General features: G+C 49.5%; 1 protein-coding gene, 2 long non-coding RNA genes and 1 pseudogene across 5 annotated transcripts in view; 3 read left to right on the forward strand and 1 right to left on the reverse strand.

Annotated features, from left to right (window-relative positions):
* Positions 1-7,184: 7,184 nt before the first annotated feature.
* On the forward strand, positions 7,185-34,084 carry LOC309653324 (F-box-like/WD repeat-containing protein TBL1X). 2 transcript variants are annotated; one of them, XM_082447917.1, is made up of 15 exons: positions 7,196-7,317; positions 9,166-9,294; positions 10,359-10,590; positions 13,025-13,157; positions 13,535-13,676; positions 14,453-14,516; positions 14,636-14,733; positions 17,000-17,060; positions 21,918-22,039; positions 25,365-25,439; positions 25,848-25,975; positions 27,500-27,610; positions 27,718-27,883; positions 29,604-29,705; positions 30,659-34,084. In XM_082447917.1, exons 3-15 carry the CDS (start codon positions 10,416-10,418, stop codon positions 30,683-30,685), a joined length of 1,404 nt encoding a protein of 467 aa, XP_082304043.1. In that variant the 5' UTR covers positions 7,196-7,317; positions 9,166-9,294; positions 10,359-10,415; the 3' UTR covers positions 30,686-34,084. The 2 variants fall into 2 exon arrangements, with proteins under 2 accessions (XP_082304044.1, XP_082304043.1); XM_082447918.1 differs by lacking the exons at positions 9,166-9,294; positions 27,500-27,610 and having other exon boundaries at positions 7,185-7,317.
* Positions 34,085-37,388: 3,304 nt separating this feature from the next.
* LOC309653328 (G-protein coupled receptor 143-like) overlaps positions 37,389-70,473 on the reverse strand; it is a 33,243-nt pseudogene continuing 158 nt past the window's right edge. The window contains exons 1-9 of the transcript XR_014268798.1: positions 70,295-70,473; positions 58,456-58,565; positions 57,408-57,502; positions 51,652-51,744; positions 49,103-49,212; positions 47,435-47,543; positions 45,912-46,029; positions 44,484-44,727; positions 37,389-37,654 (exon numbers count right to left, since the gene is read on the reverse strand). The exon at positions 70,295-70,473 is cut by the window's right edge and continues 158 nt beyond it. The product of XR_014268798.1 is annotated as a G-protein coupled receptor 143-like (transcript). The remainder of the gene's footprint in view (positions 37,655-44,483; positions 44,728-45,911; positions 46,030-47,434; positions 47,544-49,102; positions 49,213-51,651; positions 51,745-57,407; positions 57,503-58,455; positions 58,566-70,294) is intronic.
* On the forward strand, positions 44,635-46,030 carry LOC309653341. The gene is made up of 2 exons (XR_014259109.1): positions 44,635-44,753; positions 45,882-46,030. It is a non-coding gene; the product is annotated as an uncharacterized lncRNA (long non-coding RNA).
* On the forward strand, positions 63,575-67,341 carry LOC309653340. Its single transcript, XR_014259108.1, has 2 exons — positions 63,575-63,844; positions 66,315-67,341. It is a non-coding gene; the product is annotated as an uncharacterized lncRNA (long non-coding RNA).

Genomic DNA, 70,473 nt, shown 5'->3' on the forward strand with positions numbered 1-70,473 from the left:
CTTAGTTTGTTTTAAATTTGTTTTTATTGCCTAGTTGGATGAAGCACCTTCATGCACTTGCTGTTTTCCTCTCTCATGAGACAGTAGCACCTTTCACCCTAAATGGGAAGGATTTTACTCTTCAAGATCTTTTTTATTTAATTTATTGTTTTTATTGAAGTATAGTTGATTTACAATATTGTGTTCGTTTTACGTATACAGCAAAGTGATTTGATATGTGTACAGATATGTATATATATATCTATATAGATACGTATATATCTATATTCTTTTTAAAAATTCTATTCCATTAGAGTTTATTACAAGATATTGACTGTAGTTCCCTGTGCTATACAGTAGGTCCTTGTTGGTTATCTGTTTTATGTATAGTAGTGTGTATCTGTTAATCCCATACTCCTCATTTAGCCCTCCCCATCTTCCCCTTTGGTAACCATAAGTTTGTTTTCTATGTCTGTGAGTTTCTTTCTGTTTTGTAAATAAGTTCATTTGTACTATTTTTTTAGATTCCACATATAAGTGATATATGTTATTTGTCTGTCTCTGTCTGATTTACTTCACTTAGTGTGATAATCTCTAGGGCCATCCATGTTGCTACAAATGGCATTATTTCAATTTTTATGGCTGAGTAGTGTTTCATTGTGTATACAACCACATCTTCTTTATCCATTCATCTATTGATGGACATTTTGGTTGCTTCCATGCCTTGGCTATTGTGAATAGTGCTGTAGTGAACATCGGGGTGCGTGTATCTTTTCAGATTAGTTACTCTTGAAGGTCTTACTGTGCTTTATAAAAAACGTAGTGCTTGTTTTAAACCTTTCCCAGTTTATCACAATGATACCCTTTTTTCTCCTCGGAAATATCTTCACTTCATCTGGTTATCCCCCATTACCGTGTGTTATCTGAATTCTGTGACTTGCTTTTCAATGGCAGCAATCCACCCATGGTGTTTATAAATGAAGCAGAAGTGTGAGTAGACTAGACCTGTGGGTTGTGTCCTTTTGGGGGGTGTGCCTCTTCTGGGTCATTGGTTAGGGTCAGTTAGGCAATATCTGCAGACCTTTTTGGTTGTCATGACTGGGAGGAGGCTTGCTACTAGCATCTAGTGTGTAGAGGGACTTCCCTGGCGGTCCAGTGGTCAGGACTCGGCACTTTCACCTCCGTGGCCCCAGGTTCAGTCCCCTGGTTGGGGAACTAAGATCCTGCAAGCAGCACGGTGCAGCCAAAACAAAAAATCTACTGCATAGAGCCCAGGGATGCTGCTCAACATCCTACAGTACACAGGACGGCGCCCCTTCCAGCGCCCCTTCCAGTGCCCCTTCCAGCGCCCCTTCCAGCGCCCCTTCCAGAGCCCCTTCCAGCTCCCCTTCCAGCGCCCCTTCCAGCGCCACTTCCAGCGCCCCTTCCAGCTCCCCTTCCAGCGCCCCTTCCAGCTCCCCGGCCCAGCGCCCCTTCCAGCTCCCCGGCCCAGCAAAGAATGCTTTGGCCCAAACGTCAGCCATGCCACAGCTGAGAAGCTTCCTGAGGAGACATTCACCAGGGACGCCTCTTGCTTAGCAGGAGGCAAGTCTGCGGGCTTCAGTGACTGCTCCAGGCTGCCCGAGCAGTGGACACCAGGGACGCTCACACTGAGCCGTCCAGGAATCTTCCGTCAAGGTGCCACCAAGCTCTTTACTCTGCCTCTCTTTACCAACTTCCACACCTGCCATTGAGCCACTTCTGAGCATGTCCACCCCTGTCACTGACATCCTGTTCTCTGTTCCTCCCAGTGTCCTGCTGGGGAGAAGAAGGGATGCATTGAAAGCTGGGGGAAAGCTGAAGAGGCATAAGGCACAGAAGTCATAGCACTGGCAGACTGAAAGTGAATATGCTCATTAGCCCTGGAGTCTCGTTGGGAGGGGTGGGGCGCTGGTGGTGGCATATGGAGGCCGGCCACCCCCAACACAGGGGCATTCTTCCTGGAGATGCCAGCCTTCCAAGGTGGCACATTACGCAGCACCTTGGCACAGGGCAGCAACCGTGACCTAAGAGGAAGTGCTCAAGCAGGCCTCCCTGACAGAGGCTGAGGACATCCCCCTGTTCCACGGTGAGTGAATTCCAGAACCGGGAAGTACCCTAGCGACGTCAGTTGTCCTCGTTGCATGGACAAGGCAACATGGAAAAGGGATGTTTCCACTAGTTCATGGTCTTCTATCTAGATTAAAAAGCATCTGTGGAAACCATGTAAATGTCCATCGACAGATGAATGGGCTAAAGAAGATGTGGTACATATATGCAATGGATTACTTACTACCCAGCCATAAAAAAGAATGAAGTAATGCCATTTGCAGCAACATGGATGGACCTAGAGATGATCATACTAAGCGAAGTAAGTCAGACAGAGAAAGACAAATACCATAGGATATCACTTATAGCTGGAATCTAAAATATGACACAAATGAACCTATCTACAAAACAGAAACAGACAGAGAACAGACTTGTGGTTGCCAAGGGGGAGGACGGGGAAGGGATTGAGTGGGAGTTTGGGATTAGCAGATGCAAACTATTATATATAGAGTGGATAAACAATAAGGTATAGTATAGGGAACTACATTTAATGTTCTGTGACAGATCATAACGGAAAAGAATATATATGTATAACTGAGTCACTTTGTTGTACAGAAGAAATTAACATTGTAAGTCAACTATCCTTCCATAAAATTTTTTTATTAAATCTTGTGATAAACCGTAATGGGAAAGAATATGAAAAAGACTGTGTATAAGTATAACGGAACCACTTTGCTGTACAGCAGAAATTAACACAACATTGTAAATCAGCTATACTTCAATAAAATAAATTTCAAATAGAAAAAGTGTCTGTGCTCCAGCTGCTCTCGCCCCTGATTCTCCCTTCAGCTCCTTGAGGTACTCCTTAGCCCCGCGTGGTAGTAAAGAAAGTGGAGGCCCAGCCCAGTGAAGTGGCCGGGCCCAGACACTCAGCCCCTGTGTGGCTGAGCGAGGACGGAACCCAGGACTCCTGACACGTTGTCTGCCTGGCCCTCCCACTTGCCTTGATGAAACCTGGTTGGCCAGAAACCAAGAAGAAAGTCTTAAAAACAAATGGATTGAAAGCAACCGTTGATTTGGAGGCCACACAGAGATCTGTCCAAAGAAATGCAGCTAGTGTAAATTTAAACAAATAGGAGGCCTCTTTTCAGGAGTGACATGGAACATTACAGCAAGGGTCTGAAGATAACCTGGTTTCCAGTCATGATTTACTGTCATCTCCAATAGCGGACCCAAGTGTTCATCAGATGTTCAAGGTCATGGTTCCCTTATAGAGCTTTATCCTGCTTAGTCATCATGTTGCTTTAGTGGGGGGACGTTCCTTCTAGCAGATGGCTTTCAGCCCTCCTCTTTGCAGAAGTCTCAGACTCCCACCGCCCCCCCCCCATTTGTCTTCACTGCTCCATCCCCTTCTTTCAGCAGTCCTTCACTGAGTATCATCATCAACATGTTCTAGAAATGGAATCTACTTTGAAGAGCAGTATCACGTGGAGAGATAAGAAAGTTATGCAACCAAACTCTATACCCAACACAGATAAAGAGAGCAATCAAGGACGTATTCAAGTCTTGGCTTAGAAGTGGGTTTGCACCCAGTTCTTGACAAGTTGCTGGCACTGTATCTGTGGCTGCCGCTGATCCAGAGCCGCTGGTGGTCCAGCTGGGAATGGACTTGGCATCCACCTGGAGAATTTAAGAATTCTGGTTCCTGTGCCTCTGGGTCTTAGAGTAAGTAAGGTTAAAAAGGTGAATCTTGGAGTCACATAGTCTAGAGTTGAAATTCTAGTTCAGCCTCTCATCACATGTATGAACCTTGGACAGCTTATCTTATTTCTCCAGCATTTGTCCTTCTCATGTGTAAAACAGAAACACCAACTCTGAACAGCTGCTGTGAAGATTGAGATAATGGACACAAAGTGCCCAGGTTTGATTAAAGGTGGTAAGGTAGTCAGAATCTGCTGTGTTTCATGTGACTTAAGTAGCATTGCTAACAAATATCATATATTAACACATATATGTGGAACCTAGAAAAATGGTACAGATGAACCGGTTTGCAGGGCAGAAATAGAGACATAGATGTAGAGAACAAACGTATGGACCTCAAGGGGGGAAAGTGGCAGGGGTGGTGGTGTGATGAATTGGGAGATTGGGACTGACATGTATAAAATGGATAACTAATAAGAACCTGCTGTATTAAAAAATTAATAAAATAAAATTCAAAAATTTTTAAAAAAAGTAGCATTTCTATGGCCCTGTGATACTTGAGGGAATAAATGAGTGGGTGAGTAGATGAATGAAATAATACTTCTATAGACTGAATTTTGTATTTCCCTTCTGAACACACACACACACACACACACACACACACACAAATATGCTGAAGCATAATCCCCAGTGTGATATTTGGAGGCAGAGCCTTTAGGAGGTGATTAGGTCATGAGGATGGGGCCCTCATGAATGGGATTGGTGCCCTTCTAAGAGGCCGCACAGAGCTCTCTTGCCCCTTCCACCTTGTGAGGTTACAAGGAAAAGACAGTCATCTGTGGACCAGGAAGTGGGCTCTCACCAGACACTGAATTTGCCAGTACCTTGATCTTGGACTTCAGCCTCCGGAACTGTGAGAAAAAAATGTTTGCTGCTGACACCGCCCAATGTGTGGTGTTTTGTTATAGCAGCTGGAACACACTAAGACATACACCAAAAGTTTGACTTTTCTCCCACAGCTGCTCCATCAGTCACTGAGATGTATTTCTCGGGAGCCCTGGTCACAGTCAAAGCTGTGCTCTGGTGGAACACTCTGTAGAAGTTTCTAGGTGGAATTTTGTGGTGGGCTGCGATTGGTGTCCTACTGCTTGAGTTTGGAGCTAGTGATTGGGGTCTGTCAGTTACCCTCGGGAGATCTCAGGACCCGATCCGTAAAAGGGAGAAAAGAGAACGAAGGAATGACTGCAGAGGGTTACGGAATTAGGAGGAAGTCCTTGGAGCAGTGCCTGAGAGTGCGTACCGTGTAAGGGCTGGCGGGTGTTACTTTATTACTACCGCGGCGGGCGTAGTCCTGCACTAGACCTTGTGGAGATACCAGGAGGGTAACAAATGGCTCTCAGTCCAGTATCCTGTCCCATCAGCTGGTGGAGACACGAATGGGAGAGATGGTAGGAGCCAGGTGGGCGGGGCTGTCACCCAGGAAGGATTCTTACGAGAGAGAAGCCGTTGTGGCCCGGAGTATATAGGGATGAGCCCATGAGATGGGGAGTCCGGCCAAGAACCCACTCGGTCCAGCTCCATCCATTGACCTCAGATTTTTCTAGTCTACCCCTTGCCGGAAAATGAGTGATAAAAGCTTGGAGATTAAGACTGTCCACAGGGTGGCAGAGACTCGGGGGGATAGAGTCATTGGTTAACACAGGGGTGGGTGGTTCTGTTCTGGCAGGAGTGGGTAGGGGAACGGAGGGCAGAGAGAGAGAAAACAAGTTAGAGGGAGAAGGGAAGGCTGACTGCAAAGGGCGTTTGTTCGTGTCCTTCAGAGAGTAGGAGCAGAGGCACCCTGTGCAGGGAGAGCCTCCGAGGTGCTCTCCTGTACAATCTAATTTAGGGGGTTACACTGCATAAAGTAATATACACTCTCCTGTACAATCTAATTCAGGGGGTTACACTGCATAAAGAAATATACACTCTCCTGTACAATCTAATTTAGGGGGTTACAGTGTATAAAGAAATATACACTCTCCTGTACAATCTAATTTAGGGGGTTACACTGCATAAAGAAATATACACTCGCCTGTACAATCTAATTTAGGGGGTTACACTGCATAAAGAAATATACACTCTCCTGTACAATCTAATTTAGGGGGTTACACTGCATAAAGAAATATACACTCTCCTGTACAATCTAATTTAGGGGGTTACACTGCATAAAGAAATATACACAAGTTAATAGCAGCTACAGTACTACTCTTGAAATAAGTATCAAGTGCCTATTTTATATATTCTTAATAACGAGGCCATGAGCAGGAGGTGGGGTGAGGAGGAGGGAGCGGAGAGAGAAAGGGACGCAGATGCAGACAGAGCTCTTCTCGCATGAGGGAACATTCCCATCTGCTGAGCGTTTTGTTTATTGCAAAGGCTGGCTGTGTTTTGGTAACAAAAGGCAGAAGCACTGAGGATGTTGACTCCGATGGAGGACGGGGGGCCTGCTGGGCTGATGAACGTGAGTGTGGCTCGAGAGGCAGGGAGACCCCCGCCAGCCACCCCCAGCACGTAGGATGAGCCAGGGGTGATGGGAAGGCGCTCATGGCGGAGACACCTTGGGAGCGGGCTGCCCAGGACCCACACAGGTGAGGGTCTGACAGAGCAAAAGGCAACCTGTGCCTCGGACCCACACCCCTGTCCCCCATGGACCCCCAGGTCCTCCTGCCCTGCCCTGTGCCCTCCTTCATTGAAACAGGCATTGCTTGCTACCTGCCGTCACCGTCCTGACTTTTCTCCCAACGTTTTCATCCAAGCAGCTCCATCCACGCCTTATCTGCAAGCACCTCTCACTTGCCTAGTGTTGTCAGCAGCTTCCTACAGAGGCACTTGGCGAGGGGTGCTAGGGGAGGAATGGGGGAACCCAGCACCTCTTAGCCAAGGGGATCGCCCAGGTTTTCGGTTAATGACCCAAGGCCACACCACTGAGTCCGGACCAGCCTCTTTTTCTTCGGACAGTGGGTGGTGAGATTCATTTGCTGTGAGCACTGCAAGGAGGGCGCAGACAGACATAAGCATGAACTTCTGGAAGGAGCCCTGCAAACCCAGGCACAGAGCCCTGGAGTCTGATTTCTGTAACAGAAACCTTTAACCGGGGCAGACACGGGCCTGTTTCGCTTTTAATAACGCCGAAAGGGCTCTACCTTTACAGCTGTTTTCCCGTCCCGTGCAAGCAGAGGCCTGCCTTGGTCTGCATCTCTCCCTCTCTCTGCCGGATCCTGCCCACGACACCCCACATCAGAGGCCGGGCATCCTACGGCCACGTCCCTTCTGCTATTAAGCGCGTCTGACATCAGCGGTGCCGCCTTTTAGGTCTCAGTGGCTGTGCCTTCCACCCTCGGTCCAGGCTTCACAGAACCCTGGCCTCCCTGTCTCGTTGCAGGTTTTTTCCACTCGGCGTTCACATTCGGTATCGAGAGCCACATAAGCCAGTCCAACATCAATGGGACTCTAGTGCCGCCGGCTGCCCTCATCTCCATCCTGCAGAAGGGCCTGCAGTATGTGGAGGCCGAGATCAGCATCAACGAGGTACGTGCACCCCGGGGGCGGGCCCAAGCCGCGCAGACCCTGGAGCGTGCGTGCGCGCGCTGGGAAGACGCGTCACCTTAGCACGCAGTTCCCCACCATCTCTCACAGTCAGATAGGGTTCCTTCTCTCCTTGCGGTAAATACTTTCTCCAGTGAGGGATGGCGCTTCTGTTGTACCCAAGGAGCAATCTTCCGAGGCCCTTTAGGTGGTTGTGTTTTCCATATCCATGCGCAGATCGCCAGCTGTTGACTGATGTCACACTACGTTGCCAAACGGGAAAAACACGCAGCAGATCTGCAGCTGGTTTATATGGTCATCCCTGGGTATGCACCGGGGATTGGTTCCACGACCTGACCCAGGTACCAATATCTGTAGCGCTCAGGTCCCACTGTTAGCCCTCCTGTATCCGCAGATTCCACATCCGTGGATTCTACCAACCGCGGATGGTTAACATAGTAGTAAATGTGTTGAAAAAAAAAATCTGCGTATAGTGGACCTTCCCAGTTCAGACCTGTGTTGTTCAAGGGTCAGGGGTACTGCAGGACAGGTGTGGGCCTTGCACGTGCACAGAAAACGCCCTACCCCCTGGAATATTTTGAGCAATGCAGTTGAAGAGGGATCCTAGGAAACATTTGCCTAGAATCTGTGTTTCGTGTGAACCCGACAGAGGGCACAGCCCGAGACCACGGAGGATAGATGAGGACTGTTGTGTTCGAGAGGATTCCAAGGGATGGTTTTGTTACTCATTGAAGAGCAGCAGGGGAAGGGGGCACTTGTATACATAATTATAAATTTAAGTCACTCCAATTTGTTTGTGTCCCCTCCCTCTTTATAGATTGGGGCACAGTGTCCCCTCCCTCTTTATAGATTGGGGCACAATGAGTACTTGGGCCAACTTCATACCAATTTTTAAATGGGCTCTTTTGGTTGAAAACAGTGCCCCTCTCCCCTGTTCTCTTTTGCTCTTGGGATCGTGCTGTGAAGATGCCCAGGGCCTCCTGTGATATCCGAGGCCTCCCTTGCATCTGGGTCTGAGCCCCTCTTATTTTCACCACACTTCCCGCCCTTTCTCCTTCTTTCTGCCCTCGTTTCTCCCACCTCAGTCTGGCACGCCGCTCTGCCCCAACTTCCCGCCTTCTGCCACGGTCCATCCTGCACAGCTGACGCCGTCCACTGCCCACATGCCCCTCTGTACCACCAAGTGTCCCCTTCCCAGGTCACAGCACCCTCGGGCCCATCTTCCCGAACCTTTCCAGTTTCCTCCATCCCCTCTCCCTCTGAACTGCTCTCACCCTTACAAGCCTGTCTTATGCATAGCATTGAACTCCACTTTCTCTTCAGCTTTTAAAACTACAGAAGGAATGTAGCTTGTGTTCTGTCACGTGTATCCCTCTGCTGTTTTCCAAAACCCCACGTCTTTGAAAACACCGGAGTGTCTGCCTACCCTGTGCTCTTTCTTGCCTAGCAACGGGCAGTCTCCTCTTTCCTTGTCTTACATTGGGTGCCTGGGATCTTCCACCAGCAACTTGAAGCCCCGTCGCGTCTCTCTTTCCACAGAACGAACACGTGTGGGGATAGGGTTACAGGACCCCACCAGCTCTCAGACTGTGTGATGCTGAGTGAGACTGGATTTCCCTTCCCCCTGCCCCTGCGCCCCCCTGCCCCAGTTTCCACGTCTTTCATCTGCGGAGAAGCCCCCGTACCTTCTCTCCCTTGGCAATTCAAAGTCCAGTGTGTCCAGAGGAGAACGAAAGGTCGTCTCATTTGTCACTTAGGTTTTGGGTAGTTAAAAGTGAGACAGTGTGCTTTTAGAGCTTAAACTAGAAGGATTTTTGTCACCCTGGGCAGTTACAGCCTTTTGCAAAATCATCATCCATTTGGGGCTTGAATATACGAAGAAAGAAGGTGACGTAGAAGCCGGCTGACCAGTTGGTCAGCACTGGCCCCTCCGTGGCTGGAACCTGGGCAGCTGATGAGGTGACTGGCTACTTTTTCCCATGTTCTGTATTATATTGTTCCCTTATTTTCAAATATTGTGTAGTAACCTGTAGTCAGCTGGGGTGATATTTCATTCACACACTGTGTTGCTGAAACTTAGGTCCTTCGGTTCTTTCTAATTTATGAGACAACAGGCTAAAACATGTTTGCACATCCAGTAGACACACTGAGAGGCCCTGAGTTTCATGTGACTAATGTTTGGAGCGCTTTCTAAGGAGAGAACTCTCTCATGTGTTGCTAAGTGTGTATGGAAATGTTTTCATTATCGATGGAAGCCAGAGACTCAAAGGAAGTTCGGAAAATAGGAATGGTAACTAAACAATGCTGTTGTTAGACTGTCATGGCTGTGTTAGTCTGTGCCCTGCTCCCAGGAAGTCATTTCATGTGGTAGCAGATGTGTGGGTTTTATTACATCAGACGGACAGACGCATTAGGAATCAGATCGTGAGTGGTGCAGGAATGTCTGATTTGGGCCCGCGGTGTCCGAAGATACGTCTGTGACATCAAAGGGGAGTGGTTGCACACTTGTCAGAGCGCCTGGGCGGGGTTTCCCCCCCTCCGCAGTCTTGACACTTGGGGGTCAGATCACTGCTTGCTACGGGGCCGTCCTGGGCCCTGTGGGGTGTGGCGCAGTATCCCTGGTCTCCACCCACCAGGTGCCAGGAGCACCTCCACAGTCGTGACAGCCAGAAATGCCTCCAGACTTGACCAAGTGTCCCCCGAGGGGGTAAAATCACCCCCCTGTCGAGGACCAGTGCGTCAGGGGTAGCTCTCTTGTCGTGACAGGAAGTATCCGGATTCAGGTGGGTATTTGCCGAGTGTCGGGTGCCCTGTGGCAGCAGCAGGCACACCGGGCCCGCCACGACGCTCACTCTTGCCGGCCCCTGCCCGCCTGCCCACTCCGTGATCCCCTCCCCTGGCTCGGGACGCCCGGTCCGGCGCGGCCTCCTCGGCGGCCCGCGGCTCCCGGGAGCCTCGTGTCCGTCCCCGCCGCGCGCCCGTCTCGCTGGGAGCTGATGTCTGTGCCTGGGCTCTGTCCGCAGGACGGCACGGTGTTTGACGGCCGCCCCATAGAGTCGCTGTCCCTGATCGACGCGGTGATGCCCGACGTGGTGCAGACGCGGCAGCAGGCCTTCCGAGAGAAGCTGGCGCAGCAGCAGGCCAGCGTGGCGGCCACGGCGGCGGCGGCGGCCCCGGCGGCCGTTTCCCAGCAGAATCCACCAAAGAACGGCGAGGCCACGGTGAACGGGGAGGAGAACGGAGCACACGCAATAAGTGAGTGCGGGGCTGCAGAGCTTCGCGCTCCCGGCAGCTTCTCTCTCTCCTCCGAGCCTGGGCAAGTCCCGCAGCCTCCTTCCGGGCCTGCCCGCTGGGCGGTGCGTATGCGCGACGTCTGGGTTTCCTGCCCGCTGGGCGGTGCGTATGCGGCGACGTCCGGGCCTGCCTGCTGGGCGGTGCGTATGCGGCGACGTCCGGGCCTGCCTGCCTGCTGGGCGGTGCGTATGCGCGATGTCCGGGCTTTCCTGTATGCGCGACGTCTGGGTTTCCTGCCTGCTGGGCTGTGCGTATGCAGTGACGTCCTGGCTTTCCTGCCCGCTGGGCGGTGCGTATGCGGCGACGTCCGGGCCTGCCTGCCCGCTGGGCGGTGCGTATGCGCGACGTCCGGGGTTTCCTGCCCGCTGCGCGGTGCGTATGCGGCGACGTCCGGGCTTTCCTGCCCGCTGCGCGGTGCGTATGCGGCGACGTCCTGGCTTTCCTGCCTGCTGCGCGGTGCGTGTGAGTCGACGTCCGGGGTTTGCTTCCTCCGTGGCCGGGAGGGCTTCGTGCTCTGGTTTGTCACTGAGATCCTTGGACACGACGTTCTTCACTTACACGTTCTCAGCTTCGGGAGATCGTGCTGCTCTGAGGACTCATTTGTTGCCCCTTGTGATTGCTGTCCGGCACAGATCGGAGGCCCGCGCACCGTCCTCCGGCCTCGCGGACAGACTCTGACCTAACGCTCGGAGCTCCCGGTCACTGACAGGGCACCCGGCCCACACAGCAAGTGCCGTCTTACTTGGTGGTTGCAGCAGGGTCCCCGTTAGGTAATGGCCCAAAAGTGTGTGGCAGACAAGTCGGAGAGCGTGAATCTTTGCCCAGGGAACCTGCCGGCACTTTGACGTTAGGCTTATCAACTTGGAGACGGCTTCAAGGTCTAAGCTCAGAGCGTGTGTGCGCGTTGCGCACGTGCGTGTGCGTGTGTGCACGCGTGTGTGTTCCTCCTCCTTTGAAACTCATTTTCCTCCGAGCGGCCGTGCCGCCCCCACGGGGGCAGGTCATTCCCACCCCACCCCCCACCCCGCCCCAGCACAAGCCCTCTCCCGCTAGAGTCGAGATGCAGCTCCAGCGCTGCGTGGGAAGCCGGGGCAGGCTGCAGGGTGGGGTATGTTACAGCGGAATGGCTTAAAGCCCATCTATCTAGCGTCAGATGAAAAGACCTCCCGCCGGCAGGCCCCGTGATCACTATTAACGAGGTCCAAAATGACGGGACAGGGAAAGAAGAAGAAAAAATAGGTGGCTTGTACCCACAGATCATTTATGGGCTGCCCACTCCCATGGGATACATCCCTCAAGGCGCCAAAAATAAAGAAAACAGGAAGGAGGTACGTGTCATTGTCGTCTTAGTCTTCCGCCCCAGGCAGTGATCGTAATTGGTGAGCTCTGAGAAATGTATATATCTGCCGAGACAGAAATTTTGCGCAGTTATAAATTGCACCGTGTATTTTAAATTTTACCCTCTATGGGAGTGTGGCCACGTGGAGACCGGTGCATGCCTTCAGGAACGCTGGCGGCTGGCAGGCAGGTAGCCTTTGCTTCAGGAGTCCCTCCCTGGGCGTTGCTTTCCACCTGAGGGCTGACCGGCAGCCCATCCCACGTGCACCCACTCTCACTTTTTTCCCACGAACTCTAGTCCCACCTGCTTTTTGCTCCCATCTTGCTACAAGGCAGGCTGTGGCCTGAATGTCTCTGAAGTGATCCTTCGTTCTGATCTTCAAGAATCTTGTTTCTTGTGCCACATAGGGGGAAAACGGCCACTATCCAGGGTGAGTCTCTTCTGGGTGGCACTTAGCATGCCTTGTCACCCTTCCAGAGCCTGGACCCTGTGGGTCATCTGGAGGGAGGATTGCTTGGGTTCGGAAGCCTGGTGGTTCTGCTTGGCTTGAAAAGCATGGTACGCAGATGACTCCAGTCGGAAAATAGCATTTGAGTCCCAAGACTCTGAGGGTGTTTGAAGGCAGCAGGGTTGAGGGTGGCAAGCCTTCTGGCAGAAGGATGGCATGCCCCTGTGGTAGCGTCACAGGTAAGGAGCGTCACAGATAAGCACCTCACAGGGGTGCTTCCAGGTAAGATCTGCTGTCCCGTCAAGAGAAGGAACCTTCCGGCTCTGCTCAGGAGCCAGCTGGCTGTTATCTTTTCTGTCCAGTCTTGTTCCAGCTGTGGTTAGAAATTAGCCTCGCCCTAGTTATAAAGAATAAATACCAGTTTTTATTCCTCTATCAAGTTTGGAGACTGTAAAGAGATGTAACATAGCTACTAAATTACACAAAATGATTTGGTTGTAATCATCATGGGTGACAGCACAGGAGGTTGTTTGTAAAACCCACACGCCCTGAGGATGAGTTTCCTTGGTATCCGTCAGACCTGTGTCTTTTCCTGTTTCCTGTGACAGATAATCATTCGAAACCAATGGAAATAGACGGAGACGTGGAGATTCCACCCAACAAAGCCACAGTCCTTCGGGGCCATGAGTCTGAGGTGTTCATCTGTGCCTGGAACCCTATCAGTGATCTCCTGGCTTCCGGGTAAGGGTGTCCGGCTGGGGGTGCCCAGGGTCTGGGTGTCCCGAGTTCTCCCTCCCAGGACATGTGCTCCCTCTGTACCTTGTCAGTGGCATCTTCCCAGTGAGTGCAGACCAGGGCTTGGGGCGCCCTGAGTACCTCAGGCTGTGCAGAAGTGCCCGGTCCAGCCGTTTTCTCAGCAGGGTGGGGAGCAGTGCACAGACACTTCTAAATTACGAAGTGCAAAAAAGGTCGGGAAGAGAAAACCACTGTGAGTCAGCGATATGAAAAAGACGGCGGACCCCGTGCCGAGGATGCCCGACCTAGCCAGACAGCAAGTAGTGATGAGCATTGCTGGCCCTGGGACCGGAAGCTGAAGGCTGTGTGTGTTCCTTGCGCAGATCTGGAGATTCGACCGCGAGGATATGGAACCTCAATGAAAACAGCAACGGGGGCTCCACGCAGCTCGTGCTGAGGCACTGTATACGGGAGGGGGGGCATGACGTCCCCAGTAACAAAGACGTGACCTCGCTGGACTGGAACGTAAGCCTCCGCCACCGCCCAGACCCTTGAACATCTGTAAACCACAGCGAGGGCCGCCGTGATGGTGATGGAGCCGGGCAGACGCAGGAAGGGGGCAGTGTTGTTGGTCAGCCCACCCTGGGGGGCTGGCCCCCGTTTCTGAGCGCGCCTCCCGAGGCCCTCCGTGTTGGCGGGCCTCTAGCCGGGTGTTCAGTAGCCACACGTTGGCAGGATGGAGTCTGGTGGTTTTATCGGGGAACCCGTTCTGCTGGCGCTCTGTGAGTTGTCACGAAGGAAAGATGGCTTTCCACCCTGACGCTTGAGCACCTGTGTTACGTGCATTTAATACGTGAGAGACACAGAACTCACTGTATTTTTTTTTGTTGTTGATTGGAACATCTTTTGATTTTCTTGCCCTTTATCATGTTTATGCATATTCTGTCATTTCGCCACTCTTCTCTATTTGCATATATTGCTAAGAGCTCACCTAAGTCTCCAGGAGTCTCACGATAGCTTTTCGCACAGTGTTTTTATGGACGTCCTCAGTGGTGAGGGGTTGCAGTGTGTTTCCCTTCCCCCTCGCCTCCGCGATCGTTGTATGCAGGGAGGCCGTTTTGTCTCACATTTTACTTGAAGGGCGGTGCGAGCTAAAGTAGGCCAGCGTGACTGGCGAGTCGTGACTGGGAGCCTGATGTTGACATCGGGTGCTCCAGCCCGGGGATAACGTGAGGGGCTCTTCTTCAGTGCTGCCTCTACTAAGCTGTTTCTGTTGGTCTGTGTTTCTCCCTGGCCTGCAGAGTGACGGCACACTGTTGGCTACAGGTTCCTATGATGGTTTTGCGAGAATATGGACGGAAGACGGTAAGTCCTGACTCCCTTGCGTTGGGGTCGGAGAGGAGGCGCTTGGTTGGTCATCATCTGGTGAACAGGCCGAGGCTCGGAAGTCACCCTGCTTGCTGTGTTTGTGTTTTACCTACCAGGTAACCTGGCCAGCACCTTGGGCCAACATAAAGGCCCCATCTTTGCCTTGAAATGGAACAAGAAGGGGAATTACATTTTGAGTGCTGGAGTAGACAAAGTGAGTGTTTGCTTAAGATACGTTGCTGTGATCTGTAGATGCTTATTTGTGTTTAATCTCAGATAACATCATGCTTTCTATGAATTCTGAGAAATCTGCCTCCCGTTAAGAAATCGGAAGGATCTGTTTTGTTTCTGTGGTTTTGATCTTAGTGTTCATTTATAGCACATCGTGTCTTAATGTACTGTAGACTGCTCTACAGACCTTTATCAAAGCTCTCCCCCCGCCCGTCACACCTTTCACTTTGAGGTTCATAGTTCACTGACGAAAGAAGAAAATCCCCAAATTGCGTGTGTCCGCTGCTTGAAGAAGCTCACTGGTGTGGGGTGTCCTCTGCATAAACTGACACCCCCCAGAGTGATTTTAGGAACACAAACGGTTTTCTCTCCCCAGGCTTCTGTTTTCCTAATCTGACGACTTGTTGCTTCGCGCTGTAGACCGCAGGCTTCCCTGAGAGCAGGAGTAAAGTAGACACCCACGCGAGGGGCTGGGCTCACTGGGATGATGCGGCCCTTTTCACACAGGGGGAAATGGAGCCCCAGGGAACTTCACTACTTTGCCTCGGGACACATTGGTATAAAGTCGGACTGGAACTCAGGCCCTGGACGCCAATAACAGCTGCCCTCTAACTTTCACACTCCTCCAGAGAGTTCTTTCCATCTTCATCTCCTCCCTGCCCCTGAGGCCGGTTTTTACAATCATTTTGGATTTTCTGCCTGATTATCGTCTGTTTCTACCGGGCGATGAGCTGGATGGTTAGTGGAAATGCACATTTGGAATTCTAGTAGCCTCTGAGTCAGACACTATCTGCCGTGATTAGTCAACCATGGCAGGAATAATAGTCATGTTCTGTAAAGTGATATATTCTCAGGGAGGAAATGTAATTTAGGGATGTTGGCTTTGACCTTCAGTGCCGTGCTTAACCCAAAGTGGCTAAAATGTATTTCAGTTTCTTGAAAGCTTTTGTGTAAGGAATACTTTCTTTTGCCCAGTGTATAGTTAAGGTTAAAACATCAACAGGTTGTTACAGTTATTGACGTAGTATGTGAAACTGTATCAGAATTGTGAACGGGTTTATATGTTCTCTGCCTTGCCAGATTTGTGAGTGGCTCAATTAAGAAAAAAGTTATACTCCATCAAACAAAAAATTGTTGGGAATTCCCTGGCAGTCCAGTGGTTAGGACTCCACACTTTCACTGCCAAGGGCCCGGGTTCAGTTCCTGGTCGGGGAACTAAGATCCTATATAAGCTCTGCGGCACAACCCCAAAAAAAAAAAATTGTTAATTGGTCTAGAGCTGGCCAAAAGTTTCAAAGATACTCATTGCTCTGAGTATTTCCTCTGAAAATTACTGCTGTTGATACAAAATAGAACTAGTTCTTCTTAATGTAAAATCTTTATTAAACGTCATTGATAGGGAGGTGTAAAGGTTCCAATTCAATAGAAAATTCCAGTTGATTAAGAACTAATTCCAGTGGTCTTCATCGAGCTACCAGATGGCTTCTTGCCTAAGTGTCTCCCAACATTAGTACGTTCATAAGCATTTGTGATTTACTTTGTTTTCCGGAGAGGAGATCATTTTTTTTTTTTCTCCTTATATATAGACCAATAAATCAGTGCCAGACTCCAGTGTAACCCAACTCTCTACTCTGTCTAGTGATCCCAATTCATGGAGTGACGGTCAGGGGAATTTTCAGAAATACCCCTTTCTGCAGCTTTTCATTGGGAAAAGTGCCAAAAAGGTGTTTATCGTTACAGTTTTTTCAGTAGTTTTTCATGTTTGGGGAGACGGGGGATTTCCCACCAAAACTGGTAGTTTTGCGAGTATCAGTTACAGCTGCTGTGTCTGGTGGAGTAACCAGCGCGTGTGGCCAACTTCATGAGTGTGACCATCTAGGTCGTTAAGTGTAAGACACACCCTGGATTCCAAAGACACGGGTGAAAAGGAGAATGCCAAATATCTTGTTGATACGAGTATATTGATCTTATGTTGAAATGAAAATATTTTCGCCATGCTGGAGTGAAATAAACTTTATTGTTAAAATTAGTTTTACTGGTTTCTTTTTTAATTTTTTAGTGTGGTGACTGAAAATTTTAAACTTTCTGTGTGACTTGCATGCTATTTATATACCGTTTATTGGACAGTGCTGCTTTAGAAAAAAGAGGGGCTCACTGCATTTTCTTGTATCATAAATTTCTCTAGAGAAAACTTTGCAAGAAGAATAGTAACTAACTTTTTTTTTTTTTTTTTTTTTTGCGGAGCACAGACAACAATAATTTGGGATGCCCACACAGGAGAGGCCAAACAGCAGTTTCCGTTTCATTCCGGTGAGTATTTTTTAAAATTTCCCTTTTTATTCTTTGTCATTCAAAAATAATAATTCAGAGTCCTAGGAAGTGTCCCTTAAAGTAATGGTGAATGCTTAGAGGATGGCGTGCACGGAATACAGCTGGTAGGGAGGAAACCCTTCTCACAGGAAGCACTGCTCTTGAGGTCTCCAACATACAGATACCCTCAGCGCTCGTTTGCTCAAAAGTTTAAAGACAAAGCGGCGAACCAGCCCCAGACCTGGTGCGGGCTCCTTTCTGCTGCTGCCCCAAGGGCGCTGTGTCAGGGGCGTCCCCAAGACCTCGCCCAGCATCGGCAGTTCACCCGGGAGGACTCTCAGGGCGTGCAGTTGAATTCATAGCTCAGATGTATTACAGTAAAAGGATACAAAGCAATGTCAGCAGAGGGCAGAGGCACATGGGGCGAGATCCAGACCTTCCAAAGGTTGTCTCCCGACGGAGTCGCGTAGGACATGCTGGGTTCCCCCAGAAGCAAGCGGTGATCATGCGTGTGAAAGGTCGTGTAAAGTCAGCAGAGCCCGGTGCCTAGCATTTCTGGTTAGCAGGCACCCTATGCCCGCCTGCACCCGAATTCTTCACTCCCAGGAGGAGCGTGGGATTCAGTATAAACCACGTTGTTTGCACAGACGGTGGAAGCACAGAAGCTGTTCTTACCAGTTAGGGCACGGTGGGAAGTCCGAATTCCCGGACGCGGGCCAACGCCATCCTTGCCGCCAAGCCTTCCTACAGGGAGCAGTGTCGGGCCTGCAGTGGTCTTGCCCGCACGGACGTGTAGCTGCTGCTCTCGACCACGCACGTGTCTGTGCGTGTGGGGTCCTCACCAGGCCACGTGGGGCAGCCAGGGGTCTAGGGGGTCCAGGTTCCCAGATTCCCACCTGATGCTTTGTGTTCCGTGTGACCCAGTCCTGTTGTGAGATGTGGTCTCTCACCTTAGGACAGAGATGGAAACTAATGAACTGTTAGGAGAAGCTGGCTTGAAGTTGACAGCAGGGAGTAGATGCCGCTTCCCTTCGCGGAGGCGTCACCTCCATTGAGAGGGAATCGCTGAGTGTACAGGGTGAACGTTTACTGTGTCAGGTGGCCCCGAGACAGTGTTTAGGAGGGGATCAGAGGGCCTTTCCTGCTGGGTATTTCTGGGTGCCTGGTGATGGTCTGGACCAGAGGACTGGCCCCGAGGCCTCCCCCAGGCGGTGCATCTCCTCCGTGCCCAGGGAGGGCTCCACGCGGGGGACGCGGTCCTGCAGGGAGCAGACTATGAGGAAAGGTCCCGACAAGGCCTTGACACGACTGAGACGAATGCGTGGACGCCAGCGTCCGTCACTCCACGCGGCACGCCGTTCCCTCCTGACGGAGGCAGACCCGGGAGGCGCCGGGGTGCACCCGCCACCCTGCAGAGGCAGCCGTCTCTTCCACGGCTGTCCTTGGGACCACACCGGGGACACCTGCTGGGGCTGCCGGTGAACTTTCTTATTGCTTTAGTCTGACACCGTTGATGACGTTGGTGAACATTTAATAGAATGTATTTCCCCACCAGGAAACGGACAGGGCTCCAAGAGCAGGCAGCTTGGCATCCCAGCCTGTGTCTGTGTGTGTCTGTGTCTGTGTCTGTGTGTGTGTGTATCTGTGTGTGTATGTGTGTGTATGTGTCTTTGTGTGTATGTGTGTGTGTATGTGTGTGTGTGCCTGTGTGTCTGTGCCTGTGTGTGTGCCTGTGTGTGTGTCTGTGCCTGTGTGTGTATGTCTCTGTGTCTGTGTCTGTGCCTGTATGTGTATGTGTGTGTGTGTGTATGTGCCTGTGTGTGTCTGTGCCTGTATGTGTGTGTGTGTGTGTGTGTGTGTGTGTGTTTGGAGCGGGCAGTATATACAAAGCATTCACCACTGTCTAGCTCCACCGTATTTCTGTCATCCCATAAGGAGACCCCTTACCCATGAAGAACTCACTCTCCATTCCCGCTTTCCCCGGTCCCTGGCAACCCGGTCTCCAGGTTTTGATCTGTGTGTGTCATCTCCATGTCAGACACCTATGCTGTAGACTCTGCAGACCAAAGCAAGTGAGTCTGGTGGGTTTCCATCGTGCTTGGCATAAATCCCGAGACCGTCCCTACCTTTGTTGTCAGGAGGGATGCAGTGACAGGGCAGAGTCGTAGAACACCAGGTGTGCTGACTTCTGTGCTCATGTGATGGGAGAATATCTGTAATGAAGAGAGCTCTGGCTTCTGTTTTTCAGAGAATGATTTGCCCAAAATAGCCATCAGTAAGGTTCATCTAACAGTTTTATCTTAAGAGTTCGTGTACCAGGTCTTCCAGCGGAATATAATATTCCCAGAGCATTCCCAAGGTCCACGGAATGGCTTTCCATCCCACAGACCACATGTCTCTTGTGTCCTGAGAGAGCTTCTCACCTGCAGTTCTGCTGCCCATGAGGTCGACCCATATCCCATTGCTGGGTCAGGAAGCTCCGTGTGTTATTTGCTCTTTCTTTGTAGTGTCAAGTGATGTGGTAGAGACTGTCCAAGATGGAAGAAAAGAAAGGGTGCTGTTTTACAGGATGAAGCACAGGCAGGGAGAGCGGTAGGGGCACCTTTCCTTAGCATTTGGTGGGTAGATCTGTGAAACTGCCTTGCCCCGTAGGTGTTCATCATGAAGGCCTGGTGGGGGGCGTCAGCTGTTCACCATCAGCAGGAAGTGTTAGCTCAGAGCCTAACGGTGTTCCACCGCTCAGCAGTGACAAGGAACAGGTTACCAATAGACTATCAATAACACACAACGGCTTGGATAGGTTCTCAAGGGGGTTCTGCTGCGTGGAAAAAGCCAGTCTCCAAGGGTCACCTGCTGGATGATGCCATTTACATAACATTCTCGAAACGATGAAATTTTAGATGTGGAGCCAGAGTTCAGGGGTGGTCCAGGGAGGGCGTGGTGTGCTGATGACGTGGCACAGGGAGGTCCTCGTGGTGATGGAACAGGGTTCTGGATCTCGACTGCGGTGGTCGTTACACAGGCCTGCGCATGTGATCAAGCAGTGCAGCACTGCACACATGGCGCCCATTCAGCTTCTGGGTCTGGGCGTTGTACTGTAGGGGCATAAAGTGCCACCAGTGGGGGAAGGGTACAACGTGGGGCCTCTCTGTTACATCTTCGCAGCGTCCTGCGATTCTGTGAGCATTTCAAAATTAAAAGTTTTTTTTTTAAAAAAGCAAAGTAATGCTTGGCTGCACCTAGAGTGCTGCTGACGGTCAAACATCATTGGCCAAGTGTGGGCAGGGAGGCCACGCAGACCCCCAGAATAGCTTAGCCCTGTTACCTGTCCCCGCCCACACTGGATGGTGAGCTCCTGGGGGGAGGGCAGGGTCCTGGCAGCACCATCAATGCAGAATGGGGCCAGAACCTGAGTACACAGCATTCTCTGTTGAGATGGCAGGGGTTCAGCGCACGTTAATTCTTACGGCCAAGTGCTGGTCACCATCCCCTGAAACGCCCGCCAGATTGTCGCTCTTCCAGGCGTCTTAATTGCACACCCTACTGCAGAGGCTGGCCCGGGAGTTCGTGATTTGGCTTGTGTAGTGTCGTAAACAGGAGCAGCTGCGGCTTTGCTCTTTGCTCTCTGGCTCCCAGGAGCATGCTTCTGACCAAGTGGATCCGGTTCCTTTGTTCCACTGGGCACGCGTGGGAAATGCAGCAGAAACCGGGGGCCCGTTCTGAACCGCTCCGCAGGGGGTGTGACGCACAGAGATGCGCGCCCTGGGTTGTTGAAAAAGCCAGTGCTGCGTCCCGGCCAGATCCTCCCACCCGTAGCCTCTGTGTGGGGACAGAGCTGGACAGGGGAGCTAAGGGGATCCAGCCCTGCAGCTGTGGAAGGCTGGCGCTTGTGCACGGGCGCACCTCTTACCTGAAGGCTGAGCACGGGAGGGGACAGTCCGAGTTAGCGTATCCTGAGGAAGCTGGATTCTTCTCCCAATTCAGTGCTGACCTGCCTGTAAGAAACACACGTGGGACACGGTTAGGGACTGATCTGTCGATGAAGATCTCACCAGGGGCTTGCAGGACTTAACCCTCTGTTTGCCCAGAAGCAAGGAAGTGTGTGGAGAGAACAAAGATGCTGAGTAGTCTCCCAGGGAGGTTGGGAGAAGGGAAGAGGGCGTCACCATCCCCGCAACCTCACAGAGGTCTTGGAGCCGCTTGCCCCTGAGAAAGGCCCAGGAGCCAGAGGCAGTGTTCATCATAAGGTCACTTGTGTCCCCTCAGGGGTTCTTGTCAATGGTAAGCATCCTCCAGTTGGTGGAATGCATTAATTGTGTGGTGGGGGACTCTTTTGGGCCGCAGCACGTGGCCTGTGGGATTTCAGTTCCCCGGCCAGGGATCGAACCTGGGCCCTCGGCAGTGAGAGCACAGAGTCCTAACCACTGGACCACCAGGGAAGTCCCTGTGGGAGATTTTCTCAGTGCGGATACCTTGAACAGAGGGTGTGAAATCTTTTTCCTCTCCTCTGTATCCAGTCAGCCCAGCACAGTGATATTCCTGGGAGCGGCAAGGTGCCGGAGCAGGCGGCGTGCTTCTCGCCGGCCCTGTCTCACCTGTGCCGGGGGAGCGAGCGGCTGTGTGCTTCTGGCACCTGCGGCGTCACGGGGTCTCTCTCTGCAGGCCTCTGGTCATCCGTGCAGATGTGAAGGACAGACTTCACGGTCTGCGAGGGACGGAGGCTGAGTTCACACTGGGGGTGCGGCTTTACCTTGTCTTTAGGCCTCTTGGCTGTGCTGTTACTTCTGCCAAGCCTCCTGAACTGTGTGCACAGCTGCTGACTGCGCGTGTCCCCCCTGACCATGTGCTGCTCCACAGCCCCTGCCCTCGACGTGGATTGGCAGAACAACACTGCCTTCGCCTCCTGTAGCACAGACATGTGCATCCACGTCTGCAGACTCGGCTCTGACCGCCCGGTCAAGACGTTCCAGGGGCACACGGTGAGTGCGACTTCTGACTGCAGGCTGAGGTTCACGCGCAGGCGCCGGGAGGCGGGAGCGGCTGCTCTGTGCCGGGGGTTAAAGGACACCGTGACTGCAGACCAGTTCTCTGCAGCCCATTGCTCCTGGGGCTGTTGTAGCCATCTCAGGTGATCGGCTAACCCATTTATCCCATCTGGGCAGGCAGTGTAAAAAAAAAAAAGTGGCCTGAGATGAGCCAGATGTTCGATTTTGCAGGAAAGACTTTAAAGTAGCTATTATTAGACTATATGAGGACATAAAGGAAAGGCTGTTTGTAATGAGTGAACAGATGGGGAAGGGCAGCAGAGGAAGGAAAACTGTTCTTAAAACAGTCAAGTGGAAATCTCAGAATTGAGAGGTAGAGTGTCTGAAGTGAAAATCTTAATGGATGGTGGAGAGATTGCAGAAATAAGGTTAGTAAACCTGAAGAGAGATCATAGAAACTAGCCAATTTGAAGAATTGGTAAACAGTTGAACAAATGAATAGAGGCTTAGTGACCTATGAGACAGTATGAAGCACTCTAGCATATATGTGTAATGGAGAGAGAAGAAAAGAGAATGGAACAGAAAAATTATTTGAAACAATGATTTTGCCAAATTTTCCTAAATTTGGTGGAAAACATCAACATTCAATCCAAGAAACTGAGACACCACCTGACTTCTCACTGAATTCCTTTTTTTAATTAATTAATTTTTTTATCGAGGTATCGTTGATTTACGATATTATGTAAGTTTCAGGTGTACAACATAGCGATTCACATTTTTAAAGATTATAATCTATTTATAGTTATTATAAAATATTGGGTATATTCCCTGTGCTGTACAATATATCCTTGTAGTTTATTTATTTTATACATAATAGTCTGTACCTCTTAATCCCCTACCCCTGTCTTGCCCCCCTCCCCCTTCCCTCTCCCCAGCAATAACCGTTATCTTGTTCTCTGTATCTGTGAGTCTGCTTCTTTTTTCTTATATTCACTAGTTTGTTGTATTTTTTTAGATTCCACATGTAAGTGATAGCATACGATACTTGTCTGACTTAGCTCACTAAGCATAATACCCTCCAAGTTCATGTTGTTGCCAGTGGCAGAATTTCATTCTTTTCTTGTCCGAGTAGTATTCCGTGTGTGTGTGTGTGTGTGTGTGTGTGTGTGTGTGTGTGTGTGCGCCACATCTTCTTTATCCATTCATCTATTGATGGACACTTAGGTTGCTTCCACGTCTTGGCTATTGTGAGTAACGCTGCTGTGAACATTGGGGTGCGTGTGTCTTTTCAAATTAGCATTTTTGTCCTCTTTGGATGTATCATCAGATTCCCCAGCATAGCCCATGAAGCTCTTCACAGCCTTCCCCTGGCAGGTCCCTCTTGTGTGCAATGCCCCTGCCTCTACCCTGGTCCTCCTGGAGGACCTGTTGGCTTTGAGCACCTCACACCTGCACTGCTCCCCACCTTTGACTCACAGCATCCCTTGCCACTAACTTAACCTGACATAAACTGCATTGTCCTTGGCACTTGCCCGTTTCCTTAGTACCCACTTTTTCCAGCTTCTGTCCCTACAGGTCCCTGCTTCCAAAAGAAGGTTCTTTCAGAGCCCAGGAAACAATTGTCCTGTTAACATCTTGTCGTGGCTATAAACAGACCCTTCTTTTTTTTCTGACCTAAACTTATTTCTCCTCTACTCCTAGACTGTCCCCGAGCTCTTACTAGGAAATCTTTGTGACTTTCCAGCTGACCCGTTTGGGACTTGCATGCCATCGCACCACCTGGCTCTTTAAACGGGTCTCATTGCAACCCATCATTGCACACAAGCTATGAGCTAAATGTAGTCGAGCTGATTTCTTCCCGAGACCCTGTGAGCCGTTCCTGGATGCTTTCTGGGAATTGTGACTTGGACTGCAGAGGGAGGGAGAGGAAAGTCCACTTTCACCCTGGAAGGTGGGAGGGGGTTTGACTGGGGACAGTCAGTGGGCACCAGCTCCCTCTTGCAGGCAGGCCCTTGGAGATGTACCCTCGGGTTCTATTCTCAGCAGTTACACTCAGAGCCACCCACGCTGCCCTTGTCCCTGGTCTGCACCTCTCACCAGGCACCGCTTCTCTTGGTGTCCTCCTGGGTCCGCTTGCCTGTGCACACACACTCAGTCCGACCTCCTCGACCTCCCTGGCTCACCCACAGGCCTGCTCCTTGTACTGCAGGCTCCAATGCCTCCCTTTTTTCTGGGCCTTCCACCACGGGTACCACATGGAGCACAGACGCACTTATCCCTCCCTGTCTCGCACCGTTCAACACTCAGTGCCCTTAGCAAGTAGCGTGACCAGTACAATTTATCATCCAAACCAGAGCACTTAGCAGCGTGGGATTAATTGGGAAGTTAATTATGAGTGTGAAATGAGTTAATTGTTAGGCTGGAGCAACAGGCACGAGAGAACGGGACAGGGCGCCACGGTCCCCCTACTAGAAACGGGAGGCCCGAGACCCGCGGCTGGCTCCCGCCATCTCTCCCAGTCCCACCCCGCTGGGCACATCATTCCCCGCCTCCACTCAGCTGCAGGCGGCTCCCTTGCCCACGGGAGCATTTGCCTTCGTCCTCCAGGATTTAGGCTCGAGGTCCCCTGGCCCCCAGAACCGGAAGGCTGCCTGCAGCCTTGTTCCTTTCTGCGCCTGCCCCCGGTCCACATTGCACACTGGCCTGCCTGCCAGAGCTTTCCATATGTGCCAAGTTACAGCATTCTGTTTACTTGGCTGTTTGCTCTGGAAATAGCCAAGTAAGCTGTGCTCGTCTGCGTGTGTGTGTTCAGGTCACATCGTCTTGGGCCTGGGTTACCCCTCTGGTAACCTTGCTTCTTTACGTTTCCTCCCCCTCCACTCAGCACCAAAAGAGAGATGTCCTGACAGATTTAGACAGAGCGGGTAGCTGCTGTATTAAGAGTGAGCAGGAAAATGACTTTCCAATCAGCTTTAAAATAACTCACTGGTCTTCCTGGTTTTATGTGCTGCCCTTACTCTGTGTAAATTCATTTGGCTTCCTTCCTACTTGTGATTTTTTTTTTTTTTTTCCTTAGAGAAATAAGATGAGGGTGGCTGGTTATGTGTGGCATACGGCCCGTGCGTTTTGTATAAATGAGCAAGGCAGGCGGGGTGAGGCAAAGGGGAATATGCACGCGCTCTGGGGTGTGTTCTTTTCTATCCAGGGGGGATGCAGGTAGGCTTTCTGCAGAGGACAGCGCGCTCCTTCCCCCTGCTGGAAGGCTATGTTACTACTCCCAGGCCTGCCTTTCTTTTTGAAACCCTTTGCTCTCTTTCAGAATGAGGTCAATGCCATCAAATGGGATCCTTCTGGGATGTTGCTAGCATCCTGCTCTGATGACATGACGTTAAAGGTAAAGCATTCTAAAAGGCTGGGCCGTTTGACCCCAGACGACCCCCTGTACTCAATGCTGGTCTTAGCATTCACTGCTCCTCCAGCTGGATGTTCTGTTCCGAGCACTGTTCCCACCTCTGTCACCTTCCCTCTTTGCAAATGACAGGTCATTGTCCTGCAGTGACCTACTGCTTATCAGTCAAGGGTCCTGCCGAGCAGCCTTCCCTTCCCGCGGCCTTTCTCATGGGCGCCCCCTGGTGTTCGGCCGGCCCCTCTGCTGGCCAGTTTGCCGGCTGCCCACCGCACTGGGCGTGAGCTTCCCAAAGGCAGGAACCTAAGGAACGCTCCCAGCAGGGATGGATGGTGGTGAAGCTCCCCCAGTGGGAGAAGCAGCCGTTGCTCACCTTGTTCCCGACGTGTTCTCTAGATCTGGAGTATGAAGCAGGATACGTGTGTCCATGACCTTCAAGCTCACAGCAAAGAGATATATACCATAAAGTGGAGTCCCACCGGGCCAGCCACCAGCAACCCAAACTCCAGCATCATGCTAGCAAGGTAAAGGGAAGACAGCCCTCAGCCCGGTCTCGGTTCCTGAAAGCAACCTTGCTCACTGCGGCTGAGCCAGCAACATGGCCGGTAAAAGTTATTCATATCCAGGGAGCCCAGAAAGTATTGCCAAGTTGTCTTCCAAATGTGTTTACGCCCTTCCAAAGTAAATGGAGAAGCGGCTGATTTTGAAAGGGCCCCAAGATACAAATTATCACATGACGGCTAACTTGAGGTAAGGACGGTCTTAACCATGAGCTGGTGGGAGGAATCAGTATATGTCCAGGCTCCCGGCACTTTGCTTTCCTGATGGAGAAAGGAAACAATTCAGCTTGGACCTTGGGCTTGGTGTGCTTGGTTCAACTTGGAGCTGCAGGTGGTGAGAATGCTGAATGGTGATAACGTGTCCCCAGCCGCAGCCAGATCTGACCTAACTGTTTATAGAGTGAACCCCCTAAGACACCAGCATTGGAGGCAGAGGAGTGGCTAGTCAGTCAGATGCCAGAATTGAGAAGAGTGGTTATACGTCACCACAGTGGCCTCCGCAGAACTACATCACCTAGGCTGCGGTCAGCAGACTTGTCATCGGACCCCATGCAGGATATAATGTTCCAATCCCAGTATGATATTTTAACGCGAGCCTTTAGAAGAACGAACTAAAGAAATCCTGAGGCTGAATTTTCGGATTACTTAGGGGTCCGGAGACCATGAGCCAACAAAGCGTGGGTGTTTGTTTAGCCTGGGAAAGACCAGGCTTGGAAGGAATGTTTCCCTGCCAGGAAGCAGCAGTGGGTTTGTTCTGTATAGCTGCAGAGAGCAGGGTTGTGGGGGGAAGTGGCAGGTGGCACGGCCCTCCTATGAATGAGGGAGAGCCCTCCGTCTTTGCTGTGTAGCCGTGGGGCGGGCGGCCTCGCCAGGCAGCAAGGACTCTTGTTACTTAAAGGACCGACCCCAGGCCATCTCTTAGAAAACACTGGACTGAAGTCCCACATCAGCTAAAAAGGCCGATCCAGAAAAACACCAAGGCCGTTACTCTCTTATTTCAAGTAATTGTCCTGAAATCCACTTAAATGTCTAGGATACAGAACGCTATCTTTTCTCCTTTTTTTTTATAACTTGGAAGGTGCTTTGTATCGCGTGGCTCCCATTAACGAGTGTAAGCGGTCCTTCTAGTTAACAAGCGTACAGGGACACGCTGCTGCCTGTAAGTCCCTGCAGAGAGAAGGAATGCCGGGTAAAGCATCTTTGTGCTGTGTACTCTTCTTTCAAATTTGGAAATTACTAAAATTTGCAGCTCCCAGGAGTGCAATTGTGTATTTGGATGCGATTATATTTTAATTCTGTATTCGCTCAGTTTGCTATTTCCCCAAATACGGCTCTCAGCATTATTTTAGTTGGCAACGATAGATGTTGTGTTGTAAGTTGTGGGAGCACTTTAGAAAATGTAGTGAATACAAAAGTACATATCATTCATATCTTAGAAAAATGCACAGACAAATGAGTGTGGATGTCAATTTGTTTCCCTCATAACAGCACCCAAAAAAAGAAGGAGAAGATCTGTTTTACGACCGTGGCTTTGTTTTCAGTATATCTGGTTCACGTTTTAGAAGAGGAAGAGTGTACCCGCTTGTTGTCTCTCGAAACGTAAGAGCCAGGAAAGGAGAGCAGCGCCCGCTGTCCGTGCCGCGTCTTAGGGAAGCAGTCGGGAAGCCGCGTGTGCTGTGGTGACGTTTTCTCTCCCGTCTCTGCAGTGCTTCGTTCGATTCTACAGTTCGACTGTGGGACGTGGAGCGGGGCGTTTGCATCCACACGCTCACCAAACACCAGGAGCCGGTCTACAGTGTAGCCTTCAGCCCCGACGGGAAGCACTTGGCCAGCGGCTCCTTTGACAAGTGTGTGCACATCTGGAACACGCAGGTAACCCCTGATTCCCACCGCCCAGTCCTCTCCAGAGGGAGCGCCCCCGTTGTCATGTTTTCGGTGGCCCACTCCCGGAACGGCAATCAGGGAATGGGTGCGTGCTCAGGAATGCCGGACCTCGGACGCGGAGCCTTGACACAAACTCCAGCTCCCCGCGTGGAGCCCAGACCCAGTGCCTTCTGCCCTGTGCTCCGTGTGGGCGGGCGGTCTTCCCCGCCAGGGACGCCCATCGACTCGTTACTCTTTCTGAGTCCTTGGCAGGTACGCCTTCCACCTGCCACTTCCTTCTCTTGGGCCTGAGGAGTCACCCTGGAAACTCGTAACCCAGTCATCTTCCCACCTGAGACGCTGCCCTGGGGGTACTAAGGTCTAGGTCGGAAGTGTCCTTCCATCCGAGCTTTCCAGGGGGAACGGCCGTCTGGGGTGAGGCCAGCCCCGACCGCCTCTGCTCCACACCAGCTCCTGTAGCTTCTTCAGGGAACAGATCAAGGGCCATGAGGACTATTCGTTGGCTGTTGTCATGGCACTTTGATTTTTTTGAAGGGAAGTGTTTTATGTTTGGGTAGCAGCGGGAATATCACTGTTGGTTACGCTGTCACAGAAGTAAAAGGAGATGGTATTTGAGTATACTGGGCTCTTGGGTCTCCTGCTAATGGAAGAGAGAAATGTGCTATGGGAGGAATCACTGCAGACAGCCAGCGATCCATTCTGCGTGGCCTCAGGATGGATGAAGTGGCCTCTCCTCTCCTGGTTTTTTGGGGGGTTTTTTTGTTTCGTTTTGTCTTTTGTTTTTGTATTTTTTGGCCGCCCCGTGCAGCACGCGGGATCTTAGTTCCCCGACCAGGGGTTGAACTCGTGCCCCCTGCAGTGGAAGCACAGAGTCCTAACCACTGGACCGCCAGGGAAGTCCCTCCCCTCCTGCTTGATTCCCACGCTCCTTCGTGATTCCTTTAGGCCTGGGTGGCGTTCAGATGAATGCACTTTCTCAAGCGCACGCCCCCTTGTGGTTGGTGCAGGGAGGTGGTACGGGAGCCATGTTAACTGGCGTGGGCCCGCGGGTGGTCCACTGAGACCTCAGGCTTCCCAGGAGCCGCCTCGTGTGGTCATGTCTTCCCAGTAAGCAAGAGGCGACGGTGGCCCTTACGTGAAACCAGCCTGGTGCTGAGCCCAGCCTCACAGCTGCAGATAGGCCACCCGGAAAACAGACATTAACGTGTAGCGGTCTATTCATGGAACTCTCACGGGAAATAGTGATGGATGGATTTCTAAAATGACATCATCAGTTACATAACTCCTGCTGTCAGCAAGTCATCAAATCATTTTACCCCTTTATTTATTTTTTTTATAAATCACAGAACTCTTTGAGACATGTTGAGGGTCTCTTTAATCGTCAGTGAGATGGACGCCTTCTCTAAATATAAAACCACGTATGATCTTGTTGACTTGCTCCTTCCCTGGCTGCCTCAGTCCCCCTGCCGCCCTCAGTCGTTGGCCCCCGGGAATGACCCCTGGGAGGCGTGACCTCGGCTGAAACATGTTTAGGCCGACTCCGCGGGCTGCCGTAGGTCAGCTATGCCCCCCGTGGCAGCAGGTCTGAGAGGCGCGTTACGGCCACTGAAAATTCCGTTAGCTTCTATGTTTGAAAGTTTCTGTGCTGACACCCTGGGGGTCCACGTCGGCGCTCTGCATTGCGAGTGATGGCGGCTTTGCTTTGCAGAGCGGAAGTCTCGTCCACAGCTACCGAGGCACCGGCGGCATCTTCGAGGTGTGCTGGAACGCCCGAGGGGACAAAGTGGGCGCCAGCGCGTCGGACGGCTCCGTAAGCAGCACCCGTAGTTTCCTGGGGGGCGGAGGGCTCGGCGGTGGAGACACGAGAAGTCAGACCCCTGATACCCGCGGGGGCTTCCAGCGCTGTGGTGGCCTCCGAGGGCCGCAGCCAGTGTGTGTGGGTGAAGGAAACTTCTGGGCTGGCACCGCCTCTGGGAGCAGCTGTATCTCTTGCTTCCTGAATGACGTTTTCTCGGTGAAATTGGTGGTCCTCAACCGGGGTGATTCTGCCCCTGGAGGGCATCTGCAATGTCTGGAGGCATTTTGGTTGCCACCGCTTTGGTCGGGGGGCCACTGGCATGTGGTGAGTGGAGGCCAGGGCTGCTGCTGAACCTCCTGCAGTGGACGGGATGCCCACAGGAGAGAAGTGACCGGCCCCAAGTATCGCAGGTGCCGAGGCTGAGAAACTTGGTCCTGTCTTGGCTCCCAGCCTGCTGGGCCCTCTGGTGATAAAGGCCCGACTTTGCATTCCACGCGTCTCCGGGGTCCCAGTGGCCCTATGTTGATCGCCTAAGATGTCTAGCTTTTGGATTCATGCCTGCACTTGGAACTGCCATGAGCTGTAGGACAGGTGGCAATGGGCTGGCTGGCTGGATGTCAGCCCGGCCCCCAAATGTGTGCTCAGGCGTGATTTGCCCTCTGCCCCGCCATGTCGGTGTCTGGTCCATGACGCCCGCCGATGGCTGTGGCCACCCCATTAGTTCCTAGCATAGCCCTTGACCTGGCTCTTGCCCTCTGTCCTGTTTGCCTGGGGTTGGTTGGTCAGGTGCTCAGACGTCAGCCTGTCGTTAGAGATGCTCTGAACCCTCTCTACTGTGTACCAATAAAACTTTGTAAAAAGTGGGTGGCAGGCTGGATTTGGTCCATGGGCCGTTTGCCAGCCTCTGCTCTAAAGGCATCTTGTGTCGTGTCTCAAGATAACAGGCGCTTTCTCTTTCCTTCCAGGTGTGTGTCTTAGATCTGCGAAAGTAAACATGAAATATTTTAGAAACAAGAAGAGAATTCTAACGGACCAGCAGTGAATGTGTGGGGTTGTAGCACTATTCAAACACAATTCTGTCAGCTCCAAAACTGTACGAACTTGACCTTAGAGTGTACTTTGAAATCAACTCATCCCTGGCCACAGGAGTCTCTATTTTTGTGTAATCTTTATCAGGAAGTTTAAAACAAAAGCATACACACAGTCATATCAAAGGGGGGAAAGAATGGTTTCCACCTGGAACATTCAGCCTGGGAAGCACGAAGCCACCAGCTAGATGGTGCATAGTTTGGTTTCCATCCAGAACAGGCTCTGATGGCTGAGAGGAAAAGAAAAAAAAAAACAAAAAACTGTGCCAAAAAGAAAAAGAAAAAAAATGCTGTGATAAACCAAAAGGGGGGTGGGGAACTCCTCACGTGGTGGGGTTTTTTTTTTTTTCCTAAAAATTTGGACACTACAGTTACTCTCACAAGGATGTTCAAAGACCAGTTTGTACGGATGAAATGGGCAACTTTGTAATCCCAACACTTTCTATTTTCTAGACTCTTTGTCCCGTGGTTTTTCTATGGGCTGGAATCCTGTCGTCTGGGGGCCTCGGGTCTGAGGTTGGAAATTGTTTTGGGTGTGTTGCTTCTTTGCTGGTGTCGCCTGCCCCCTCCACCTCTCCTTCCTTCGTGGTCTTGGTTGGCATCACCCCCTCACAGAGTCTCTGACAGGCGGGGCTTTCTCGCCCTGCCCTCCCGTCCTCCCTCCCCCCTCCCCCCCGCACACTCTCTCCGCCCCTTCCTCATAGTCGCTTCCCATCTTAGGTCTCAAGGGCACTTTTGGCGCACACTAAGTGCTTTATGTAAGAAGGCAGGGCAGGGGGACTTTTTACAGGAGGAAAAAAAAAAAGTGACTTAGAAAGAGCCCAGAGTATTTTTGGAGAAAAAAAAAAAATTTTTATGTTAAAACAATTTTAAAATCCTAAAATGGCCATCAGACATAGAGAGCTTTGTGTGATTCATATTTTAAAAAAAATAAAGTTTAGGAAGACACAGACAGGGTCTGAGGTAGCTTTTTCTCTTCCAGCTTCACGAGAGGCAGTGAGGAGTCTGGGTGGGAAGGGGCCAGCCCTGGGGTCGGCGTTGGGACTGTTCTACGGCCAGAGAGGAAAATCCGGGCCCTTCCAGCTCGAAGACGACCTTGCCATTTTTCAGGGTGTGTTGACCGTATAGTAGCCGGCAGGAGAGACCTGGAGAAGCGTGCCTTCGGACCCAAGAAGCGTTCCCAGGACCAGCGGCGTTGAAGGGGCCGTCACAGCCGTCCACTCAGCAGGATGCCGCCTGGCATCATTCAGGCCGTGGGGCCACCTGTGGGCCCCCCACCAAGAGCACCTCGGCCGGTCCTTGCACAGCTGACGGGAGAGGCTCCAGGATCTCACTGGGTCTAATAACGACAAAAACGAACAGGGAGAGAGGTTTTCGGTCCTGAAGGTGAATTACGTAGGTAGACTGTCACTAATAATTTCTGTCCTCTTCATAGTTTCTTCCTCTTGCAACGGAGGAGGAGAAAGGTTTTCTTTTTGTAATAACGAATCTTTTTACTGTTTTTAAAAAATTAAACATGGCTTTGTGTTCCTAGAGGAGTTTCCTTTCATTGGATCAGGTGACCTTTGTACTTTTGTTGTCATAACCCGACGCTGACCCATCTTTTAAATTAGCAGCGGGGGAAGCAGCGGAAGACAGGGCCTCTGGGTTCATCCGTCTTCCTGCAGGCACAGGCCGGGATGGGGCAGGGGGCCGGGCCCTGGGGGGCTGGCGGCAGGCAGGGTGCAGCCGTGTGTGTGTTCCAGCAACAAGGCCCGATGTTACTTAGAGGCTGGTGTCTGTCCGTGGAGCCAGAAGCTAACGGGCAGAGCAGACCAGGCCCTCCTGCAAAACTTGGATTGTCCCGGAACCAGCCCCCAAAGCCAGAGTGCATTCATCTTTCTCGGATCATTAATGGGTCTCCATGGATCTGCAAGTCATTCAAGCCCCGTCTGTAGAAGACCAACAAGTGCTCTGTTTATGTCTGAGTGGAGCATTTTATTTGGGATCTGTTACCTAAACGCTTGGCCTTTAAGAAGATCAGAGTTCTCCGGAGTCTCCACTGCCATCTGTGAAGATGGCAGACATCCCCGGGTACACTGGTAATTCCCTGCCACCAAGAAGTTAACTAGGTTTGAGGTGCAGTTTGGGGGGATCTAGACGAACACCATCTGGACCCCCTCACCCAATGAAAATGTGTTACGTCTACAGACATCAGCTGTCCAGGGTCAGGACACAGTTTGTGTTTGACAAGCCAAAGCCTGCTGACGGGTGAAGACAGTCGGTTCACGCAGCGATCCTCACCGGACAGTCAATACCCAAGGTCTCCAAGTGTTGACTTTAGCCTCTTGGTAAATCTGAACCAGTTGGGAGTTGCCGGGTTGGAGCCAAGGGCTGTGAGGCCACTGACACGGGGCCTTGATCCTGGGCCTGGCAGTGACCTGAGGCTGAGGAAGGCAGACTGTCCGCATTCCTGGCGTCCTCGGCCGGCCACTGGGAAGGAGCCTCCCAGGGGCCCCAGGGAGGCAAGACGAGGAGGCAGCCAGCGACCCTGGAAACCCATCCCCGCTCTCAGCAGGACGGCAGCCGTCCCTGAGCCGCGGACGCTGCCCACCAGCTGCACCCTGCCAGCCAGCGCTCAGCGGACGCACCCCTGTCATCGGTGCCCCGTGGCTCGTGTTACCGTTGGACGTCGTTGACAGCGTCTAACACTTGGAAGTAAATGCTTCAGTCTCGGTGACCAAATGGGACCTGATTCTGAAAGCAGGAGTAACACAACGGTCCTCCCCGGAATTTTCCGTTGGGTTTGCGTGACTGAGAACTCATTCTGCGCACACCTGGGAAAGGGATGCCGCCCTACGGGGCACATCTGACCCCGCATGACACCCAGAACGTGACGTTCGTTTTGTCTTTCTAAAAATAGATCTTGGAGCCAAGTGAAGTGCACTTTGTCAAACATAAGGGTCTGCTTTTGTTCCTTGTTATTTTTCTCTTTTAACCTTTTGTTCCACCTTTTTTTTTTTTTTTTTTAATCGTGTTTCTTGTCAAGTGCAGAATCGTTCCTTCCGCCGCTCACTGAGGTTGTGAATTCTGGCTTCTGCGGTTTTTATTGTCTGTGTCAGACGTGCAGCCAGATGTGCTCCTGTCCGCGTTTTCCAGATTCTGTTCCATCCACACGGTCCCCGTTTCGTCCTCCCCCCGCCCCTCACCCTCACGCGCTCCCAGAAAGAGAATCACCTTGTGCGTCGTAGCTCATTTGTTTCAAGAGAGAATCAACAGATCATATTCAGTGTCTTGAATAAATTGCTCTATTTTGATAGAGAACTTGGTGGGTGTGCTTTCTTCGTCTTGGTCGGCACCTCTGGGGCCCACGCTGACACCCCTGAGTGTAGACGGAGCTCTGTGTTCTCTCCAGGAGAAAACAGCGGGAGGGCCGCTTTCGGGGTCGCCATGGCAGGAGGCTCAGCTGCCCCGTTAGGATATAAAGGGAGCATGCTTTTTAGTACGTTTCCTTTGTGTTACTGTGCTTCAGGCTGGCTGTTTTAGAAAGTCAAAGCGGATCGATTTTCTCCTGTCAGTGGGGTTGGTTTGCTGGGAGTTTGAGTTCAAGGATGAGCTTTGAGTAGTTAGCAGAACCTAAGGTGGTAGGATACGGGTAAGCGGACACTGTGCACGATGCAGACAGACGTCTGGAAACGTTGACCGAAGTCTGCTCGGTGCCAGCCCCGGCCAGGTGTTTCCATTGATGCCACTTTCATCAGTGAACGGATGTGACGTAATTGAATTGAACTGCTGTCCCCGTGGTAGGCAGACGCAGCGAGATGGGCTGCGTTTGGCTGTACACATGAGTCACAGAAGAAGGTCGTGGTGCCATTTCCTCTAATCCCAACTTGATCCTGGGCTGGAACAGAGCCAGGGGCTGGCCCATCCCTTCCTCCCTCTGCCCCAGTGTTGTCTGGGGTTCAGCCTTGCCTGGTTTTGTTTTTCTCTTTTTTAAGTCTTGCCAAGTTGACCAAGCGTGTTCCCACGTGGTGGATTTGGGGGGAAGCTCTGAGCACCCCAGGCCCTGCTGCTAAAGCCACGGGAAGGCCCCGGGGAGACCTCTGTAGCAAACACGGCGGGCTGGCACAGCGCGGGGCAGAACTTCCCGGGATAGACGCGTGTGGGATGTGGGCTTTGGTGGCTTCAGCAACGATGCTGGTAGCATATTCATAGCTTCGAAGGGGTTTCTTTGTGCTGTGAAGGAAATTGGGTTGAATCCAGATTGTCCAGCTCTCATTCCAGCCCAGTGCTGCAGTGATTCTAAAAATGTTTTGTCCGTTGAGGCTCCCACTTGATTTCGGGAATCCAAGTTTCCCCTCACTGCGCAGAGACCTTTTTTTTTTTTTTTCAACTGCCCATATCTGGGTGCTGTTCCTAAAGGGTCTTTGAGATGTTCTTTGTATTCACGGAAAGGTTTCTGTGCACCTGTGGATGCTGGTGGTGTTCACTGTTGGTGGAAGCCTGGAAATCACTTGGTGAGATGCATGAAAAGGGCTGGGAGGGGGTGGGAGGCAGATACGTACCCTTACGAAGACTCAGAATTGGGTGGAATGTTTTTTTTTTTTTCCTTTCCAGTCTGGCTCCTTTTTCTCCCAAGCGTCTTCATCCATTTGCAAGGTAAGCAAAGCAAGACGCAGCTCCACGTGGAGGACCACGTGGGGAGTCGCGGGGAGGGGGACCCGTGATGGGGGAGGGCGTGGGGAGCCTCGGGGTTGGGGGAGGGCAGGGGGGACGCATGGTGGAAGGAAGCAGGGACTGTTACAGTATTACCTTCTCCTAAGACTTGAAGTTAATCCTCTGGGGGGTGGGTACTCCTATTACGAATATACTTACCCTTGAGCAAAGTTCTTGAGAGGAACGCCACCAGGAACCCAACTGTAAATGACGAAGAGGGTATCTTTGGAAGAGGGGGAATAAGTAGACTCATTTAAACGTTTTTTAAGGTGTGATAAACTGGCCAATAAGTTGAAATCAAACAGAAGCCACCTGATAGGAGCAGGCTTGTCTTTCCACCCAAGCTACACTCCCAGCTACACCTGTCACGTCCAAACTCCTGGCTCTGGTTCCCAGTTGCCTCCCCTTTTCAAGAACCTTCCCTTCTCCCATCACCATCGCTTCCTCTCCCCTAGATCTTTCCCCTTATCATCCCAGCTACCGTCTACAAAACAATAACATAGCCGCCCCCTGCAGCAGCCAGCCTTACGGGGAAATTGCTTAAAGCCAGGCGTGGTCTGTCGTGATCTGCTGTGCTCGTTTGTTGTTCCCCGGGTGACTGATAGCACCTCTGTCTCTGATGCTCATTTCTGTCCCCAGTGCCCAGGTGTAGCTTAGGGCGTGGCACGTAGCCACGTGAAGGCATCCACTCCCCCTCTCACTCTGCCTCCATCCCAGTCAAAACCACGCTGCCAGCTTCGATGCTGACACCCCATCTGCTGAGGGGAGTGAACCAGATAATCACAGCAGCCTGGGTTCTCACTTGCAAGCTTCCGAACCTGACTGTGGCTGATGTAAACCAAAAGGAATGAACGAGGAGGACATTGAGCAGCTCGGGGGCATCTCTGGGGAGCCAGGCTGGGGGGCCGTGTTAGGTCCATCTTCAGGAGCACGCAGCCCTGGGTACCACGGTCACAGTCACGGGATGGTCTGAATCCATCTGTGGCCATGTGACTCCAAAAGCATAAATCCAGACGCATCCTGGACAGCTTTGCTAGAGCAGGATGGGGTCCTAGTCTTGATATAAACGAGGGTCACGTGGCAGCGCTGACTGCAGTGTCCTGAGGAAATGGTGCCTTGCCTTTGATAGACTTACCTAGGTGGCTTGCGTCTCCAATGAATAGTAAGTACAGTATTTTTGCCCTCAGATATATATGTGCACATGCATATATTCAGTATCTATAGTATGCAAATTTTATAAACAGCCGACCGTCTGCACTGCCCATCCCCCGGTCCGCGGCTCCCGTGGATGCGGAAGACCCCACGCAGATGCGGACCAGGGCCCCCCGCGGATGAGGACCAGGGCTTCTGTGGATTTTGGTATCCGTGGGGGTCCTAGAACAAATCTCTCACGGATATCAAAGGAAAACTCTCCATATAATTATATATGTATACTTTATATATATAATCTATATTTCAACTGATGGAAAGATGGAAACGTAGGCAATGATCTGAGCATAAGTCAGGTCCCAAGGATTCCTTAAACTGAATCATTGCTCAACACAACGTGGGGACCGGGGGCTAAATTGCCGGTCCAAGCCTGTCCTCTGCTGCCCCCTAGTGGTGGATAAGGAACTTGCTGTTCAGCTGCTCCTCGGTGCCCCGTCGGTCCTGCTGCCTCTTCTCGTGGCCTTTTGGCATCATCACTATCTGACTCAAGAGCATTCGCTGGCGGTGTTGTTCAGACAGAATCCAAGTCAGGCTGGGAGCTCGGACACAGCTACTTTATTAACTTTTCCAAGGACCTGCATCTGGCATTTAACGTTACAGCCAGATCAGAAAAACTAACGTCAGTGGAGAGTCTGGAGAAGCTGCAGAGCGTCTGATCTCGAAGGACTCCCCCTGCCATCCCCAAGCGCAGGCTCACAGATCATTCCTCCTACCACAAAGAGGGTCCTGGGGAATACGCTAACGTGGTGACAGGAGTGAGATCTAGGGGGACGCTACACCCTGCAGTGCGCTGACTGCAGGCGAGAACACAGTCCTAAGGGATGAGAAACGTGGAGTCGGAGGGAGACGGGGTCTGGACCTCTGTCTCGTCCTCTCACAGGTCTCCCTGCGCTTTTGGAACAGATTCAGTCTCCTTTCCGTTGCGGGACACACTTGCAACATGGATTTCAATTGTGCTGGCGTCGGAACCTGGAGAGGAAAAAAGACTGTCACGTGACGATGTCCGTGTCCGAGAACATCTTTCACAAGCTTCCCAACCGTCTGTATTTATAAAAGAAAATTACATGATACTTTCACCTGCATGTGGTTAAATCATTCCAAAGGACAAAAATCATACAGAATCATCTGGGGCAGCTGATGTACGACCTCCCTGAAGGGAGGTCCACCCCTGCCTCCCTTCCTCCAAATTTCCCCACTGGGCAGCTCACCGCATCTCAGCCAAACCCTGTGGATGCTGCAGCCCAAAAGGAAAGAGACTGTTGACACGGGGGAGTTGCGGAGCCCTGGGACACGCTGTCTGAGGGGCCCGAGACCTCGGTGCACTGTGGTGACAGTGGGCACAGCTGCCCCAGGGGTCACTCGGGGGCAACAGCGCTCTGGGGTCGCCCGGCCACCTGCTCTCAATGCCACGAGGTGCCCCAAGGACTCCTCTTACTAAAACTTAAGAGGAGGGACGTAGGTAACAATCAGTAGAATGAAAGCAAACATCACTCCAGCCAAAAGAGTAATCCCGGAGGTCTGTTTAATCATCCCAACAACACACCTTCCTTTAGAAGGTGTGGGAGATCTTTGCAACAGATGTCAGAATTGTTCTTTCTACGGATATCACTCCACAAATATCCAGGCTTGCCTGCTGGATGCCAGGTTCTAGGGTGTGTGTGTCAGGAATACAGCGAAGGAAGACGCAGAGGAGGGTGGCCTTTTCAGCTGTGCATGGGGCAGGTGACTGCCCTTCAGGAACATCTCCAAATTCCAACTCCCTCCACCGAGAGGCCCCGCTGACGGCTGCAGCCTCCTCCCCTCATGTCCCTCTGCTCACTCACAACCTTCAGGCACATGCTTCTCTTACATCCAAGCTCAGTGCTGCCCCAGGGCCTTTGCACATCTCTTTTTCTGCCTGCAAAGCGCTCCAGATTTTCTCACGGCTCACTCCCACACCGCATTCAGGTCTCAACTCAAATGTTACCTCCTCCTCAAGGTGTCTGGACGCACATCTAAAACCACTCTCCTGCCCCCTCTTGACGTGTTCTTCGCAGCACTTCTCGCTGCCTTGAATATTATACGGTTCTTTGTGACTTTCATTCACAAATGTTGATATAAGAATTATTATATAATTATATGGAGAGTCTCAGTGGACAGCGCATGTGTCCACCCTAGTCACCACGGTATCTGTAGTGCCTCAACCAGCCCCCGGCACGATAAGCTAACGTTGAATGGCTAAATACCGTGGGGTCACCGCCTTGACACCCGTGGGACACGGCACAGGCACCTCAGAGCACTCGTGGAGACTAACGTATAAAACCCGGCAGGAACAAGCCCGGAGTAAGAAGAGCCACACGCCGAGTTTTAGAGGACACTTAGGGGGAAAGGGAGAGGCCGTCAGCACGCTGTGGGCTTGGAAACGCCTGGGGAAGCCACTTCCGCTTCCAGAACTGCCCGCCGGCCGGAGGGGTTCACCGGCGCTTCGCGAAGGCTCGCTTCTCTCGGCGTCGCTCGCCGTTCGTGAGCGCGTCCTGGGCTCATGGGAACGTGTGTGCGATTTCTGTGGTCTTTTCAAAAAGCCTCTGGGTTGGAGGGTCACACGGGGGCTCGTGATCAAGGTCTGGCCCGTGACCTGACACTTTGGGACATATTCTGCCCCCTTTTTCAGAGTTCCTGCTTCCTTGCCCGTCCCCCGGGGCTCCAGGGAGGAGACCCCTGTATGTCACGACAACCCTGAGCGTCAGATGCCAGCGCCGCCGCTGAATACACACACACACACACACACACACACACACACACACACACCCGCCCCGCGCCCCTGGCCCCCAGCCCCGCCTGCGCCGAGTTGGCCGGCTGCTTGCAGCTGGGCTTTCCAGCAGGCCTGCTTTTCCATGGGTTTCCTCGTCTGGTCGTAAAGTCTCTGAGAAGCAAATCCAAAGAGGCCATGGTGGTGGGGGTGAGGGACTAACTCTCTATCGGTGCGTGTGCACATCTGAGTGTGCGTGCAGGAAACGCAGCTGCCAGCGACCTCCCAGTGCCCAAGGGCCGAGCGCCTTCCTCGCAACTCCCGTCAGGGAGCCTTGCAAGCCCAGGCGGCTTCTCGAGAACGTCCTGGCTCCACGCAGACCTGACATTTGGGAGGCATATTGGATGCCTCCGGTGCCCTCAGCTGTTGTTCCTGGATCCCTTAAAGCCTCGAGGCGCTAGATCAGAAACCCAACCAGGTGGTTAGGAGCATGAGCCATGGAGAGCGTACAACCCCTGGGCCTGCGTCCCCTTCAAGGTGTTCAACTGGGTGCAGCCAGCCCGACAGAGCTGGAGGCCCTGGGGCGTGTTCCCTCCCACTCCCCTGGCAAACACGACCCATGGCGCCACCTGGTGTTACGTGGAGGGGCCAGTGACGGCAGAGAGAATCACAGACAAAGAATGCGGTGTATGAGACAGAACAGAGAAATGGGGACGGTAAGGGGGAAGTGCGGGAGAGAACAGGCAATTTGGGGAGGTGTGAAACTGTGATGGAGGATAAAGAGATGTGGGGGAGACGCAATGGTGGGAGAAAGAGTACTGTGGGAAACGGCAGAAACTTGGTGGGGGGGCAGGAGATACGGAATTGCCAGGCAGAACAGAGGATTACGGGGAAAAGAGTACTGTGGGGCAGACTGGCCGTTGTGGAAGAGAGGCCTTGCGAGAGAGAGAACTGTGGCAGATGACGGGCCATTGTCAGAGAGAAGGAATTACGCTGGAGAACAGAAATCTCTCCGAGAAAAAGAATTGGGGGAGCGGTGGAACGCGGTAGCAAAAGGAACTGTAGAAGACAACAGGTTTGTGAGAAACCATGAAGAATCCAGGATTGTGGCAGGAAATGGGAAATTGTGGGAAGAGAATTGTGGGAGCAATAGGGGGCTGTGGGAGAAACACAGAACTGTGAGAAAAGCAAGCGGTTGTAGGAGAGGATGGAGAATTGTGGGAACAACGAGGGATCAGGGGAGAGGAAGGGCAATTGTGTGAGAGGGAATGGTGCAAGAACTAGGGTATTGTGAGAGAGACAGGGAATTGTGGGAAAGACACCTGGGGGGAGAGAAAAGACGTGCGAGACATACAGTTACGCCCCCTCACTTCCATCCACTGTGTTCTGCAGAGGCCACAAGCTTCCTACCTGTGGACACACTACACGTGCTCTCTTCTAACGACAGCCTTCTTTGCCTCCCCACATGCCCCGCGTCTCGGCCCTACCCCACTGACGCAATCCTTATACCCCGTGGTCCATCTTGTCCACAGCCACACCCCTATCCCTGTGGCCACGCCCCCCTCCTTTGCCACAGCAAGGGAAGGCCTGTTCTCGTCAACGCCCCTCCCCGCCAGGCCTCTGCCTAAGACACGCCCCCTTTGTGACCACGCCCCAGCTCCACTGCCGCCCCGCCCTGCCACCGGAGCCGTGCCCCCTGCCGGTGGGCGGGGCTTGGGGGAACCTGGTCCAGAGTGACGTTGAAGGCTAGGGGAGCAGGTCTCCTGAGAAATACACCCCCCAACCCTTGAAGGCAATGATAAGGTTAAAGTATCCATCAGATCCTGAACTTTTCCGTTGTGAACACAAAGTGTCCCTGTTAAAGAAGGGCCAGAGATCAGACACTACGCTTCGTAAAGCTCATGGACAGAGGAAATAATATTTTAAGGTTTTCTGGTGCTCACCAGATAAAAACCAACCAGGTTTTTGCTTATTTGTGAGAAGTACCCTTTTTTCTTGACTTTTAGTCCCAAGGGAAATTCCGATTCTTCATAAAGATGCCATTTTGAACGAAGTTGTCATAGAGAATTACACACAGATCCCCTCAATGTTAGCTGTTGCCATGGCCACGAAGCATGATCATCCAATCAACTCTCCCACATCCATTCACTAGGCCAGTCCTACAAGCAAATCTGAGTGCATCTCTCCACTTAAAAACCTTAACTGGCCTCGCGCTGGCCACTAGATAAAATGCAAACTGGCCTCACGCTGGCCACTAGATAAAATGCAAACTCCTTAGCAGAATCCGTAAAAACCCTTCGTTATCTGTTCCCGACCTGCCTCTCCAGCTTCCCACAAACCCCACGCTGTGGCCACCCCTGAACAACGTGCCGACATTCTGCCCTGAGTCTCCACACAGGGTGTCCTCCGGGCTTCCCCCTCTCCCATTGCAGTCTGCGGTGCAAGACCCAGCCTGAACATGACCTCCTCCAGAAACCCTCACCCATGTCCCATGGAGGCCCTGCCTTTTCTGTGTCCCTTTAACGCGTCAGACTTTTTAGAACAAAATATAGTATTGTCTTTACTTAACTGATACTTGCAAGTTTCCTACGTGACACTTCCCAGGGACATTCACAATCCACACACACCGCCCCCGCCCCTCAGCTAAAATGCTGTTGACCACATTGCAGAGGCTCGATGAATATTTGTTCAAACTCAGTTGACTTATGTCAAGTACCTAGTAAGTGCCAGACACCACGTCAGATACTTCCTATCGGAGGCTCAGCGTAAGCCTGTTGGCCTCGAAGTGAATCCTAAAGTAGTAGATAGAGGCTTAAGGATATGATAAACCAGTCAAGCTTCACCTTAACCAATGCAAACAGGGAGAAGCCTAATTGTATGTACTGCTTCGAGTTTGTATCTCTGGGCTTTTCTCTGACACGTAATAGTACTTTCTGTATTATGAGTAGCTCCCTACCTTTACAAAAGAGACTAAAAGCAAAGTGGCTGGAAAGGAGGAGAAAGGAAACAGCCCAAGACCAAGCCAGCCGTATCTCATTTCCAAGATTACCACTGTAGACATTAGGCTGCCGTTTCCTGAGGGTTCTGGCAGCAGCGTATACAGCCTGTGGTATAAGAACAGGAGTCTCCCCCGTGGGGATCATTCTGCCCCGGGCTTGTTTCCTGACATGTATCCACATCGTTAGCCCAGATTGCTCTGCCTTCACACTTTAAACGCAGATTGGAAATTTTCATGGACTCTTTCATTCTATATCTCGCCAACATTTGCTCCATGTCTCCGCTCAGGTTATGAATATGTAATGGGACTTATGTATGCTTACCAGAGTTAGCATTTATGGAATGCCCTCTGTGCCCCAGCACTATTTAAGCACATAGCACAAAGATCTATTTAATCTCATGAAAATCACTGTCGTTCGCACCCTATTAGAGGTCAAGAAATACTAACTGAGATTTGCAGGAAGGGCTAGTCCTCAGCTCACTTGGAGGAGGCCCAGATGGACAGTCCTGCGCCCAGGAGCCACGAGCCCTTCCTGGAGGTTATGATCATGGCTCCTGCGTAGCAAGTCCATTGCTTATACTGAGGCCATGTGCCACCTTGCTTCTAACAAGCTTGACAAATGTTGCTTTTATGCAAAGAAAGTGCCTACTCATTACAAAGTCTTACTAAAAAAAATGGTTAAGAAGATCTCAGCTCTTTTTTTCCCCAGCTCTTTTGAGATACATTTGACACAGTACCCCAACTCTTACGTTACTAAGAATTCTTTAAATCTTATGTCTAAGAAGTCTTTACATCTTATAATTAATTACTCTTAGGCCTTTTAGAACTAATTTCCCACCAAAAATGTGTAATTTAACATAATTATTACAAACGACTATTGGGCCCTTACCACGTGCAGTGGTCAAGCATGAGTGCAAGACGGTACATGGGCCGCAGAGTGATGCATTCTGGTTAAAAGCGTTTTCAACCAGCCCCATGGTAATAAAGTGGGAAGAGGGAGGGGCTTCAGGGCCTCAGTGGGGACAGAAGGAGGGTGTGGGGTGGCCTCCTCCCCAAGCAGCATCTGTGGAATCAACCCCCTGACCCCCAGAGGAGGTGCTGCAAACATGTGTCCGCTTCTTGTAAAGAATTTCCAGTCTTGTTACTCAATGCTAACAGCAAAACGTCTGCTCAAGAAGAATCTTTCAAGGGAATAAAGATCTGCATAGACCAGGGACGGTAAAATTAATCAGCTATCATAACCATGACAGCCCCTGAGACTGAGTTAGGAATAGGGATCATAGGTCTAGCGATTATTCTCTCTCATTACCCATCTTGATTAGAATATAAATGAGCTTTTTGTAATAGTAAATTCAGAATGCAGAGCAAATGATAAATTATAAGGTTACAGTATGTTTAATGAAAAGTACATATAATAGGTTTATTTATATATATAAATAGTATGCATGAGTATATAAATATAAAATGTATGTAATAGGTTTAGTAGATGGCAATCTTTAGAGAAACATTATTTGGGCCTTGAACTGATACTTTCTTCCTCCTTATCGGCTGGGTTAATAGACATAACCCCAAATCAGATTAAACAGGAGCTTAAAAGGAGGACCAATCTGAGGGCCACAGTGTTGAAGCGAAAAGGACAGATCAGAAGAGCCAGCACCGGACGACCAGCGTGTTATCTTAAATGTCCCCGAATGAGGTGGACAAACCAAGCTGCAACTAAAAGCTACAGAGGTCAGGTCGTACCATTCGTTGTCTTACAGCAAACGCCCGCGACGGGTTTGAAGTGGCAATTTATCTCATATTCAAAATGCCATCCAGCCCAAGGTGGAGCCAGTTATAATTATTACAAGGCTACGGTGCTTTAATAACCAGAGGAAAGGTACCACTATCGTAGTAAAAGGAGAGGAGGAGGATGAGATGCAAGACTAACATTGTCACTTTCCATTCTCGCCTTGAAGCAGGTTCCAGACATCAGGACAGATCCTATGCGCCAGCCACCTCGCCGTTTATAAAGCATTTCCAGGGGAGCCAGGGGCCCCGCCGTCTGCCCGCCTTGGTGGAGGGGCTCTTACCTTCAGACAGCAGGCTCAAGGCCTCGTCGGAAGTGTGCCCGCCGGCACGCACCTCCTTTCCGGCAGCGCGCCTTTCCCGGGCCTCACGGGAGCCCTTCGGGGACCGGGGACCCCGCTCGGCGGCCGAGGTGCTCATCGATTCCCACTGGATCTCCTTCCTGGGAGCGCGAAAAGCCGGCCGGCAGCCTGTCCAGCCGTGGAAGGCCAGGGACAGCAGGAACCCTTGGGCTGGATTCAGTATCCCCTGGCAGGGAGGACAGAGAGACAGGGGTGAGTCACGGTGGGACAGTGGATATCAGAGCACTGGGTGGTCCCAGGGTGACTCGGGGCCCGCTGGGCTGGCCTCACTGCGACCTGCCCCACTGGCTGGTGTGGGGCGAGACAGAGATTGGCTGGAGGTGCTGGGCCCTCAAAGGTGCCTGAAGACAGAGGAGGTGGGGTGGGGAGAGGAGCTGAGTCAGACCAGAGGCGGGGGGCGGGAGAGGGGAGGCCCTGGGCGGCCCAGCAGGGCTGTGTCACCTCTGGCCCGTGGCCGCGCTCTCCCGCAGGCACTCGGGGCCCTGCCCCTCGCGCCCCTGGCAGGATGTGAGTGCACAAAGGCGCCTGAGCCTAACAGTCTAGGAAAATTTGCTTACGTGTGGTCCCTGCACGTGACCACAGCACAGGCAGGGGTGGAGGCAGCTAATGCTGGTCTTAGCCTCCTGAATCAGCTTTCCCCCGACTCTGAAGCAACGTAAATTTTAATTCTGTGTAGGGCACCGTGCATCTCTCCACTAACAGCTCGCGTATGGATTTTTGTACTTGGAAATGCAGTATAATGAAAACATTGAGGGAAACTACCCATGCTCTTTCCACCTTATTATGATTTTGTGTATTTCTCGCCAATATTTTTTCATACACGTGTTACTAGGTAGTTGAAATCAGTATAATTTTTAGATCTTGTATTTTTCACTTAACACTAGATTTCACCATTGTCATTTTTTTACATTGTCATCTTCAACATCGGCATAACATTCCTCAAGATCAAAGACCATCATTAACTTAACCATTCCCTTTTGTTTAAAACAATGTGGGTTATCTATAATGCTTTATAATTATGGATAATGTTATAAGCAATACCTACATCCTATGGTTTTTTCAGTCTGAAACACTTCCTCAAGAGAAAGTCCCTGATATTTTAAATCTTCCTGGAAGGTTTGATTCACTTGCCAAGTTGATTTACCAGAGTCATATCCATTTAATAACGATCCCAACACTGAATGAAAATAGCTAGCTCGTGGACCAAGGCCAGATGTAAGCATCCCAGGAACCTATTCAACTCCCTGCATATTTAAATAACATATAGATCATACTTCTGAGTGGTTTTATCCCTTTTTGTTTTTTTTTTTTTTTCTTTAGGAAGAACATTTTAAATTAAGATGGACCTACCATCATGAACCACGTGGTCTTGGCTGCATTTCTGACCTGTTTCCAAGAGGCTCCATTGATATCTGGTTGCATTTCAAGATAGAATAAAAGGCTTTCATTGATGATATTCGACACCCAACTGTTAGAAAGAAAATGGCCCACAGGTGAAGAGAACATGTGACATAATTCATTTTTAACGCTGGGGGTCAGGGACCATGCCTACCGAGACCTAGATGTCCTGGGGCGGGGGCAGTGCCTGCTTAGCAGCAAGAAGGACGCAGCACACCAAGATTCTGACGTAAGAGATGCCACCCCTCTCAGCCCAAAGCAGAGACCAACAGGTGCTTCCGATGGTCGCACTCAACACCACATCAGGTGGAAGATTCTAGCACATGTCAAATAACCCAGAGTTCATCCTTCCTCTGAAGAGTAAGCTAATGTTTTGATGGAGACCAAAACAAATCTTGACATTTTATGTTTGAATTTTTTGAGGTTATTGTTGGCAGGGAGGTGACGTTTGAAACCACAAGCTCTGTGTATTTTTAGAGGGAGCTAATTTACGTCTCTCGCAGGAGACTGTCCAAACAAACCTCCCCACATCAGATCAATTATTAACCCCACAAAGGCGTGCTCTGTCTTGCGAAGCATTGCTTCACCACAGCAAAGTGTTTCCTGATTCCAGTCGATTTTGCATGGGTTACAGGTCTATGCCCAGCACACCCACTTAAAACGCTGGGGCACGACACCTGTGGCGGGGGCGGCGGTTAGGGGGAATGGCAGGTGGGTGGACAGTTGAGGACAGGAATATTACTGTCTACCCTTCTTTTTTTTTTATTATTTTTATTTTTTTGGCCGTGCCACGCAGCTTGTGGGATCTTAGTTCCCCAACCAGGGATGGAACCCATGTCCCCTGCAGTGGAAGCGTGGAGTCCTAACCACTGGACCGCCGGGGAAGTCCCACTCTCTACCCTTCTTGCCTGAGCGGTGAGTCACAACACTAAAGATGGGCCCTTGCCCTATTATCTTGTCAGATCCAGGAATCCTGGTGTCAAGACTGATGCAAGGACTTCCCTGGTGGTCCAGTGGTTAGGACTCCATGCTTCCACTACAGGACGTGCAGGTTTGATCCCTGGTCGGGGAACTAAGATCCCACAGGCTGTGCGACAAAAAAAAAAAAAAAAAAAAAGACTGCTGCAAATGGGTGGATTTAGAAGGCACTTAATATGAATGCTAACCCCAGAGATGGGACAAAACTCCGGAGGCACATGGTTGGGATGCATCAAAACTAAACTCGGGACTTTTCGTTCTTAGGGCTTTTTATATAGTTTGAGTAGATGTGACTATCCTTCCAGAAGTTCACGGATGGTAGACTTGCCTTCCTGTCTCGCAAGCATTTCCTCCAAAGGCACCTAGCACAAGTTTCAAAAATTTCCTCTCCAAAGACGCTTCCCTTTGGAACTTTCAGGTCACACTTGGAAAAGCAAATGACAGGCGGTTTGCATTTCCCTTCCCAGCGACAGTTTTAAAAAAAGAAGAAAGGTTACCAAATAATGAAAACCAGCATTATTTTGAAAAATCGGGTCTTGATCACGTCTCCCATCCGCCTCTCGTTCTCCGTGTAAACTCCTTGTCTTCCTTTTAGTAAAGAGGCCACTGTGAAGAGCAGAGGGGAACAGCACGTAATTTCATTATTTACGTTTCCTGCGTGCAAAGGAAGGGCAGTAAAGCAGATGGGAGCTCAGCAGCACAACCAGGAGCGCGTGAAGCCCAGCAAGACCCGGCCATGCTTTCCTCACCACCTCCACCTGGGACTTCTCGGAGACGCACGGGAATATAGAGTTTTTAAACGTTTACTATGAAATCATTTTAGATTTACACAAGATTTGCAAAGACAGTACCGAGAGTTCCCGACACTTAGCTGTCCCCAGACTTAACATCTTACACAACCACAGTCACATTGGTCACCATGAAGAAATCAACACTGGTACAGTGCTGTTAACTACACTCTGGGTTTTATCTGGATTTTACTAGTTCGGGAACCATATTTGTTTACGGTTTATATTTTTTACTATAAAAATAATGCATGCTCACTATTTTAAATTGTTGAAAGATTTGACATTTATCCTTGCAGACAAGTTGGAAAATATAAAAAAGTTTTAGGAAAGAATTGATAACCCAAAGTTCACCCAGAGACAACCGTTGTTAGCATCTTAGTGTATTTCTTTCCAGTCTTTTTTCTATAAGTCATTTTCATTTGTATGATGTAATCAAATCACTATTTTTTAATGCAATTTTGTTAAAAAAACAAAAAGCTATATTTAATAGACTAGTTTTATGGGGGGAGGGGTGTTTTGTTTTTAATTTTTATTGGCGTATAGTTGATTTACAATGTTGTGTTAGTTTCAGGTGTACAGCACACTAGTTTTAAATGCAGATATGCAAAGAGAGATCCAAAGAGCTGCAGCGATTTTTCTCTCCCTAGTGGTAGAGCACTTCACTTGGGTTAAAGTTCTACAATCCACAGCTGATCCTCAAGTGACCTTTCTGTTAAGGTGTGTTTCTTTCCTCTCATTCTGCCCGTGAGGGACCCACAGGGCAGCATGAGGGGCCTGGAGACTCGCCCCAGGGCACGCTTCCTTGAAGATGGGATGGGGGCTGGAATGCAGGTCCCCTGCCTTGGCCCAGAGGTCTGTCCAGTGCTTTCCGCTGACTCACAAGGTCCCTCTCACCCAGTTCTTCCTGATGCATTTGACTCACTTCCTGTGCTCTCCTTCCTGTTTACTGCCCAAGTGGGAGAAGACACAGGCCCAGACATCACGGGAGGGCCCAGGCTCCCAGGACGGCTCAGTCCACATCCGTCCCTTCCCCTCGGCTGCCCTTTCCTTGCCTGCTCCCGTCTCCCCTCCGCAGTTTTCCAAGGCCACTCGGGTCCTCCGGGGCACGCCAATGGCAGACTCAGGATGAGCCCAGACAGAAGTGAAAAGCCCCCTGGTCCCGGCTTTAGCTGGCAGACGTTGGCCAAGAACTCGTACAGCCCATCAATGAGTAGGCTTGCTCCCTCTCGTTTATTAAACCCCCTCACTTTCCCCAGCTGTATTCTGCTCCTCTCTGGAGGATGACAAACGAGGTCCGTGGTCCCAGACAATGATCAGAGCCCGTGGCCTGGGGCCGTAGCCGTGGCCTGGCCCCCAGAGAACTTCCCCGTGGTTTACCTGCAGTCACTGTCTTTCGGAACAGGATGGGGTTGGCCACTAGGACGAGCAGCACAGGCAAGTACGTGGTGACGTAGTGGGGGATGGCATGCTCTAGACCCCTCTCACACCTGAGGGAGGAAAGCCGGGTCATTCTCGGGAAAAAACGGGGCTTTGCCTGAGATGCGCCGACTTATCTGGAAGTCGAGATAAGAGGACCAGATCGAAGAGGGAAAGACACAGATGGACTTCTGGCTCTGCCCGAAGGAAACCTGACTCACGTCTCACGTCTGCGGACAAGCGATAAATCACAGAAGAAAAAGGAGGATCTGTCATGGTTCTGCTTGTCTCGTAAATCAGGGAGCTTTTAAAGTTCCCTGCTGGGAAAAGGTGAAGAGAGGAAAAGGCTCTCTGGGGTGGTGGATTCCCGCCCCCCAACTCCCCCGCTGGGTCTCTCAAACAAGTGGGTCTCCCCCGACTTGTCTTTCAAGCAAGACAAAGGCATTCTATGAACCAGCACTTTCTACGTACGTGCTAAGCCTGGCTGACATCACGAGTAAGATCCAAGCTCTGTCCTCGACCAACTCAAAATACCCAAGCCTCACGCTGCACAGGATATGTGTTCTCATGGTGACAGATAATCATTTCACTGGTTCTCTTCAGGGTGAAGGACCAGGATTTCTACTGATGGGTCTTGAGAATCATCCGTCGCCACAGGACACGGTGGAGTGCCACACACAAGTATGTTACCAAGGTCGGGGCTATCAGTTAACAAACACATAGTGTAGAGGAAAATGGCAAAGAGGAGGAGAGAATCCAAAGCAAAGGGGGTGTTGCCCAGGCCCGACCCCAGACGGGATGGAAAAGCAGAGGAGGGAACAGCTCCTGTGGCCATGGAAGGTGGAACGAGAAAAATGCTAGTGTTCTTGTTTTCATATGTGTGAAGTGCTCACACCAGAGGGGAGAGTGGCTGAAAATGCATGAAAACAGGTAAGAAAAATGCAGTGCCCATCTTTGTTGCCTTAAGGATGACAATACCACCTGAGGATGGTGCCTTCTTTTTGTTTTTTTGTTTGTGACCCTGAAAGCCATATTTTATTGGAGTATGGTTGACTTACAATGTTGTGTTGCTACCTTCTTTTTAACAGAAGCTTTCCTCTTCAGCTGTGAAAGCTAAACTGTGGTCTGCAAGGGCTTGAGGGGAGAAAGGGAAACAAGAGGAGGAAGAGATAAGATTCATATGCCCGTGCTGAACGTTAGGAACAAATGAGAGAGGGTGGGAGCCTGCAGAGCGCCAAGGGCTCTGGGTCACCGTGGGCTCTGAGGATGGATATAAGGAAGGAGATGCTTCAGGGGGGCGGCCTCGTGGAGACCGCGGGGCACCTTGGCGCTCCTGAGTGCCCTGCAGCAATGGCTCCCTCACGCTCAGACGCAACGTCCCCAGGATCCCACAGGTGGAGGCCAGAGATAAAAACTCCCTTTCCAATTAAGCGCATCCCTCTGCAACAGCTGCTAACTCTGTATTTGTCCTTTTCAGGTTCCTGGGGAGAGTGAGCTGTTTGGAGGGATCTACACAGAGGCCTGGGAGTAGTCGCTGTCAACAAAGCAACACCAACGTGGAGACATCTGAGTGAGTGGCTACAAGAAATCGAAAAAGAAGGGGCAGAAACGGTCTACACCACAGGTCAGCAAACTTTTTCTGTAAAGGAGCAGATAGTCAATATTTTAGCCTTCAGAACCCTCACAGCCTCTGTCAAAACTAGTCAACTCTAATGTGTAAAGCGGCCATAGACCATACATACACAAATGGGCATGGCTGTGTGCGAATAAAGCTTTATTTACAAAAGCAGGCAGAGGGCCAGATCTGTCCTGAGGGCTGTGCTGTGCTGATCCCGGGTGTACACCGTCCTGAAATCACAGACAAAGAGACGATGTCCAACCTCTGTTTTTCAGTTTTCCACGGAAAATTAGAGTGTATATCCTTGGAGGGACCTTGAGGCTTTACAAATGTTTGCACGGATGGGATTTTAAACTTGAAGAAATGCCTGAGACAATTTCAGAGGCCACATCGCCCAGTGTCTGTGTTCAGAACAGCACAGGATGGAGAGAGGTGAGAAAGTGCAGACAGCAGAGCCTTAAAATAAGCTCGTCAAGAGCGAGCGACACGTTGTGTCTTCCAGCCATCTCCGACTCATTCTTGGGATGTTCAACTCACCTGCTCACCCAGAGGAAGCCGGTTTGAAGAATGAAAAATAAACAGTGGGCAGGGGAAGGCTGCGTCCGTCTGGAGGGGGACAGGCCTGGAGCCTGGCACACAGGCTGGTACGGAGGAGCCGTGCCCCCAGCTCTGCATCCACACCGCGCACAACACCAACCCACACGCACGGGACAGGCAGAGGCAGGGACGCTAACTCAAGGTGCCACCCACTGTGCTCTCAGCTGCACGGATCCAGGACGCTGGCCTGCCCGCGCGCTCGGGGTCAGCGCCCGGGCGTCTCCTGCAAGAGAGGCGGGGGGGGGGGCGGGGTCCAGGCATCGGGGGAGCGGGCTTGCTGGGAGCCCCGGCTTACCTGGCCACGGAAGGGTAGTACAGCATGAATGCTCCCTCTACGCAGAGCAGTGCGGCCAGGCCCCAGGCCATCATGTGGTAGAGCAGGATGGTACTGGGGGAGGAAGGAGCAGGACGGTACCGGGGGAGGAAGGAGCAGGACGGTACCGGGGGAGGGAGGAGCAGGACGGTACCGGGGGAGGGAGGAGCAGGACGGTACCGGGGGAGGGAGGAGCAGGATGGTACCGGGGGAGGGAGGAGCAGGACGGTACTGGGGGAGGGAGGAGCAGAGGGGCGGCCACGTCTGAGGTCCAGCGCTGAGCAAGCCCCGAGCTCCGCGAGCGGCAGGAAGATGCACACAGAGCAGACCCTTGGCAAACAGCTGCCTGATTTTGCCTGTGAGGTTTTTATTTTTCTTTTGATTGAGGTGAAATTCATATAACATCAAACTCACCATTTTAAAATGAGCAACTCAGCAGCATTTAGGACATCTTACAATGCTGTGCAAGCACCACCTCTATCCAGTTCCAAAACATGTTCATCCCCTGAAAAGGAAACCCGGACCCATTCAGTGGTCTTTCCCCATCATGCTTGTGCCCCCAGCCCTGGCAACCACTCATCCACCATCTGTCTCTATGGATTTGCCTATTCTGGACATTTCATCTAAGGGGAATCATACACGACGTGGCCTTTTGCGTCTGACTTCTTTCCCTCAACCTAAGGCTTTCAAGATTGAGAGGAGGGGACTTCCCTGGTGGCACAGTGGTTAAGAATCCACCTGCCAATGCAGGGGACACGGGTTCAAGCCCTGGTCCGGGAAGATCCCACATGCCGTGGAGCAACTAAGCCTGTGCGCCACAACTACTGAGCCCGTGCACCACAACTACTGAGCCCACGTGCCACAACTACTGAAGCCCGTGCACCTAGAGCCCATGCTCCGCAACAAGAGAAGCCACCGCAATGAGAAGCCCACGCACCACAACGAAGAGTAGCCCCTGCTCACTGCAACTAGAGAAAGCCCGCGTGCAGCAACGAAGACCCAACGCAGCCAAAAATAAATAAAATAAATTTTTTAAAAACCACAAAAAACCCTCTGCCAGACGCCTGGCAGAGAGTGCAATCCCTGGCCCATCAGGACTTTAACCCTGCGGATCCGCCGTGGGGACAAAGGGCGTGGTCAGGGATGGGGTGAAGGGCGCCCTTCTACAAGGAGACAGGAGGGAAAAGAGATGGCCCAGAAGGGCATGCTTCAGGGAGGAGCCACGGCACAGCTGGCCCACTGGGCGGCCACGCGGACGCGGCTGCACCTTCGCCTCCCCTGGCGCTGCTGGTTCTGGAGCAGGCCTGCCCTGCCCGTCCGGCTTCGGGAGCGCGTGGGGGTCTGTCCTGCCCAGAAGTCACAGGCTTTGCAGGACACTTAGGAAACTAAGGAGCAGCTTTGTGCAGGGGCTGGGCCGTGGCGGTGTGGCATCTGCGTTCCAGACGCCAAGCCTGGGCTGCAGGGAGCCGCTGGTGTCATCTCCTGGGTGGGAGGGCGAGGCCAGCTCGCGCTCCCCAAAGCCCGGCCCTCGGTTCCCCCCGCCGGCCCCAAATGCCCGCGAGGGGAGGAAGTCAGACCCGCCGCGGGACCCAGGCGGCGGCCGCGTCAATAACCGATACAGCCAGAAAGCCACACCCATGTGGCCGCGATGAATCGATCCGGAGCAGCCCCGGCTCAAGACCCTCGTCCCTTTTTGTGACGGCAAGCCAGCTTTCACGTGCAGGCACGCGAAGGTCCCCCCCAGACCCTCTTTGCTCTCACACTCTCCTTTTCTTAGGGCAAGCAGAGCTTCCCCCGGGATCTCAGGTGCCTGCCGGCATGGTTAAAACGTGCGTCTCCCGCACCTGGAGCCCAAGAGGCCGTTTACATGTTAACTTTCAATCTGCCTTAATGACATTTCTTAGGGAAAATTCTCCCGCGCCAAAGGAAACAGCTAAATGCTGGAAGGATCTAGAAGGGTATGTGGAGTTTAATCCAGCCATACCGGAGAAGTCTGGCCCCCTGCCTGGGAATTCCTCGGGACCCCTCTCCACCAGCTGCAGGCTCTTCATTGCCACCTACAGAACCCACTCCACCCTCGGCTCTGGAAACAAGCTGGCGATTCAGAGAGGGGCTCCGGAGGCTTCTGGACCCGCACGCTCAGCTCTGGCTCTAAACCACCCAGGGCCGGCCCCTCAGCGACCTCACCCTGGGAAGCGTGACTTCTGCTAGGCACGAGGGCGGGGCTGGGTCTCCGTGGCTACAGAGCACGCGTCTTATTTCTCTGCTGTGTGCCCGCTCCTGTTTGATGGGAGAGCCCACTTCACTCCCGGCGGTCCTCCTAGCCCTGGAACCCTGCCCTGGCTCTTGCCCTTGGGAGGCATCCGGACGTTCGGCATCCCTGGAGGGCGGCCTCCTGTTTGATGGGCGGGTCCCTGGAAGCCTGGCGTCCTCTAGCCCCTGCACATCGCAGACTTCTGCCTATCCTAACGCCAAGCTCCAAGATGAATTCCAAACACCCGCCGGGGTGTGAGGAGGGCTTCCTGATTGCCTGTCCTGGCTTCTGAGGGCTCTGTCTGTCCTCCGGGTCCAGAGAGCTGTCACACAGCCCTGTCCAACTCCAGTCCCTCACGGGTGGAGGTGCATTTCCTATGACAGCAGGAGACATACTCTTCTAGCTTCTGTTCAGTGCTCCAAGGTTCCTCTTATCTCCACAACTAACTGGTGGTCTGTGAGACCTCTAATTGTGTCATAGCTCCGATCCCTCCCAAACTGAGTGAGGGAACCATCACACTTGCACTCAGCGTCAGGGACAAGGTCTCCTCATGCTGCTCGCTGCCTACGCAAAGTCATTCTCCCTTTTTTCCTCAGTAACAGAACCTGGATGTCATGCAGAGCAGCAGCACGCTTGGATAACCAACTATATTTCCTACCTCCTCTTACAGCTAAGTGTGGCCAGAAAACTAAGTTCTGGCCAATAACATGAAAATGTTATTGTTGTGTAAAACTCCCATGGACAACAGGCCTGCTTAAAACAGCTCCCTGCTTAAAGGGATCTGGCTCAGGGGACAACAGGCCCCTTTTGCATTGCCCCCTACCTCCTTCCTGTTTTCTGGAATGCTGATGTGATGACTGGAGCTCCAGCAGCTATTCTGGGCCATGATACCTTGAGGATGGAAGTCACATAATAGAATGGTGGAGCAGAAAGAGAGAAGGAGCTTGGGTCCCTGATTTCCATCATAAGAGCCCTAGATTGCCCACCTCTGGCCTCTTTTAGCGTGAAAGAGAAATTCCTATCTTAAGTCACTACTGTTTTATGTATTTTATGTAGCCAAAACTAATTCTCACTGATACACCTGGTTGGCAGCCTTTAACCTTAACTATCTCCCCTACAGAATTTTCACAACCAAGTATACCTCGGTTTTGTACAGATGTGTAAGAGCTTGGGAACTAAGGCAAAAAGGTAGAAGAAAGAAACCCAAAAATGAAGCAAGTACTAAATTTCAGGCCAGAGAGACAAAGTGAATGATGATGTGATATACATAAGGAATACCAAGGATTTTAGAGTGGTGATTCACTAAGATTGCCCAGTGTAGTCTATAGCCTTAATATGGTCTTTATTTGGTTACTCACGTTGGTTTTAAAAGTGAATTTATTCAACCAGTGGTGCTGGGGCAACTGGATATCCACCTACAAAAGAATAAAGGCAGACCTATCCTCACCTCCACACAAAAATTAATTCAAAGATCTAAATAAAATTGTTCAAACTATAAAACTCTTAGAAGGATACAAAGGTATAAATCCTTGTGACCTCGGGTTAGGCAATGGTTTCTTAGATGACAGCAAAAGCACAAGAAATAAGAGAAAAAAACAGAAAAACTGGATTTCATCAAAATTAAAAACTTTTATGCTTCAAAAGATACCATCAAGTAAGTGAAAAGACAACCTGCTGAATGAGAGAAGATATTTGTAAATCATATATCTAATGAGGTACTCATATCCAGAATATATAAAGAACTCCTATAACTCAATAATAAAAAGACAAACAGCCCAATTAAAAACTGGAAAAAGGAAGTGAAGAGCTATTTCTCCAAAGAAAGTACACAAATGGCCAATAAGCACATGAGAAGATGCTAAACATCATTAGTCATCAGGGAACTCAAAACCACAATGAGATGCCACTTCACACACAGTAGGATGGCTAAAATCTTAAAAAACCAAACAAACACACAGAAAACAAGTGTTGTTATCAAGGATGCGGAGAAACTGGAACCATTAAACATTGCTGGTGCAAAGGTAAAATGGTACAGAGTCTTTGGAAAGCAGTTCAGCAGTGCCTTATAAGGTTATACAGAGTTACTATATGACCCAGGAATTCCACTCCAAGGTGTATACCCATAAGTATATGGCGAAAACATATGTCCACACAAACACCTGCGTACAAATATTCATTGCAGCATTATTCCTAACAGCCAAAACAATGGAAACAACCTAAAAGTCCAGTGACTGATAAACGGGTAAAATGCAGATAGCAAAACAATGGAATATTATTCAGCAACACACAGGAATGAAGTACTGATATGTGCCACAATATGGATAAACCTTGACAATAACAGGCCAAGTTTAACCAGCCAGATACAAAACGCCACATATTGTATGATTCCATTTACAGGAACTGTCCAGAACAGGCAAATCCAGAGACAGACAGTAGATTTGAAGTTACCAGGAGCTGCGGGAGAGGGAAGAATGGGGAATGACTAGTAACCAGTACAGAGATTTGGGGGATGAATAACACGTCATAAAACCAAATAATGGTTATGGTTGCACAATTCTGTGAATATGCTCCCAAACAATGGATTTTATACATTTAAACAGATGAACTTTATAAAGCTATTTAAAAAGAAAAAAAGCAAACAAGGGCTCCATGCAAAGGGGACCTAATGGAAGTGGACCACGAACTTGGTCGGGGACACATCCTTCCTGGGCCTGGAGCCAGGAGACCAGGACACCCGCCGTGCCCTCCTGCTTCTCTTTGGCACGCAGGTTCTCTGTGTTTCTGTCTCCTCCATAACGTGCATATCCCAGCTCCAACCCCAGCTCCCAGTTACTGAGCGCCTGCTATGTGCCAGGCTCCATCCATAGCCATCCACGGGTACTATCACATTGACTGTTCCCAGGAACCTCCTGAGGTGGGTACTGTTTTACAGCCGAGAGAGCGGAAGTCCAGAGAGGTTCAGCAACTTGCCAACAGTCACACAGCTAGTGAGTGACGGGGCAGGAATTTGAACCCACCAGGACCAAGGCACTAACCCTTCCTGGGTTCCTCCCAGGCAGCCCCTGGCAGCTCCAGAACTCTTGGGCTCCGCATTTAGCGTACTGTATCAATACATACATCTAAGAACTTTTTTCCTAGACCTTTAGATACCATCCGAATTTTTTATTTTCATGCCAATTCTTTTTTTTTTTTTTTAAGTCTTTGTCCTGTGCCAAATATTTAATTTATTGAAATACTGCTTTCAGGGTTTTAAAATCCTCAGTTTTTTTCTTGGTAGGGGGCACCCGGAGAAATCCTCGATATTTCGATTGTGCCTTCAGCCTTTTATAAAAATGAGCTGGCACAGATGTTTCGCGGTGGAGGGGTCAGCTGAAAGGTTCTGATCAGCTGGGTCTGCCGTACAGAGATGGAGCGCTCAGCGGTGTCTCCAACCTTCCCTCAGGCAACAAACTAGGGCAGAAGCCAGAGGGCTTACTCTGAATACCTCAGTCCCGCCGATCTCCGGATCACCAGGTAGGCATCGACCGCATAGCAAAACAGCCACCAGAAGCAGGCGCTGTACAGCAGCTGGATCCACATCTGTAATCGGGAAGAGCCAGCATCAAAGCTGCTGCACGTGGGTTCCAGACTGCCCCGTCCCTGAAATGAGCTGGCAGACGCCCACATCCTCTGACGTCACGGGGCAGCACATGAAAGCCCTCCGGAGAGGCTTGGAAACCCAGGCTAGGATGTGGCCTGGGACGGGCATGTGCCTTGGTGCCCTGTCTGCTCAGCTGCACCGGGTCCAGCGAGCCCTGCCTTGTGCTACACTTGTAGTCAGGGAGATAAAGGGCTCAGGTGTGCAGCTTGGGCTGGCATGAAGGTCTCTGAATGAGAAGCCCTTTTGCTGAGGACCAAGGAGGACGGGCAGGAAGGACCTTCCCAGTAGAAGGAAGGGGGGGGCTCTGTACGTTAGAAGCAGCACGAGATCTATATACTAAGACGGAGGCTCCATCGGGATGCAGCCGGGAAGCAACAGAGGGGAGGAAGGGAGAGATGATGACAGTTCTGGCACAGATGGCGGGGTCAACAGGGCATCAGTGTCCTTTGAGGTCATTCACTGGAGTGTTAACTTGGCGGACAGAGCAATACGGATGAACAAATTGCTATATTTAAATATATATTTTGTTAAGTAAATACATCCATTAAATCGATAACATTTTTTTTCTTTTTTTTCTTTTTTTTGCCAGCTGGTTTTGATTGTGGCTGGATCTAAGGTAAGGATTGAATGTGTGTTTAAGGGTGGGGATGGGGAACATACTAGCACAGTGGTTCTAAAACTGGAGTGTGGGTCAGAGGCCCCTGGAGGGTTTGTTAAATCACAGACGGCCCGCACCCCAGGGTCCCTGGTCAGTTGGGTGAGGGCTCTGAGCACGTGCATTTCTAAAAGTTACGGTGGGCTGGCGGGAGGGATGGGACCACACTTTGAGGACACAGCGTAAGGAAGCGGGGCAAAGGGGGGGGAAGGGGGAGGCCAGGGAAGGTACACTTACCGCACTCCCCACGCAAAAGGCGGCGGGCCACACGTCTGTCCCGTTCACGGCTGAGATGCCGTCCACGAAACTCGGGAACCCTAACCACACCGTAGACCGGACTGTGATACCTAAGGGAGAATCAGGTGATGCTTTGTATCTGCTCCTAATGCAAATCTAAAGGTGACTTGTTGACTCCGTAAAAATGATGGATGGACGGATGGATGGATGGATGGACAGATAGGCAGACAGACAGACAGATAGGAAGGGAAAGAGAAAGATGTGAGGGAGACAGGGAGGAAAGAAACACACGCTGGTGTGTGCAGAGAGACAGAGAAAAAAATAAGACTCAGAAAATAATTATTATGGTAGTGGAGCAATCCCAGGCACTTTGATTTCGACTTCAACCACCGTTAGCCACAGTGCTGTTCCTAATGCTGTCTGTTTGTTTATTTGGCGCCCAGGAGTGATTACGTGAATAACAATCTATATTTCTTGGCTATATTTTTAATGTCCAAGTTAACTAGCCCACACATAAAAAAGAATGATTGAAAAAGCACATCCTGACGTTTAAAAAGATAGTTCTTTCATTCTTTAAAAAAAATACTTTTAAGATTTTCACAAATTAGCTCTTGATAATCTACTTTTGACATTTATTATTTGTGAGTTTTCCTTGCTATCTGACCCAAATATCTAATTCTCCTCAACACAGTATACACACCTAAGGCATACGTTAGGGTTCTTTGTTAGGTAAGTCAATAGATAGCCTTTGTTTAAGCATTCACTATGCAACACACTGGTCAAGGGGACCTGTGAGCAGTACAGGGTTACACTCTAGTGTAGTGTGTGTATTTCACACACAAAAATATACACCGTATCACATGCTACCAAACATACACTGTGTCATATACCGCTAAAGGGAGACTATGAATACTAAAAGCCTAAGATACAGCTTCTCATTCTTAAGCACAGATTGCCGCAGACCGGCTGCAGAAAGCTAGAAGTTCCTGGCGGTGAGGGGTAAGGAACTGAAAAGCACCAGTATGGGGTCAGAAGGGCCAAGACAACTGATGGTTGCAAGGCAAGTTTATTCAAAGAGCATGAATGTATATATAGGTTTAGTACGGAACGAATACTAAACAACAAATCAGTAAACCTTGTATTTCCACATAGTTCTGTCCCACTATCTATGCACCACTATCTATGCACCACTATCTATGCACCACTATCTATGCACCACTATCTATGCACCACTATCTATGCACCACTATCTATGCGTCAGCATGCCTTATGGACCATTCTTTGGAGATACAGACTTCCCCCTCAGGGCAGCACGTCCTTCTTCTGGGGAACAACCAGGGGCTCTTAGATTCAGAGCAGGCACCTGGAACGAAACTGGCTGCAAGCCATTTTCCTTTTTTACGCTCAATACCACAGCGTCAGGAGTGCATACCAAGAAAGAGACAAGCAGTTCTCCGGAAAGCAGAAAGCTGAATAAGCTTACAGCTTGAGGGCCACCACATTTCCCCCTTTTTTATTATTTTTTAAAGCTTGATAATGTAGTTTTAAGCCATGAACATCCTGACGCAAGACAGCGAAGCGCCCCATTATAAATCTAACAACACAAGGTAATAAACCGATCACCAATAAAAGTAGTACCCCAATTGATATCAGGCCTGAGAGCCCTCCATGAATCCATTGTATCGGATTTAGCCCTTGTAGTTGATCTAATAATCCTTGAATCAAATTCTGGGGTCCATCTTCGTCCAGGTGGGCCTCTTGAATAGCTTGTATTTCGGCATTTAACTTTTGAATATCAAGGCTAATGTGTCCATCAGTCCATACACTTAATATATGCATTTTTACTTTTTCCCAATCCCATTGTGAATCATTATATAAATGTTGAGTTACACAAATCCAGGTATATTTGGCATGACAAATCAAACGCATTTTTAATTTTAAAGCCATAACTTGATCCCCTATTCCTATTAGAACATTTTTTAATTCATCTACTTCCGTTTTTAGTTGGGTATCAATATGACTTTGTAGGGCTAATGCTACACTAGTATTTTTAGATAACTGATTAACATAATGAGCCTGGTGAATAGTTTGTGAAAGAGCAATCCCAGCAGTGGCCGCAGTAGCAGTTAAAGCTGCTAAGGCTAGGATTGCACATATTAGAACACCTATAAATCTCTTTTGTCGTTTTAATGCTTCAGTCAATTCCAGCCAGGCTTGCATGCCAGTGTTATGATACCATGGTTCAGACAAATTAACAGGTAACATTATATAAGAAGGTTGCTTCATAATCATAACAGATGTAGATCCTTTAACGGGCAAAACACAACTACTAAAGATACAATTAACACAAGTAATATTATAACCTATAGGATTCATAGTGTTTTCTACAATTAAATCTCCAATCAATAAAGCATAAGGAGGAGCGACGCAAGTAATCACCGGTCTATAAGAAAAGGATAAGGCAAGTTTCCAGAATTCCCATTGCTTGTAAAAAACAAGGCTGTTATTATTAACGGGGACAGAAGAAACTAGTATGGTGCCATTATCATAATCTAAAGTACACCAGACAGAGGCTTTAGTCCATGTATCATTACAAACAGGAAAATCAAACTGCGGGAATTCAGAAGCCATAAAAGCAGGAAATTGTAGTCCTGTGACAGTCTTTACGACCGTAATTTGATGTCCAGCTAATAACGTCCCTTGATTACCTATGGTAGTTTCAATACACAAATAATGTCCAGTATCTTCAATCCTCAAGCGATATATGCATAGAGAATGATCCAACGAAGTATTAGAAGCAAGCTTAGCTACTCTAGCATTCATGTGAATGGGAACGTTATCCTTATACCAAAATACAAAGGTGGATAAATCTTCTCGTCTAGAAACAGTCTGTTTGCAAGGAAGACAAATATTAGATCCCACAGCTTTATAATTTTTACGTAAATGAGTAAAAAATTGAGAATTTACAGTGGTTTGGTAAGAAATAGCATGTTCTAAAGCAACAGCCTTAACACAACCCGAATTGGTACTCATAGGACTTAAAAAAACAGGGGGAGTATTAAACCAATTAGAGTAATTAACAGAAGTATTAGTAATAGGCAAATTTCCTAGCACTCTTCCAAAAGTAGAATCATTATAGAAAATTGGAAGGTCAGCTTCAGACCATGTAACAGGTTGTAATAAAGGAGGATCGGGTACATAAGCCCAATAAGATTTAGCCTCTATAGGTGGGGCTGCCAATACAGCTATCATGGTTAAAAAAAAGGTAAGAGGAGAGCGAGGATGAGCACTCTCCTCCATAATCCTACGTGCTTGAAATACTAAACATTGCAATTGATACCAAGTAATTTGATTTCGATCTCCCCTCGCCTCCCTGACAAGTTGTCTCCTACTCCGTCGCCGCATTCTTCTCGTCCGCCGGGGGAACCGGTTGGGGTGTGCTGTGGTCGATTGCGAGAGCCTCAGGCGACGCATTCTTCGAGTCAGGGTGTTTATTGGTGATGGCATGATAATGTCGAACCAAGCGCTCCGGGAGCCACCGCGGAGAGTCTGCCTCCCTAGGGAAAACACAAACATGGCCCCGGCCCCATACTAAAACAGGGTCTGGTCCATGCCAAAGGTTAGTCATGGGATCTTTCCATTTAACAAGCGCCTTTTCAGGAGGGGTTCCAGAAAGACCTGTAAACAATCGTTCATAAGGCGTGTGACTAAATGCATCTAAAGTTAAAAAATTTAAAATAAATAAAGCATGATTAAGCATAATCTGAGGAGATCTATCATATTCCCCCTTTTTTATTTTTTGTAATGTAATTTTTAATTGTTGGTTGGCACGTTCTACAATACCTTGACCCTGAGGATTGTAGGGAATGCCTGTTTTATGTGAAATATGGAAAGTTGCACAAAAATTGGCAAAAGCTTTACTCGTATATCCTGGAGCATTATCTGTTTTTAAAGCTTTAGGAATTCCCATAGATGCAAAACAATGAAATAAATGAGTAATTACATATTTAGTAGATTCCCCAGCCAAAGGCGTAGCACATGTAAAATTAGAGTAAGTATCAACAGTTACATGAACAAATTGTAATTTACCAAAAGAGGGAATATGAGTAACATCCATTTGCCAAAGATGATGAGGGAGTAAACCCCGAGGATTGACTCCAAATTGTGGAACAGGAAGGTGGGGTAAACATTTAGAGCAGGACTTAACAATGTATCGGGCTGTTTCTCTAGAAATAGAGAATTGTTTTTGAAGCATAGCAGCAGATTGATGATGTAAATTATGTGATTGAGTAGCAAGATCCTGAGGTTGAGATAAATTTAAGCCTATAATCTTTGTATTTTCGTCAGCCAATTGATTTCCCAAAGACAATGGGCCAGGGAGACCTGAATGGGCTCGAATATGTAATATGGCTACAGGAAAGTCATGCTGAAGAATAATCTTTTGTAGTTGAAAGAAAGTCTGAAACAATTGAGAATCAACAGTATTGCCAATTATAGCAGTTTCTATGTTACGCAAAATAGTAACCAAATAATGGCTATCCGTATAGAGATTAAAAGAACAATGTGAAAATATTTGAAAAGCCAAGGAAATCGCATGTAATTCAACTCGTTGGGCAGAGGTATGATCTGTTTGTTCTTTATGAAGTAAGTCATCAGAAATAACAACAGCGATGCCATTGGCAGAACCATCAGTAAAAACATTTGGGGCATTGAGAATAGGAGTTGAACAGATAGTTTTAGGAAAAATAAATAGATGTTGAGTAGCAAAATGAAGGAGCTTATTAGAAGGATAATGATTATCAATAATTCCTGAATATCCAGCAAAAGCAAGAGCCCAAAAATCAGAGACAAATAATAGCCAAGAATATTGATAAGTAGTATAAGGTATAATAATAGAATTTGGTTCATATCCTACCAACTTAATATTTCTTCTACGACCCAATTGAACAAGGGTTGCTATTAACTCATAATAAGGTGTAATGACTTTATTAGGCGTATTTTTCATATGAATCCATTCAAGAATTCCTGTTTCTTGCCATAATAAGGCGGTAGGGGTATGTGACGTAGCACAGATTATTAATAGTATAGGTAAAGAAGGCTCAATTCTAGTTAACTGAGCAGATTGTATTGCTTTGTTTACAAGCTTGAGTGCTTGTTGAGCTTCAGAAGTTAAAATACGAGGGGAAGAAGGATCAGGACTTCCCTTTAGGATATTAAAAAGAGGCTGTAACTGACCCGTAGTTAATTTTAAAGAAGGTCGCAGCCAATTAATATCTCCTAATAACTTTTGAAAATCATTTAAAGTTTTAAGAACGTCAGTCCGTATCTCTATCTTCTGAGGTGTAATATTATAATTTGTGATATACTTACCAAGATATGAGAAAGGTGGGTTCATCTGTACTTTGTCAGCAGCAATGACTAGTCCTGATCGTGACAAATGACTTTGAAAGGAATTATAAGCCTTAAGTAAAATATGTTTATCAGAATAAGCAAGTAATAAGTCATCCATATAATGAATAAAATATATCTGAGGGAACTGTTTACGAACAGGGGCAATAACTTGAGCTACAAACTGTTGACATAAAGTAGGACTATTAGCCCTACCCTGAGGCAGCATTTTCCATTGATAACGTTGCATAGGTTCTATAAAATTTAAAGAGGGTAAGCTAAAAGCAAATCGCAACTTATCAGCCGGAAATAGAGGAATAGTAAAAAAGCAATCCTTAAGATCAATAATAATAATCATATAATTTTTAGGTATGGCTGCAGGAGAAGGCAAACCTGGTTGCAGAGCTCCCATAATTACCATAGTTTGATTAACAGCACGTAAATCTTGCAATAAACGATATTTTCCCGATTTTTTCTTTATAACAAATATAGGAGTATTCCAAGGGCTATTAGACCTTTCTAGTCTGCCCAAAGCAAGCTGTTCATTAATTATATTATGGGCCGCCATTAATTTCTCCTTAGAAAGGGGACATTGGTCCACCCAGACAGGATTATCAGAAATCCAAGTTATAGGGTCAGCATGTGGTGGAGGAGAATCCAAGGCCCCTAGAAAAAACCCACGCCTGTTTTATCCCGTTTATTATCAGTCTGCAAGGGTAATTTATTTCCCTGTTGATTTTTTCCCAAACCATTCCTAGGATCATACCCTTGATTTAACAACATATTAGTTACGGTAGGGTTGGGACTAAGCAATAGGATTCCCATTTGTTGTAATATATCTCTTCCCCAAAGGTTAACTGGTAATCCGGGCAATACGTAGGGTTTGAATATTCCTTGATTACCTTCAGCATCCTGCCAATGTAGGTATTGCGAACTTTGTTGTGGAGAATTAGATTGGCCAATACCTTGCAACTGTGTAATGGTTTGGTGCACGGGCCAATTTTTTTGGCCAATGTATAAACGAAATAACAGAAACATCAGCACCAGTATCTAATAACCCAGAAAAAGGCCTTCCATTTATTTTTAATACCAATTGTGGTCTTTCCCTACCAATTTGTTGAATCCAGTAAACTGCATCAGAGGAACCGAAAGCCCCAGTTCCTCTTTTGTTATGTTGTAAAATTTTTCCTTCTGGTATGTATGGAATTAATAGAAGCTGAGGGCTTCCCTGGTGGCGCAGTGGTTGAGAATCCGCCTGCCAATGCAGGGGACACGGGTTCGAGCCCTGGTCTGGGAAGATCCCACATGCCGCGGAGCAACTAGGCCCGTGAGCCACAATTACTGAGCCTGCGCGTCTGGAGCCTGTGCTCCGCAAGAAGAGAGGCCGCGATAGTGAGAGGCCCGCGCACCGCGATGAAGAGTGGCCCCCGCTTGCCGCAACTAGAGAAAGCCCTCACACAGAAACGAAGACCCAACACAGCCAAAAATAAATAAATAAATAATTCCCATTTAAAAAAAAAAAAAAAAAAAAAAAAAAAAAAAAAAAGATCCTGTGTGCTGCAACTAAGACCTTAAATAAATAAATTTAAAAAAAAAAAAAAAAAAATAGAAGCTGAGCTATTCGCATACCAGGCATGATAAGAAAAGATCCTTTTGATGTTTGAACCATAACCTTTAATTCCCCTTCATAATCAGCATCAATCACCCCAGGAATAATAGTTAAGCCTTTCATAGACATACTACTTCTTCCAAGGATTATACCGACCGTTCCCTGGGGTAAAGGCCCAAAAGTTCCCGTAGGAAGGGCTTGGGGTCCCATATCCGAGGTTAATAAGAATTGGGTGGAGGCACAGAGGTCCAGTCCTGCACTGTTTGGCGTGGCCCTTTGAAGGGAGGAGATTCCATTCCCTGAGGAACAAAGGTCTGAGCTGGAGGCGGTGGAGCAGGGTGTGGGGGGATTATTGACATTGCTCCAATTGTTTGATGGGGCCGGAGCAGGCCCCTCCGGAAGTTTCCCGACAAGGGAGTTCCATCTTTATGAGTCACTGATCGACATTCTTTAGCCCAATGCCGTCCTCTTTGGCATCGGGGACAAATTGTGGGAGGAGGAGATTTACCTTGAGGCACAGAATTTACGACAGGCATATTAGGAGTATCAACAGTACAATTTTTTGCAAAATGACCTGGCTTCCCACATTTAAAACAGTTTTTACTTTTAGCATTTGGCCTAAATCCTGCCTTAGTTAGGGCTGCAGCTATAGCTGCTCCCTGTAAGTAAGATGATCCAATATCAGAACAAACTCGAATATAATCCTCTAAATTTCCTTTCCTTTTCCATGGACGTATAGCTGCTTGACAAATATTATTAGCATTTTCGAAAGCCAATTGTTTGACGATAATTGCTCCAGAAGGACCATCAGAAATAATTCTATTAACAGCCTGTAATACTCTAGCCACAAAATCAGCATAAGGTTCATCTGCCCCTTGCCTTATTTTAGCAAGGTCTTCAGTCCTAGTGGAGGCAGGTAAATGTTTCCATGCATGTAGAGCTATATGATTGATCTGAGCATAAGCCACAAAAGGGAAAGCTAATTGATCCTGTAATAACTGATGTTGTCCTTCCCCAATCAACATCTCATAATTTACTAGCACATTATGTGCAGTATTTCTTTCAGCTTGTTCAGCAGCCTTTTCATAATATTCTGATTTCCAAAGTAAATAGTCGCCACCAGTGAGACAAGCACGAGCAATAGATTTCCAGTCTGCTGGAGGCAATGCTTCTGTTGCAATAGTATCCAACATAGTAATAGTGAAAGGGGCTATAGGCCCATATTGTGCACAGGCTGCTTTTAAATCTTTCAAAACCTTAAAGGAGAGAGGCTGATATTCCCGATTATTTTGTTGTGGATTTTGAGGATTGGGTCGTTCCACCACCGGGCAGCAGAATAAAGGATCCTCCCCTCTATTAAGAGCTCCCCGTACTGCTTGTTGTAAAGGACTAAGCTTAGGAGGGATAGGGACAGAGACATGCAATTGCTGTAACCGCGGAAGAATATTTTCATCAGGATATTTTTCAGCCTCATATTTGGTTTCTTCACCCGCTAAATCAAAAGAAAAGTCATCATCATCAAGTGAATTAACACTGTTTATCCTCGGTGGCAACGGAGGAGCAGTAGCTACTGCAGCAATATGTTCTACAGATTTAGCTGTTAATTTTGGAACTGAATCATAAATTGGATTAAAACAATCTCTTATTAAATTCCACAAGCTAAAAATGGAAACTGAAACAGAAGATGGTCCATGAGCTTCATGATATTTAGATAATTCATCTCCTACACGAGTCCAAATTGTTAAGTCCATTGATCCTCCTTCAGGGAACCAAGGACAAGCATCATATACTAATTGCAAAAATTCCAGAAGTTGTGAGGTAGTTACCTTAGTTCCACGGGCTTTTAACATTGAAAGCAAAACCTGAGCAAATAAATCACGCTCCTTAGAGCCCTTTTGTCCCATATTATTTTACTTCTGACTCTTTCTCGAGTTACCGTCCTAAAAACGAAATTATTTCTTGTGGCCACACTATCTCACTCGAGAGTTCTACTTACCTGAAATCTTCCGAGATGCCTCACGCACTCAGGTCCCTGTTCGGGCGCCACTTGCCGCAGACCGGCTGCAGAAAGCTAGAAGTTCCTGGCGGTGAGGGGTAAGGAACTGAAAAGCACCAGTATGGGGTCAGAAGGGCCAAGACAACTGATGGTTGCAAGGCAAGTTTATTCAAAGAGCATGAATGTATATATCGGTTTAGTACGGAACGAATACTAAACAACAAATCAGTAAACCTTGTATTTCCACATAGTTCTGTCCCACTATCTATGCACCCCTATCTATGCACCCCTATCTATGCACCACTATCTATGCACCACTATCTATGCACCACTATCTATGCGTCAGCATGCCTTATGGGCCATTCTTTGGAGATACAGACTTCCCCCTCAGGGCAGCACGTCCTTCTTCTGGGGAACAACCAGGGGCTCTTAGATTCAGAGCAGGCACCTGGAACGAAACTGGCTGCAAGCCATTTTCCTTTTTTACGCTCAATACCACAGCGTCAGGAGTGCATACCAAGAAAGAGACAAGCAGTTCTCCGGAAAGCAGAAAGCTGAATAAGCTTACAGCTTGAGGGCCACCACAACAGATAACAAAAATAATGCTTTGCTTCCATATAGTGCTTTGTCGTTTTCAGTACAGAGCTCTGCTTTGAGCTCGATAAACACTTTTTTTTTTTTTTTTTTGTATCTATATGAGGTGATGGATATTTACTAAACCTGTTGTGGTAATCATTTCATGATAAATGTTAAGTTATTATGCTGTACACCTTAAACGTATACAGTGCTATATGTCAATTATATGTCAGTAAAACTGGGGAGGGAGTTCCCTGGTGGTCTAGTGGTTAGGATTCTGTGCTTTCACTGCCGTGGCCCGGGTTCAATCCCTAGTCAGGGAACTGAGATCCCGCAAGCTGCACGGTGTGGCCAAAAAAGAAATAAAAAAGATATTTAAAACAAAAAACTGGGGGAAAAAAACCACCCCATGAGATAGGCATCTGTATTTCTTATTTTTCAGGGAGGAGGTCTGGTCACCAAGCCTTCCCCTGATTCCTGCTTTGGCTCATTTGTCCGCAATGTCATGCACCTTCCTTCTAAAAGCCAAAGGATATACGAATATTATTTTGCTGACCCTCAAAAGATGTTTGGGTGCAGCTCTATTTTCAGATATTCAAGTTATAGAAACTAGATTATTATTAAGATGCTTTTCCAAAATGCTTTAGCAGAATCAGGAAGAAAACCAATTTTTTATTTAATTGTCTTGCACCGAATTGATTTTATCCCTATAGCTTCCTGTGTTACTCCTCGAGTCTAAGAAAGTGACTAGAGGTTCCATAGCATTTATCTGAAGCCAGGATTCTTGAGTGTCTCCAATCACACAACCAGGAACAGGAGAACCAGGGCCTGGGACACACAGCCACCTGTGCCCAGATAAGCACTCAAGGTGCCCCAGAAGCTGCTGCCACCCCCTCACAGCAGAGCAGTGGAAGGTACTTCAAATACCACCAGCAGCCTTTCCTTCAAGAGCAAACATGACTGAAAAACACAATTCCAAAATGCCAGCACCTGTCACCCGACTGCAAAACATGGACAGTATTTGGATCCTGATTCGAACAAACCAATTGTAAAGTAGCATTTATGAGACACCTGAACATACACCAGTGATATTAAGGAACTGGTTTTCATTATTTTGGGGTGATAATGATATCTGTGTGATATATATATGTTTTTTAAAAATTCTTATCTTCTACAGCTATATATTGAGATTTGTGTGGGTGAAATGGTATAAATTCTGGAATCTGCTTCAAATTAATCCAGTGGAGAGTGGGATACGGGGATGGGGTATAGATGAAGCTAGGTGATGGGTACAGGGAGTTCATTATACAATCTCTCTACATTTGCATATGTTAAAAAATTTCCAAAATAAAAAAGTTAAAATGCTTGGCAATATCTAGCACAGAGGTTTGTAAAATGTGCCATGCTAGAGTTGAAAGCAGCGGTCAGCAAAGTTTCTGTAAAGGGCCAGAGAGAAGATATCTCAGGCTCTATGGGCCTTAGTTTCTCTGTTCAGCACTCACTTCTGCCCTTGTAGGGCCAAGATGCCCCCAAACAGTGCACAAGTGCAGGGCATGGCTGTATCCCCGTAAGACTCCACTTACGGACGCTGACGTTTGCATTTCATGGAATATTTACATGTCAGAAATAGTCTTCTTCTTTAGATTTTTCTAAAAACAGTTTAAAATGTAAAAACTTTCTTAGTTCATGGGCCATAGATAAGAGGCAGCAGGCAGGATTTGGCCTAGAGGCTGCAAGTTTGCCCACCTGTGGTATAAAACCCAAACTTAAATAGATAGATAAATAAACAAGTAAGTAAATAAAATTGTAATATATATATATATATATGGGTTTCTTCCTGATTCTGCTAAATCATTTTGGAAACGATTCTCTGTGTGTGTGTGTGCACGCGCACGAAATATTAACCGTTATTCTCTCACTAGTGGTACAATTAGGGATGCATTGTATTTTCTGGGTTTTCCTTCACAGCACCGTCTAAAGTTTCCCTAGTAAGTGCAGTAACAAATACATCAAACTGTTTAAAAAGAACAACGGTCCCCCGAAGGAACTTTTACCGACCATCTTGCATCGCAGAGTCCCCTGGCCGTCCAGTCCGGTCCCCGGGGAGCCGCCTCCGGCTCGGCCCTCCCACCCGTGGGCCGGGCGTCCTTACCCGCGCGGCGAACGGGTCCCAGGTGGGGGGGGGGGGTGGCGCGCGCTCATCCTCGCCCCCGGCCGGGAGCGACCTGCGGGACGCGCGGACGGGTCCCCACCCGCGGGCGCGCCCTCACCCAGGCAGCCGAGCAGGTCGCAGGCGGCGGCGGCGCGCTGGATGCGGGCGGAGGCCGGGGCGCGGGCCGCGGCCGGCGGGGAGGCCGAGGGGAGCCCGGGGCCCGCGGGCCGGCGCCCGGGCAGCAGCCGCAGGAGGCCGAGCGCCACAGGTGCAGCGCGCCGCTGCCCAGGCACAGCG

The sequence above is a fragment of the Balaenoptera physalus genome, assembly GCF_965194825.1.
Source record: "Balaenoptera physalus genome assembly, chromosome: Y".
NCBI classification, from domain to species: domain Eukaryota; kingdom Metazoa; phylum Chordata; class Mammalia; order Artiodactyla; family Balaenopteridae; genus Balaenoptera; species Balaenoptera physalus.

Bases quoted from the DNA above. Each gene is read 5' to 3' on its own strand.
- LOC309653324 (XM_082447917.1), top strand. From the start codon at position 10,416: ATGCCCGACGTGGTGCAGACGCGGCAGCAGGCCTTCCGAGAGAAGCTG. The intron at 25,440-25,847 runs GTAAAGCATTCT...CGTGTTCTCTAG, and splicing joins CTGATGACATGACGTTAAAG to ATCTGGAGTATGAAGCAGGA. The intron at 25,976-27,499 runs GTAAAGGGAAGA...CCCTCATAACAG, and splicing joins TCCAGCATCATGCTAGCAAG to CACCCAAAAAAAGAAGGAGA.